General features: G+C 36.1%; 3 protein-coding genes across 3 annotated transcripts; all 3 read left to right on the forward strand.

Moving 5' to 3' along the window:
• The first annotated feature begins 43,383 nt into the window (after positions 1 to 43,383).
• On the forward strand, positions 43,384 to 44,019 carry LOC148945728 (protein CFDP2-like). The gene has a single exon (XM_089097496.1). It carries the CDS (start codon positions 43,384 to 43,386, stop codon positions 44,017 to 44,019), a length of 636 nt encoding a protein of 211 aa, XP_088953622.1.
• A 278-nt stretch (positions 44,020 to 44,297) lies between these two features.
• On the forward strand, positions 44,298 to 44,699 carry LOC148945729 (uncharacterized). The gene has a single exon (XM_089097497.1). It carries the CDS (start codon positions 44,298 to 44,300, stop codon positions 44,697 to 44,699), a length of 402 nt encoding a protein of 133 aa, XP_088953623.1.
• Positions 44,700 to 45,501: 802 nt separating this feature from the next.
• LOC148945730 (uncharacterized) lies at positions 45,502 to 45,903 on the forward strand. Its single transcript, XM_089097498.1, has one exon. The coding sequence runs from the start codon at positions 45,502 to 45,504 to the stop codon at positions 45,901 to 45,903; it is 402 nt and encodes a 133-aa protein (XP_088953624.1).
• Positions 45,904 to 72,089: the final 26,186 nt, after the last annotated feature.

Below are 72,089 nucleotides of genomic sequence, written 5' to 3' on the forward strand. Positions count from 1 at the left end.
TCTCTGGAAAACATCTAGCAAATCTTCATCTGCTTTTCGGAGCGTCCATGCTTCAGAGCCATATTTGACCACTGTCATCACTGTAGCTTCAAATATTCTAATCTTGGTTGGCAGACTTATCTTCCTATTCTTCTAGACTTTTTTCAACTGTGAATAATCACCCTGAGCCTTGGCTATTCGACTTTTAATATCTTCACTGCTCCCACCATCTTTACTAATACACCATCTTTACTAATATATATATATATATATATATATATATATATATATATATATATATATATATATATATATATATATAAAATGTTATATAATGTTACATTTCTACTTACTTTTAATTTATCTCAGGAGGCTCCTTTTTCCTCAATAAAAATTTTCCAAACTGAGGAGATTTACCTAATGACCTTGGGTGGTTGGCTTTTGTTTTGATTCCAATAGATTCCCAATCATCACAAATCCAAGTGTCATTATAGCTTCATTTTTAGTTGGTAGGATTTGATACACAGAAAGCTGATTTTGTCGACCTTTAGACGCCGGAAGTGAAGTGTCTGGTTATGAAAATAGGTGACTGCTTGTCTGTCTCTGAGACAGACAAGCAAAATTGTAAATTGTAAAAGAGACAAGCAAAAATTATAAATTGTCATATGTTTACGATAATTTTTTTCCCTGAAATCATGGAAATGAAAAAAAGTTTTGTTTACTATAAATCATGACTTTTTACTAGTTTTTACTAGATTTTGGGGAATTTACTAGATCCTCTAAATTTACTAGATTGTTTTTTTTTTACTAGATATAGTAAAATCCTATTGACGGTGCAACCCTGACATAAACTGTCTCAATGTCTTGTTCACGACTCGCTTTGTCGAGAGGAGGTTTAGGATGCGACGTGACCAAGTGTTTCTGAATCTCAGTAACCAGTTTTGTGACTGTGGGCTCAAGTGCCAAGTTCTCTGAGTCGTAACATAAGATAGACAGTACATTGCTGCTGAATAATCATAGCTATTCACTGTATATAAATATAGTATTATTATATATTTATATTATTTGTGTACAACGTAGCAATCTATCTTAAGACGGAGGGAGAATTTCTGGTATTACCAAACATACTGGAATCCTTTAAAAGTGTCAGTTGCTTGGCCAATTCTTTTCCTTACATCGTGTTCATAATCTCCTGCATTTTAGACGATTCTTCCAAGAATCTGGAATTCAGCAGCCTATTCAACGGTTTGAGAACCACACTTGACTCCCACAGGGGAGCCAGCAATCACCATCATCTTTGCTTACTTAACGTTACCAACCAGGCCAAACTGATCCACTGGCTGTTTTACGCAATTCGTATTCTAATGGAGCTTTTTTGTACTCCGTGAGGGGGAAGGAGATTTTCAGTGGAGGTGGAGCCTGATCTTCTGGTATTATTAAAAAACAGAATAAAAAAACAAGTTTTTTCAACTCATAGTAAATAGCAAGATTAAAACTTTAAACAAACAGAAATGATTAAGTATATTAGGATGATTGTCACCTCCTCAACAACTCACTCTTTACGCTAAAGTTTGAACGTTGTCTTAATTCTTTAATAACGACTCTTGAAACACAAGGGTCGTTTAATTAGAACAATAAGAAGCTTTTATTAAAGTACCAAAAAATTTTAGCGTGAAGAGCGAGGTTTTGAGGAGGGGGCAATCCCCCTCATATACTTAACTATTTCTTTTCGTTTTAAGTTTTAACGTTGCTCCTTCCTTTGAGTTTTTTTTTAAAACTTAATAGCTTAATAGAGGAAAGAAGGAAGAATAAAAGAGATGGCAATCCCCTCATACATAGGATAATATCTTTCCGTTTGAAGTTTGATTTTCCTATTTTTTTCATTAAAGAATGTATTTATTTTTCGATAAAATCGTTGTTTAACTTAATTTTTTTGAAAGAACCAAATATAACTGATTAATCAGTTAGAAATAATTATTAAAGCTCATGAATATAATTTCATATTATCATATTACTAATTTTCTGCTATGACGCTCTTTATTCTTCCTAACAATATGTATTTAAACCCAAAGTCAAACAGTTCAAGGTAACAAACTGTAATTAAAGAGCTTAAATTGGATTTTAAGTAAGAAAAGAGATTATACCCCAACAAACTTGCGTTTCCTTCTATTTTTGGGGTATAAATCTTCATATATGACAAGTTAAAGACCAAAATGGTATCGATTAAAATTTTTGGGATAACAATTCGGTTTCAAATTATTGAGCAGCTGTGTATTCAGTTTCCCAGTTGCGAAAAACCATAATAAGGTACGGTGGTGTATTTGTTCCTAAATAGGTTACTAAAACGGTTATTTATCGGTTCTTTTGTACACAATAAACGGTTAATTTCGACTTTTCTTTTTAAGCGTCATATTACTGAGTCGATGCATTCTAGATGTCGCATACTTGTGTATAATGCTGTAGTTGCGCATGATGCGTAATGTTGTAGTTGCGCATGAGCTGTAGTTGCGTATGTTGTTGTTGCGTAATGTTGCGTAATTCTGTTGCGTAATCTGCTGTAGTTGCGTAATGTTGTAGTTGCGCATGAGCTATTATAAGGAGGAACAGTGGTTGTTCTTGGAGGGGGCTGTTACCTTAAAAATATCTTTTAGGTCCATGTTTCCTTCATTTCATTGAACATTCAAATTAATATAGAACAAAATAAGGAGAGGAAAATCTCCTCGCTAATTTTCCATTTAATATTCTGGATAATCCGTCATGTTAGTGTTGGTTTGTAACAGTTTCCCTTTTATTTGAGAAATAGTTGTGTAAACATGACAAATCATGGTTCACAAGCTTTGCCTACACAGGAACATAAGGGGGAAATTCCTTTAAAAGAATTTTTTATGGAGTACCCCTTAAAGCCGTGAAAATTACTACCCTGAAATCCATTTTTATATTTCACACCTCTACCCTGTTAAGAAAATGTTCAAAAAATACACTTTTTCAGAGATGATTATTGTTCTAGAAGCAATGTCTTACAAATGTCACAAAGGTTGTTAAAGGATAGGGAAGGGAAATGGTGGCCTTCTTCACATATTATTAATTCTATATTTCGCAGATCATAGTGGCAAACTGTAGGTAAAGAACGATCCTTACCAATAGAAACAGAAAGCATAAATAATAAAGCTTTGAATACATTATATACATATCAACAGGGGATTTAATATATATGCTGATTCTAGGTCTGCGAAATTCAATAATTTTAGGTTTGATCATCAAAATCTATCAGCATATAATTTTTTTATACTTTTGGAAAACGGGCTTAAACAACCCCACAAAAGGGTACAATCTTGAACCAATTGGTTACTGAAAACCAATTTTATGGCAAATATTTTCTTTTGTACTTAATATTGAAAATAAACGCTAAAATTATAGTAACGTTTTGAACTGATGACTTTCAGCAATTAATATCGTTGTACATCAAATATTCAGTTTAATTTATTAGCTGTTTTTAAAGTTGTTCAAGAGGAATATAGTTTCACTATAGTGTTCACTACAAGTGTTTGGATACTGACTCATTCCTTAACTGTAAATAAAAACGAAAAGCCTACTTCGTCATTGGTGCTTAACTGAAAACGAATTATATTATAAATATTTTCTTTTCCAGTTCTTACAGCATTGAAAATAAAAATAAAATTACAGTGAAATAAATTCTTGAACCGATGGATCTTTCAACAATTAATATTATTATACATCAAATATTCAACTGGATTTTGTTTATGCTTTCCAAGACTGTTCAAGACGCATATAGTTTTCAGTAAGGCGCAAATGACGCAGTAGGTTTCAGACTTCTACAATGAGAGAAGGAGGTGATACCCAAATTCTTGTTTATAGTGATTTTGTTCGTTTCAAGCTTAATTTGTATATTGAATTTAAGTTTCACTCGTTTTAAGATTTATTTATTAATTTACATTAATATCTAGTGTATGTTTGTTTGCATTGATTGTTTATCTAATTTCTGTTCGTTTTAAGTTTCATTTCTACTTCAATAGGAAAATATTTTTTTTCGCTTTAAGCTTGATTTTGATATTCAATCTAAGAATTACTCGCTTTATGATCTATTTTTCATTTATATTATTACTTGTTGTAGGCCTATGTTTTTTGGTATGATTGTTTATTTAATTTCTGTTCGTTTTGGGTTTCATTTATTCTCTAATAGTAATGTTCGGTCGTTTTGAGTTTGAGTTTTAACGGGTATTTGTATCTGCTGAGCTTAAGTTTAAAGTGGCCTTTAATTTTCTTTTAAAAACTTATTTTTCGGAAAGTTTCTTATAATTAATTTTTGTTCGTTTTTGATTGCAAAAAGCTTGAATTTTTTAAAAATTCCTTATTTCAAAATCAAAATTTTAAAGAAGAATCAAATGTTCATCAAAGTATCAAAACTGGTATCAAAGTAACAACATCAAAGTGAAAAAACGGGTTTGTGTCGACCCCGGAGTTTTTATTATTTGATGTTTGAACTATTTTTAACAAAATAGCTATCTTAAAATTTTTATCGGATGGGTTTGGGGAAAAAGGGCATGGGGGGGGGGGGTTAATTGCCCTTCGTTCTCTTTTTACTCTTTGAAAGTGAACTAAAGCTTTCTATTTTCAATCAAATGAACCCTCTCTGAAGTTTATACGAGTATCCCTTCTATAAGAACCAAATATATCCCCAGAGTATAACTTACAACGCCTGTCCCTGGGCTTATTGCCCTTCGATCTCTCTTGACTCTATAAAAGTGAACTAGAACTTTTAATTTTAAATCAAATAAGCCCGCTCTGAAGTGTATACGACTATCCCTTCTAGAAGAACCATATATCCCCCCACGGCATAATTTACAAAACCTGTCCCCAAGCCCTGGGGGGCTGTTTCAACCCAGAAGTTTAAATATCTGATCTTTGAACAATTTTTATTTGATTTTATTTTATTTATGCATTAAATTTTTTATTTGATGCATTTGGGAAAAATTTCGCGGAGGGGCGGGGGAGCTATTTGCCCTCCCATCTCTTTTGACTCTTAAAAAGTGAACTAAAACTTAGACTTTCCAAACAAATGAGCCCTCTTTGAAGTTTATGCGACCATACCTTCCATAAAAGCCATAAATGTCCCAGGGCATAACTTACAACGCCTGTCCAAGGGCCCTGGGGGGGTTTTATTGACACCAGAGTTTTTGTTATCTAACCTTTTAACTATTTTTAACAAAATTGCTATCGCAAAATTTTTACTATCTCAAACAAATGAGCCGTCTCTAAATTTTATACGAGCATCTCTTCCATAAGAACCATATATACCCCAGGGCATAACTTACAACACCTTTCCACGGGCCCTGGACTGATCTGTCGACACAGGAAATTTTGTTATCTGACCCTTGAACTAATGTTGACAAAATGGCCATCTCAGAATTTTTATTTGATACATTTGGGGGGAAAAGGGCGCAGGGGGAACTAGCTGCCCTCCGATTCCTTTTGACTCTTGAAAAATGAACTACAACTTTCCTTCTCCAATCAAATGAGCCCTCTATGAAATTTATACGCGCATCCCTTCCATAACAACCATATACCCCCAGGGCATAACTTACAACACCTGCCCCCGGGCTCTGTGGGGCTGTGCCGTCACCGATGTTTTTTTAATCTAAACTTTGAACTATTTCTAACAAAATGTCTATCTAAAAAATTTTATCTGATGCATTTGGGGTAAAAGGGGTGGGGGAGGAGGCTAACTCCCCTTCGATCACTTTTGACTTATAAAAAGTAAACTAGAACTTTCAATTACTAATTAAATAAGGCCTCTTTAAAGTTTATAGGAGCATCCCCTTCATAAGAACCTTATATGCCCCCGGGGCATAACTTACAACGCCTGTCCTCGGGCTCTGTGGGGATGTGTCGACACCGGTGTTTTTCTAATCTGAACCTTGAACTATTTCTAACAAAATGTCTATCTCAAAATTTTTATCTAATGAATTCGGGGGAAAAGGGTGGGGGGGGGGGCGGGGGATAGCTGCCCTTTGATCACTTTTGATTTTTATAAAGTGGACTAGAACTTTCAATTTCCAATCAAATGAGCCCTGTTTAAAGTTTATACGAGCATCTCTTCCATAAGAATTTTATCTGATGCAATGGCTACCTCAAGTTTTGTATCAGATATATTTGTGGGAAAAGGCTTGGGAGGGGGGCTAGGTGCCCTCTGATCACCTTTGACTCTTACAAAGGGCCTTAGAACTCTCGATTTACAATCGAATGAGCCCCCTTTTGAAGTTTATTCGACGACCCCTTCTATGTGAAGTGCCTCTGGGAAAAAAAATTAATGGAATGTGGGGGGAGGCTAGCTGCCCTCCGATGACTTTTTACTCATAAAAAGTGAATTACAACTTTCAATTTCCAACCAAATGATGTTCTATGAAGTTTATACGAGCATCCCTTCCAAAACAGCAATATATGCCCCCAGGGCATAACTTACAACACCTACCCCCGGGCCCTGGGGGGCTGTGTCGACACCGGAGTTTTTGATATCAATCAATCAATCATTTATTACCCACAACTACAAGAGAACAAGTAGTACAAGTGGAGTATAAACATAATAATAAAAAAGAAAAACAAAAAAAAAGAACTCAACAAACACTAGCAATTAAATTAAACTAAGAAAAGAACTGTAAAAGATCGTGATCAGGGCCAATATTACAAAATGCATCTGCAGAAAGCTTTTTGTGTAGGTCACCGAGCTTGTGAGTTACATCCGTAACATAGAAATTTTTAACTAGATATCGATTTCTAGTCCATGGTGGCAGAGAAAGAAGAAATTTGCAAAATTTGAAATATGTAACTTTAATCTTTTTCAAATCCTTTAGCTTAAGAACAGTAAGAACACCCAAAAAATAAAGCACAGAATGATCAGAAAAAGTCGAGAATAAGCACCCAAGACCTCTTCTGTTATATTTTCCACGGTTTGCTACAATTTTTGAATAACTGAACTGAATTTTTCTTACTGAATCAGCAACAATCTGTTTACGAAAGAGAGCTAGAGAATTAGAAACAGTAATACCAAGCCACCGAAAGGAAGAGACAGAAAGTACAGAAAATGTATTACATACCAGAGGAGTAGACGAAGACAGATTATAAGATGAGAATTCACACTTGTCCAGATTCAGGGATAGACCAATATTTAGAAAAGACCGAGAAAATACGGAAGTCATAAAATAAAGAACTGACTAGGTACAATTATTGTGGAGAATATCCTCGGCATGAGTAATGCAGGAAATATCAATACAACCGAAATAAAAAATGCCCGAGACATTTTTCTGAACAGTAGAAATACGAACTTTGAAATGGGTTGGGGATAAAAACACCTCCCTGCCTAACACCACGAAGCACTTTAATAGTTGTTTCTGGAGAAGATTTCAGGCAGAGGTAAGAATTAGAATACCAAAACCGTAAAATGTAAATAACCGAAAAATTAACACCAGAAAAAGCCAAAGAAAAGAAAAGCTGGTTATGAACAATAGAATCAAAAGCCTTTAAAAGATCAAGTGTACAGAGATATATATACAGCCTTTACCCTTAGAAGAATTAGAAAGTAGAATAGAAGAAAGGACACGATGAGCATGTTGGATATCTGCTTTGAACTATTTTTAACATAATACCTATCTCAAAATTTTCATCTGATGCATTTACGGCGTAAAGGGGTGGGGGCTAGATGCTCTCCGATCTCTTTTGAATCTTAAAAAATGAACGAGAACTTTGAGTTTCCAGTCAAATGAACCCTCTTCGAAGTTTATACGAGCATGCCTTTTGACTACCAAAAAGTGAGCTCGAACTTTCAATTTCTAATCAAATGAGCCGTCTCTGAAGTTTATAAGAGAATCCCTTTCACAAGAACCATATATGCCCCAGGGCATAACTTACAACGCCTGCCCTCGGGTCCTGGGGGGGTTGTGACGACACCTGAGTTTTTTATCTGACTTTTGAGCAATTTTTAACTTAATGGCTATCTCAAAATTGTATTGGAATTATTTGGGGGAAAAGGGGTGTGGGAGGGGGGCTAGTTGCCCTCTAATCTCTTTTCACTAAAAAAAAATTGAACTAGAACTTTACATTTCCAATCTTTGGAGTCATCTGAAGTTTTTATGAGCATTCCTTTAATAAGAACCCTATATTCACCCAGGGCATAACATACAACGCCTGCCTTTGGGCCCTGGGGGGCTGTGTCTTCCCTGAGGCTTTTGTTGAATGACATAGATAATATTTTAAAAAAATGGCTTTCTTGGTCTTCTTATCGGAAGGGCTTGAGAAAAATAGGGCGGGAAGGGGGGGGGGGCTAGTTGCCCTTCGATATCTTTTGTAGATTGAAAAGTTAACTGTAGATTTCAATTTCCAATAAATTGAGCCCTCTTTGAAGTTAATAAAAGCATCCCTTCCATAAGACCCATATATACCCCCAGGGCAAAACTTTCAACGCCTGCCCCCGGGCCCTGGGGGTTGTGTCGACACCGGAATTTTTTATATGATCTTTGAACTATTTTAACAAAATAGCTATATCAAAGTTTTATCGGATGCATTTGGGAAAAAAGAGTTTGGGGGGGGGGGTTGAGCTGGTTACCCTCCGATATCTTTTGACGCTAAAAAAGTAGCCCTCTCTGAAGTTTATACGAGCATTCCTTCCATAAGATCAATATATGCCCCCAGGGCATGACTTATAACCCTTGCCCTGAAGACTGGGGGGGGGGGAGTGTCCTGTTCCGACACATAATTTCCAGAACTTTCAACTACGTTAAACAAAATGGCTATATCAAAATTTTGATTGCATGTGTTTTGGAAAATGGTGGGCGTGGAAGGGGTGCTAGTTGCCTTCCAATCACTTTCGACTATTACAAAGGGAACTAGCCATTTAAATTTACAATCGAAAGAGCCCTTTCTGAAGTTTCTACGACAACGCTTTCTATAAAAACCTTATATGCCCCCAGGCCATAACTTACAACCCTTGCCCTGAGGGCTGTGGAGGGGGGGGGGTTTGTTATCCTCAAAGACCTAATTCCCTGAATTTTTAACCACGTTGGACAAAATGGCTATCTCAAAATTTTATTGAATGTGTTTGGGGAAAGATTGGGCGTGATAGGGGGGAGGGGGTAGAATCAAACCATCAGATTCATTTTATATCCATATGGAATGGATGAAAATTAGGTGAGCAAGGATTTAAATTCTGCTCCCCATTTCAAACAGATCGTGCTCAATAGTAGCCGAAACGATAAAAAACGGAATTTTGGCACTAGTAGATACATCAATAGTATTGGATTTTTATGCTGATTTCAAATATGTTTCTTCAAGTTTAGTTTTACCTATTAAAAGTTACAAGCCGGAAAAAATTAGCCTTATATTCGAAAAAAGGGGAAACAACCCCTAAAAGTGATAGAATATTATTGAAAATTAAACCATCAGAGTCAGCATAAAAGAAAACCCTACTGTACATGTTTCAAGCTTCTATCTGCAAAAATGTGGAATAATGTATTTTTTGCCAGAAGAAAGATCACGGATCCGTGTTTATTTATTTATTTACTTTTTATTTATTTATCATTTTTTTTTCCAGGGATGATTGTATCGATCCAATAGTCCTAGAATATTGTGAGAAGGCTCATTTGAACGGAAATTAAAAGTTCAAGCGCCCTTTTTAAGTGACCTCAGAAATTGGAGTGCAACTTGGCCCCTTCCCACGCTCTTTTTTTCCCGAAGTCACCCGATAAAATTTTTTCAGATAGCCATTTTGTTCAGCAAAGTCGAAAATCTGATAAATATGTCTTTGAGGATGGCTTAATACCCCACAGTTCCCGGGGGAAGGGCTGCAAGTTATAAACCTTGCCCATTGTTCATATAGTATTGGTTACTGAAAAGTATACAGACGTTTTCGGGAGGGGTTTTTTCCTGGTGGGGGAGGGGGTTCAGAGAAGAGGGTTACGTAGGAGGATCCTTACATGAGGATATTTCCTTAGGGGAAGGGAAATTTCTATGAAGGGGGCCGGATTTCCCAGAATTATTTAAAAAACGATCAGAAATTAAAAAAAAACAAGTTTTTTCGCTTGAAAGTAAGGGGCAACATCAAAACTTAAAACAAAAAAAATTATTACGTATATGAGGGGGTTTCGCCCCCTAGTCAATACCTCTCTCTTTCCGCTAAAGTTTTTTTAGTACTTTTAAAAGAGCTATCTATTCTAATTAAACGGTCTTTGTGATTGAGGGGTTTGTGATTCGAACAAAATTCCAACTTTAGCTTAGAGAGCAAGGTATTGACTAGGGGGCGAATCCCCTCATATATGTAATAATTTAAGCTCTTTTTAAGTTTTAATGTTGCTCCTCACTTTCAGTTGAAAAAACTTGTTTTTACGAAAGTTTCTTCATATAAATCTATTTTTATTTTTAAAAGCAAATATATCAAATATGTCTTTTTCCCGAAGTATTGCTACGCAAAAGCCGATCGTTGATGTGATGAATAGGGGCTGAGATGGTGATAGCTTGATAGCTATCACCTGATAGCTTGAAGACCTGATAGACCTGATAGCTTGAAGCATATTTGGTTTAACACCTAATATGGTACTATAAATGAACAGAAAATAGATTAAAAATGAAAGTTTTTAGAAATGAAAATAGAGAATGGTGTTAAAAACTAAAAGAGACAGCTATTATAAATTATACATATGTGGGACTCCCCTTCTCCTAACTCACCCACATTTTACGCTAAAATTTGACTTTTTCATAGGTACTTCGATAATGAATATTCCAACAAAACAGCAATGAAAATAGTATCAAAAAGTATATTTACATCGCCTCAAGAACGGTTGGGTCTATTGATCTACATTTGCGAACAAATGTTTGTAATTTGTAAGCTAAAAAAATTAACTACAAAATTTGTAAAAAACTACAAATTTTTTAGTTGAAATGTTTTGAAAGGCAATTGCTAAATAAAAGATTTCATTTACCCATCAACTACGGTTCTTGTACTCAGAAATGCTTTCAACTAAAGACAATAAAACTCTAGCGCAAAGAATGGGAGGGGTGTAGTTCCCCTCTAATATCAACTTTCACTTCTCTTTACTGAAGGCTTGTTATCGCTCTTTACTTTTATTGAAAAAACTTTTTTTAACATTTGTGCTTAATTTATTTAAAGTCGAAACAAAAATAATCGCTTTGCAATAACGGAAATGTAAGTCCATTTAATCGAAAAACCTCCTTTCAAAAAGAACCCTTCTTGAGTTTTTTGCCTCGTTAGTTTGGAAAATCTTATTCAACCAGAGTTTTAGGATTTCCCATTTCTGGAACTGCTTAGCTTCTGATATCCCTTACGTGGTGTGATTAACACAGGGATTACTTCTAGAGTAACAAACAAGAGGATTTTCACTAGAATAGAGGCTTCACAGACAATTCATTCGTCCAGAAACAGTGATAAATGTCATCAACTGAAAACAACTTGAATTGTGAAGGCGAGGTTCAAGTATAACAACTATGTATAGTAACAGAGCCTGAACCTTGTAGACATATACACTTGAGAAAAAAAAATGAAAGAAGCAAAATCCTGAGGTTAAGAATACATAATCCATTTGAGGGAGAAATATTAGAGTAATGAATTAGTTAAAGAGAGAGAGGATGAAAGAAAGCGGGAGAAAGAGAGGAAAAAGGGAGGGTAAAAATGGCATGTTATTTTATTTGCGCAGAAAGGTGAAAACAGTTTAATTATTTTTTTTGTCATGAATTTTGCGCTAAGCAATTTTATTTGCCAATAAATCCACGAAATCTTAAGTTTAAACTCTCACGAAATTTATACACATAATTTAAGGTGTTATTACAAAAATTGCTATGTTTCTAAGAATATTTTTTAGAATTTTGATTTTTTTAGGTGTGAGAATTTTTTAAGCTTTAGTTAGAATTTATTTTTTATTATTTATTTATATATTTTTTTATTCAAGTATTAAATTGACTATTAAGTTTTTGAGAGGCTTTTGGTATTTTTCATCAATAGTAGGCCTATATATGTTTTTCTATTACCTCAATCACTAAAAGTTTTCTTACTAATGTTATTTCAAGGTTACTTATCCAATGTAAGATAATATCTATTCGTTTCATGTTTTAATATCACTCTTTACTTTCCTCTGAAATGATATTTTCATTTAATTTAATATTCTTTCTTTTTCAGGCTATGGAAATATTACACCAGTTACCATTGCTGGCAAAATCATGACGATATTTTACGCAATGATTGGCATGCCCATATTCCTATTGTACGTTTCAAATATTGGTGATATATTAGCAACTTCTTTCCGATGGACCTATGTTAAGATATGCTTATGTGGAGGAAAGAAAAAACGCTCCCCTAGTGGTAGTCTAGGCAGTGATACAGATCATGGAGACCCTTTAGCAGTAACCGTTCCCTTAACCATCTCAGTGAGCATCATTGTTGGGTATGTCTATGGAGGAGCACTTCTGTTCATGAACTGGGAGGACTGGAACCTACTAGATAGTTGTTATTTCTGTTTCATATCTTTAAGTACTATTGGTTTTGGTGATATTGTACCAGGTGACTCATTCAGTGCCTCTGACGGGGTGGAGCCAAGCTTAATCTTTTGCTCAACATATCTAATAATTGGTATGGCCTTAATTGCTATGTGTTTTAATTTAATGCAAGAAGAAGTAGTTGCTAAAATACAAAGAGTTGGAAGAGCGTTTGGCTGCGTGAAGAGTGATGAGTGAAAAAATGAGCGAGTGATGAGTGAAAAATTGCTCAAATGTAGTTTTATCATATTTTCATACTGCTTGTTACCATATCTGATATATTTGTAATTGTTCTGCATTATTATACTCACGCCCTCAGACGTAATTTGTCATGCTGTTTTCTTACCTTATTTAGAAGGGTTACATATCACCTTTTTGCTCTTTTTGGTGCCAGAAGTAACCTATTCCCCTTGACCTTCTTATATGTACCTGTCTTTATCTTCATGTAATTTCTGAGCGTTTTTATGGGAAGTCTGAGTGTTTCTCTACTAACAACTCAATTCAGCACTACGCCACCAGAGGTCTATACAGCTGCGTGTGCTTATCCTTCACCCAAATAAACCTCAACCACATACTAACTACGCAATAAACCTTACTGAAAGATCTTTGTCCAACTTAGGTGAATAGACTATAGAAGTCGACAGGAGTTTCTGTTAAAAATGTTATTAAATATAGTTTATCTTTGCATCAAATTTCCTTTAAAAACATCCTCAATGTATCATGATTGCAGCTTCAGATGTAACCTAGTAAAAAACAAACTCTCTCCCATAGAAATTGATTTTTTTTTTTCTTTGTAGATTGAGAGAATTTATCACAAAAAAAAACAATATACAAAAAAGAACTATTTGCCATACAGCCTTATAGCTTGTGCAACCATTCTCGAAACTAAAAAACAAATCACTCATCAATGGATTCCAATAAAGAAACAAAAAGAAAAACAAAAAGAAGAACAAGCCAAATAATCACCACTTGAGACTCTGTACTATACTAATCTAATATAACAATACTATTCTATATTATTTCCCTATTCTATCTAAAAAAAAAAAAAAAAAAAAAAAAAAAAAAAAAAAAAAAAAAAAAAAAATCATAAATACCAAAACAATGGTCCCTAAGCGACATACAAAAAGTTGGCATATCATTCTTTTGAATTATATCATTAGGCAGAGACTTCCATATAGAAGGAAGAACATGGCGAATCGAAAATACAAACCTTGTAGACCTTATGCCCAGTTTTCTAATAAGTGAGAAATTCCTTGTCTCATTTTCAGGCTGATATGTCTCAAACGTGCCAATCAAAAATTCCAGTGCATTTTTATGCAATATCTCAAAAATAAAAAGAGCCTTATAAAAATTAAAAAAACAGTGAAATTGGCAAAATATAAATTTGTTTTATAACTATCTCTTACTGACACCCGTTTATCACAATTAATAAGAACCCGAATCGCCGAATATCGGAGAGCACGTAATGAATGTGTTTGAAAAGTATATGACCTTACAAAAAACCAATAAATCAAATAAGGGTGGGCAATGGAAAAATATGTCAATCTAAGTATTTTAACTGGAAAAAATTATTTCAGTTTTCTCAGAATCTCTACATTCCGAGCAATTTTAGATGATATACATTGTATGCACTTTGATAAAATAAGAGTCTTATCCATTATTACACCAAGATATTTCACAGACGATACACCCTCAATACGGTAAGAATCAACATTTAATTCATTTAACCAAGAATAATAATTTGGCAATCTAGAAAAAATTACCCAATGGGATTTCTTATAATTCAGCTTTAGGTGATTAACCTTCATCCACTTGTCTATCCTTGACATACTATCTCTTGTCATAGTTAGTAATTCACTTTCTGTCCTTGCTGCCACCATAAGACGTGTATCATCCGCAAACAGAACTAAAGCTTTATTAGAGTCCCGTTATCTTTGGGCCCTTCCAACTTCATTATATAGCCCACCAAGTGCTAAATATAATTCATTTACATATAATGCAAACAGAAGCGGTCCCAAGGGGGACCCCCTGTGGGACTTCACATCTTGCTTTATGATCTATTGATGGACCTCCAATTTCACAATAAAGGACTCATCCTTTAAAGAAGCGAAAAGTCGCATTGTATTCCCGCGAATGCCTCCATTTTATAACTTCTTCACTAAGATCAAATGCTCAAAAGTATAAAACGCGTTTAATATATCTAGAAATACTGAACCAACTCTAAATTTATTATCAGAGCCATCATTTACAGTTGTAATCGGGAGCTGGATAACATCTTCTGTAGGATAACCTCTACGAAAACCAAACTGATTCTTATCATGATTGGATTATTTTTAATCATTCAACTAAATTATCCTAATTAAAACCTAACTGACTCCTAACTAAATTATCCTTTTGATTGGTATAGCCCTAGAAAGAAGGCCTAGAATATAGCCTTGAACCTCATTTTTCGCTTATATGTCTGCCTGGAATAACTTTCTGGAAGAACGATTTGGAAATCAGGCTATCATGCTACATTACAGTATAGTATATTTGACACAAAAAAAAACTGCAGGGACATGGCCACAAAAAACATACAAAAACAATTAAAGGATTCAGTTTCAACTCTGATCAAGGTGATTAAAGCACAGAAAACCATTAAAAAATGTTAATGCAAACAAACAAACAAAGCCATCTCATAACACCGACACGAGTAAACCGTGCCAGATTCTTAATATTAATAAAACATTTATTTCCCAGCGATTTTTGCACCCAAGGCCCATCTCCCTCATCCGCTCCAAAAATTTCCTTTCTCCAGACCCTTAACCCTTCACATTTCCCGAGAAAATACAATAGGTTATATTTATATAGATTACGGAATATTGGTGGGATGTTTGAAAAAAATTAAATATATGCAAGAGAATGCAGATATATCATTTTGCATTTAGAATATGAGCTCAAATACCTTTGATGGCTCGCATCATCGCTTGCCTTGTCACATATTTTTGTTGATTTCATAAATTTTTGTTGTCAACACGGTTGCCTTGCCTTAGTCTTATGCATTATTTTTTTTAATGAATTAAAACTACCAAAAATAATTGATTATAACATCAAAATTCCTGACGTTCACACCATTTGTTCCAGACAGGGGCGGATTCAGGATTTGTTTTAGGGTGGGGGCGCAAAATAGGTTGATCCGATCAACTTGCGTTAGGAGCAAGTTTAAATAACGTGAACTTGCATATATGAAAGGGGCATTCCGTATATGAAAGGGGCTGTCCCCTCCTCAACGCCTCGCTCTTTACGCTAAAGTTTTTTATTGTTTTAAAAAATAAAGTTGTTAGACAGAGTAAAACCTTAGCGTAAAGAGCAAGGCGTTGAGGAGGGGATAGCCCCTTTAATATACGGAATAATTTCTGTTCGTTTTAAGATTTAATGTCGCTCCTTACTTTCAGTTTAAAAAACTTGTTTTTTTTATTTAATCTTGATAAAGAAGGAAAATCACTTTTCACATGTGAAGTCTCGATGTCACTTTTTTTTTCTTCTCTTTTTTCTTCGCCACTAGTGGGACACTGAAACACAAGAGGTATTTAAAGGCTTATTTGTGCATATGTAATATTGTTCATGTGTGTATTCAACAAAAAGGTAGATAATATAGCTAGAAAAGTGGGAATTTCATAGAATAGTCGGAGAACCCTGAGAATGGTTATAGATTATATAGATTCAAAAAAAGAATTCCTGAAAATATCAGGATAATCTAAAAATATCGTCTGGGATGAAATTATTATTGTGTCATTCCATGGGCAAAGGTTTGAGCTACCACCAAGGGCGCCGGCAGAGGGGAAGACGCCAAGATTTTTTTGGGGGGAGGGGGGGAGGAGAAGCCAAAATAGCAGTAGTGGTTGGGCGACAGAGAATATATTCCAGCATGTTTTTTCGTAACAATAAATTCATTTTTAAATACTTTTAGGAAAAAACTCAAATAAGAAAAGTAATTAAATTGCATGCAAAATTAAACAAATTACAGTTAATTTTGAACGACCCTGGCAAAATGATCCATTTATTTAGTCAATAATATATTTAATTATTATGCATTAAATCTTAAAAAAAAAAATCAAACCCAAACCAAAATTACAGAAAGATTTATTGCTTTGGTAGATTACAAAAGATGTAGACTTATCACGTTTTGATTTTGATGTTATCACGTTTTGATTTTACGACGACCGTGCAAAATGTACTTCTTTCATGAGAGGACGATTCTCCCCCTCCAGATTAAATCTGAAATAGCTCCCCCTCGAAATAGTGAAAGAAAAACAAAAATTAAACTTAACTGTCCAGCTGTCAAATTGACCCTCTTTCTTTTTATTTTCCTATTCAACCAGTGTTGCCAGAAGGTGAAACAAAAATACTCCAGACCCTTTGAAAAACCCACCAAAAGTACGCCAGAGCCTTTGTGCGTGTTTCACAATAATTTTCGGTGCTACAGTCACAAAAAAAAATTATGCGCGTGTCGTGGCTTGGGCCGCGACACGCGCATGGTCAGCCAAGTGTAGGTGGATTAGTTTTAAGCCCTTTTTTTTAATTTTGTTCGGTCACTTTCAAACTTAGCACCGATCTTTCGAAACGAACACGGCAAAAAGGTGGACCTGGTAAACTTCGCGCGAATCTTTTGAAACAAATACGGAAAAATGCGGTTCCCACTTTTTTTGGTCCAGTTGTTTCAAACTTAGCAAATTACAAATTGTAGCACGTTCTACAGTGCTACATACGATAAAATTGTGCAAAAATATTACTTTCGTGCTAAAGCCAGCTAAGTTTTTCCCCTAATCTAATTTTACTTTTACCTTGCTTGCTTGCCCTTGGTTTACCCTGCTCCGCTTTTACGGAAAAATAACCATTTTGTGTGATCCGCCAAATTTTATCTGTTCTTAGCTTCAGTTTTATGCGTCATAAAGGTTAAACAGCTGCGAAACCTTTTTATTAACTTCTAGAACTTAGCGTATCTTGTTCTTAAGGAAACACTGGTCTAAGTAGTAACAACAACAAGCCGAAGACACACAATATTTTTGATTCATTATCGTATAAAAATCATAGTTATGTAGCTGCTTAAGATACAATTAAATGCTAAGATTGGCCGAAAAATAACACAAACAAACTAATCAAACTAATTACTAATCAAACTAATTACTGGCGATATGTTGGTAAAACCACTCAAAACAACACAAAATTGTTTAAATTGCTATCAAAAAAAGATTTTTGGTCCCACTTTATTACCTAGTACAGACTGAAAGTTTATTGAAACACTGAAAGTTTCAAAATAAAAAATAATTTTAAAATTCGTCATAATGAGATTTTGATGATAGTTAAAACTCTTGGAGAGAAGTCGAGCAATTGGTTCAATGTTTAAAAAGGAAACTTGCACTATTTTTACATTTTAGTAGCATTATGACGAGCAAAACAGCGGTGATTCTCAGACACTCAGATGACTCGAAAACAGCCATCTTCCAGAGTAGGCCTTCCTTAGTGCCAAAACAGGGTGGAGGGAGGGGGCAGCTACAAAGACTTAACTTTTAGAAAGGGTTTTCATTACTCAGTTTACAGTTCACACTGGACTCAGGTTTAATTTTACTCTGGTTGCTATCAGCCCTAAGAACGGGCCCATACACCCGTATTTTAGGTCAAAATGTGAGGAAGATTGGCTACGAGTTTCTTGAACCTGTGAATCATATGTGCCGTTGTTCATAATGGCACTTTAGAACGTTCTAAAAGGGCTTTAAAGACTTGTAATAAAATAGCAATTCTATTCACTTATTTCAAGTACAAAGAATACCTTTAAAGTATTAATGCTTCCTCCACTAAAATAAAAAAAAACACAATGTTAATTGTTTCTATCTTTTAAATATTACATGGCAGCTCCTCCTAAAGGAAAAGTTCAAGGTTTTCTGTTAGCAAAGGGAATTTTTTTTTTAAATCAGACAGAAAATTATTGAAGTTATTAGCTTATGCTGTGGTTTTAGACACTATTTGTTTAGTTAGCTAAATGTTTTGATACAATAATTCCTATGATTTCAGAAAAATTTTAAGCCACAGGCACACCAGAATTTTTTCCCCATTTAAAAAATTAAAGATCTTTAAAACTATAAAAATCAGGATTTAGAAAAGGTATGAGGCTCAAAAAACTTTCCTTCTGTCCCATATGAACTGTGGATACATTTTGATTGTCTCACTTTAATACCATGAAGAATTTCTAAGATCATCAAAGGTAAGTTCCATTTGGAGAGAAACAAGGTCGAAGTACATAATTGTGGAGAACCGCTAATCTGCATCTTTACTCTTTATATCACAAAGTCCCAAATCTCCGGCAGGGGAACAAATTTACGTACTTTGTCATAATTATAAGTCTTATAGTAAAAAAAGGTCTGAAAAAAGTAAAAAATCAGGTCACAACACAATAAACTTCCAGTTCATATTAAAGAACAAACTATTTGAATTTCTAACTAAATACTTTCCCGTGCAGTGTCCGAGTCCAAATGACAATTACTAATGACATAGTGTTATATAGGCTCGATACAAGTTTGTTAGACATCAAGAAATGATGCTCTTATAGCCTTACGAGGTTATTACAAGTTTGTCAAACAGTTCGTGGTAACGAACTGTAAGTAAGGAGCGACCCGGCTCAATGGTAGCCGAAACTCTAAAAAACAGAAGTTCGATACCAATAGATACATCAAAAGAACCAGATTTTAATTCTGATTTCAAATATATAAGTTTCATCAAGTTTAATCCTACCCATCAAAAGTTACGCGCCTGAGAAAATTTGGCTGATTTTCGAAAAAAAGGGGAAATACCCCTAAAATTTACAGAACCTTAATGGAAATCACACCATCATATTCAACGTATCAGAAAAACCTACTGTAGAGGTTTCAAGCTCCTATCTATAAAAATGTGGAATTTTCCATTTTTTGCCAGAAGAAAGATCACGGATGCGTGTTTATTTGTTGTTTTTTTTTTCTTTTCTCGAGGGGTAATCGTACTGACCCAGGGGTCCTAGAATATCGTAAGAGGGCTCATTTGAACGGAAATTAAAAGCTCTAGTGCCCTTTTTAAGTGACCACAAAAAATGGAGGGCAACAAGGCCCCCTCCCACGCTAATTTTTTCTCAAAGTCACCCAATTGAAATTTTGAATTAGCCATTTTGTTCAGCATAGTCGAAAATCTAATAAATATGTCTTTTAGGATGAATTAATCCCCCACAGTTCCCAGGGGAAGGGCTGCAAGTTATGAACTTTGCCCATTGTTTAAACATTGTATTGGTTATTGGGAAGTATACAGACATTTTCAGGAAGGATTTTTTTCTGGTGGGGGGGGGCTGGAGTAGGGGATTACTCGGGAGAATCTTTCCGTGGATGATGTTTCTTTGGAGTAAGGGACATCTCTAAGAAGGGGGCGCCGGATTTCCAAGCATTATTTAAAAAAAGATCAGAAAATTAAATTAAAAAAAACAATTTTTTTCAACTGAAAGTAAGAAGCAACATTAGAACTTAAAACGAAAAGAAATTATTACGTATATGAAGGGGTTCTCCCCCAAGTGAATACCTCGCTCTTTACGCTACAGTTTTTTTTAGTGCTTTCAAAAGAGCTATCTATTCTAATTAAACGGCCTTTGTGATTCAGGGGTTTGGGAATTAAAATTTTATTTAACTTTTAACGTAAAGAGCGTGATATTGACTAAGGGGAGAACCCCCTAATATAAGTAATAACATATCCTTAATAAAAAAAAAAACAATTAAAAAAAAGCGATACGGCTCAATAGTAATCGAAACTTTTAAAAACGGAATTTTGATGTCAATAAATGTATCAAAAGAATGAGCTTATAATGCTGATTCTAAATATATAAATCCAATTAAGTTTAGTATTACTCATCAAAGGCTACGAGCCTGAGAAAATTTACCTGATTTTTTAAAGAGGGGGGAAACATCCCCTACAAGTGAAAGAATTTTAATGAAAATCACACCGTCAGATTCAGTGTATCAGAAAACCCTGTTACATAGGTTTCAAGCTCATATCTGCAAAAATCTGCAACTTTGTAATTTTTTGCCAGAAGAAAAATATACGAATATAGAAGGTTCGTTACGTAAGTTACTTTGTAAATTACTTCAGAACCAAATTTAGAGACAGCCATTTAGCAAAAGAAAAGTAAAATTTGTATGCAAATTTTGTTTACTTATTCAATGAGGGTGAGCCAAAATAAAAGCTGCATTAACTAAAAAACGATCAGAAATTAAATAAAAAAAAACAAGTTTTTTAAACTGAAAGTAAGGAACGACATTAAAACTTAAAACGAACAGAAATTATTCCGTATATCACAGGGGCTGTCCCCTCCTCAACGCCTCGCTCTTTACGCTAAAGTTTGACTCTGTCTCACAACTTTATTTTCTAAAACAAAACAAAAAATTAGCGTAAAGAGCGAGGCGTTGAGGAGGGGACAGACCCTTTCACATACGGAATAATTTCTGTTCGTTTTAAGTTTTAATGTCGTTCCTTACTTTCAGTTTAAAAAACTTGTTTTTTGTTTAATTAAACATCAAGAAATGATGCTCTTATAGTCTTACGAGGCGAAAATAGTAGAAGTGACCCTATAACTCGTGTCACGCACCCCTGCTGCCACCTATAGCTTTTTTGCACCCCAAATAAGGGCATAGCCTCCCTAGGGAGAATGATTGCGTAATCAGTCAATGACCTCTTTTTCCAAGGTCGATTTATTTGATGTTTCTATGTGTAATAACTCTGGAACGAAGGTTGCACATGCGCATTGAATTCTAACGGGAACAATGTTATTGATCTAGGACTCGAGGGGGAAGTGAATTTCCGAGAACTTGATTGCGTAATAAATTGGTAATTTTATTGATCCAATAACAGGAAACAGTTATATCACATGTTTCCTTCTCAGCCAATCAGCGAGTCGGTTAAATAAACATTATAAACCAATCAGAGGGCTTTGTTTAAATATTAGCGGCGAAATGAATATGAGGAAAGGATTTTTGTTATATGTTTTTTAGCCGGTAAATAGAATTCAAAGGAGTGAGAAGGACAGTTTTGACTTTACTCTTTTGGATATATATTTGTGATGGCGATGAGTGGAATGTTTACTATATTAGAAGTTGATAGTGGAGTTGATGATAATAATACAAGAGCACCAAGCATTGCGGTGGAAATCACGAAAGGATCACGTCTTTGTCTGGAATGGGATGCAGTATATGCAAGATATGTGATATCCTTGAGCAAATTTAAAATGGAAGATCAATTATGTTTCGCCGCAAAGGTTAATATAGCCCATGTGAATAGACTTCAATGTGCTTTAAGTGCATTGGTGAAACATATCGAAGACAATAAACAGTATCGTTAATTGTATATGCTCTGTATTATTGATGTTGTTGTAATTATTCAATAAAATTGTTTCGAAATCGAAAATGTTTTCTTTCTTTTCTGGTTAGCGCTAATGAATCAGGCTCAGTCTAGAGCTGCGCATTGAATTCTAACGGGAACAATTTTATTGATCTAGGACTCGAGGGGGAAGTGAATTTCCGAGATTTTGATTGCGTAATCGATCGCGAATGCCATGGTGTCCAGAAATAGTATTTGTTGTTGTTGCTCTCGCCAAATGTTATGAGTTTCCCGGAAACAGTTAGATCACGTGTTTCCTTCTCAGCCAATCAGAGGGCTTTGTTTACATATCAGCGGCGGAATGAATATAAGCAAAGGGTTATTGTTATATTTTTATTAGCCTGTGAATAGAATTCAAGGAGTGAGAAGGACAGTTTTGACTTTACTCTTTTGGATATATATTTGTGATGGCGATGAGTGGAATGTTTACTCTATTAGAAGTTGATAGTGGAGTTGATGATAATAGTACAAGAGCACCAAGCATTGCGGTGGAAATCACGAAAGGATCACATCTTTGTCTGGAATGGGATGCAGTATATGTAAGATATGTGATATCCTTGAGCAAATTTAAAATGGAAGATCAATTATGTTTCGCCGCAAAAGTTGATATAGCACATGTGAATAGACTTCAATGTGCTTTAAGTGCATTGGTGAAACATATCGAAGACAATAAACAGTATCGTTAATTGTACCTGCTCTTTATTATTGATGTTGTTGTAATTATTCAATAAAATTGTTTCGAAATCGAAAATGTTTTCTTTCTTTTCTGGTTAGGGCTAACGAATCAGGCTCAGTCTAGAGTCAGCAGTCAGAGTGAAAGGACTGAAAAATGAATAAATTTGAGAAAGAGAGAATTAGATCAAATCTAGTGTTTATGGAAAAACATTTGATTTTGGATGACGATTTTCTCGAGTTATCTCTTAAACGCAGGATATTCTTATGTCAGGGAACACTTGCCAATATAATGAGGAGTGATTCCCCCCCATTTGACTATTGTATGGAACTTTTAAAATGTGACTCAAATGCTTATAGTCAATTTATTGATATATTAATTGAAACAAAGCAAAATCATACTGTGGATATACTTTTGAAAGTATTGCCAGTGGATTCAATGTAGATGGCTCACCCCATCATTCGAAAGAGGTAACGTCACAGAGCTACTCCTCTCTCCCCCATTTCCCTCTCATTGAATTTATGGAGCAAGGATGATCAGTTTCGTTTTAGCTGTGAGTGAGTTGACATCGGAAACCTAAAAATGTTCTATATATGTCCATTGTGCATGTACACTCTTGGCAGTTGGAATCAGTGTGAGAATTATACAATTATTGATGACTATAGTGAAAAGTGCAGATCATGGGGTACGTGTAAATTACATATAGGATATGCAGGGCAAATTACGTGTTGTGATTCATGTCTTGAAGAGGTGTATGACTCTAACCCTAGAGGATACCTGTGTTCCAATTGCCACAATGAAAAATGTGATTAGTGGGAGAATGTTTATCCCGCTCTGATTGAGAAGAATCCTAAGCCTGATTTTAGTTTATTTCTACGAGATTTGTATCGTCGTGGATTTAATTTATTCTGGGAAGAGGAATCTGGTCTACGATTCAACTGTTAGGGTAAAAAGACAATCTGGTTTCTACGTCATCGTTGCGATGACACCACCTACTATGACTATAAAACAAGTGATTTTTATTTGGCTGTGACGGAATGTGATTCACCATTTGAAAACATTGTATGTGATATTGCTTCAAATAGACAGATTGAAGCTCATGAATTTCATGATATGAATGCAAATAGTATCATTGACTATACAAAGAGATATGACAAGAGTATAGTTACATTGTGCTGCAGAAAATTTGACCCTGACTTTGCCGTCAATCAATATCAGTATACAGCGAATCCAGATGATTTATAGACATTAGTAATTCGTGATACTTTCCTATACATCGAAGATGAAGAAATCTAAAAGTAAAGATTTAAAGACAATGTTGTATACATATGCATTTTATTAATAAACAAATTTACAAAAATTTTGTAAGCACTTTACTCTCAGGGCACTGAAATCAATACCATATAGGTCTGAGAGAATATTTTCCACTAGAAAGTCATTCAGACGGGGATTGTCAACATAAATGTGGAGAAACTGCTTGTAAGTATAGCCGCGACATCGGAACAAAAAATATAGTAGTGCATGGAAGCCACAGCTTTTAGTCGTTAGATCCTGAACCCTCTTCCGATTTTGAATAATAGTTTTCCCACTGCTCTCAATATAGTTGCTGATGTGGGGTGTGTAGAATGTATAGGGTAGACCAAGAGGATCAAAAAATTCAATCGTCTTCATTGTTTGAAAGATGCACAGCCAATGACCCGTCAGCACAGTCGACGGACTGCTATTAACAATAATCAAGGTATTGTTCGCGCTTTGAATTTTTCCAAGAAAGTCCGAGGGTAGACAATAGGATTCGTAGTTAGACATGTATGGGTCCATATTAAATATAGAGATTATTTGACTACTGTTCCTGATGCCAAGTTAAGAAGAACCCTATTTTTAGGATTGATTTCACCGGAAGTCTCCTACTGACTTATCGAGATTAGGTCAATTTTATACGTTAACGGATCGGCAAATGAGCGCTCTTGACGCACACTCACCATGCGTACTATACTCATATCATGTGTGCCCGACAAATCCAGTACAATGATACCATGTGTTTTAGCAAACATATCTTCGGTTATACCATTTTCAAATAGTTGAGAGTCGTTATCTAGGGTTTGCATGGTCAACTCGTACATTGTTCTATAGGATTTATCAAAAGATAGATTGTAGAGTGGGATGCCGTTTACTTTGCACACAAGAGATGAAAGTCCAAACATCTCGAATTTATGTGGACATTCTGTCCATGATCCTATTGCACTGGCGCTTTTTACAAATGCCAACGCAAGTTTTGACGGAATTTCGCCATTGATAAAGGATGAATCGGTGAAGGTGCGTGACCCCACGGCAATATGACGTTGATTGGTGATTGTATGAGGAACAAGTAGTTTAATATTGTTGCCATTGGCTCTCAGTTTTTCCACGGCCGAAGCAACAGAACTCTTAACCTATTGTTTGAGTACATGAAGTATTGTTGAGGTGAGGGAGAGACTTACATCGGGATGGGCAGCAATTTCCTTTCTCAATCTGAAATTGGTTTGTGCCAGAGTCACTTTTATATCAATTTGAACATTGGATAGTAACCCTTGGGGTACATTAAATATTTTATTTTGTATTTTTTAGCCTCGATGTAATTCACTAGTTGTAACGTTTTTAGATGCATCTATACTATCAGTATTAGCAATAAATTCATATCCACTGGTAGCGCCTCTCCATTCCTTGTATGACTTGGTTGTCATCAGCATGAATTGGATATAGCTTGTATAATTTGAGAGATTGTTGCTTGTGCTCACCAGCGTGCCATTGATGTAGACACTGATTTGACGAAATAAATTATGTAGTATACAATTTTCATAGGATATCCCATCGGCCCGAATTGGCATTGTATTATCGGATTTACGGACTTTCATTTGTAAATCTATAAATTTTGAAGACATGTCCATAAAGTAGTCTTCATTGGAATAAATTTGAAAGTGGATATTATCGGAGAGGGGTTGTTGTGGATAAAATTGTTCATAGTATCCATGCTTGACACTCACATCAACATTATCAGCATTGAATAGATTCAATGAGGCGGTGATTGAAGGTTGAGAATCCTTATGCGGTAGGTAGGACATCTTAGAAGAAGAAATCTAGTTTCGATCTAACAATTTTCTTCCTGGGGCTTCTGGTTACAGTACGTGTCGGCTTTTTCCTTCTTTTCTTTGACAAGAGGGATGATGTCTTTCGTTTCCGTCCTGAGTAGAGACTGATGAGTGATGTATTGTTTCTTGACCTTTTTAAACCTTTACCATTCTGTTTTAATCTCTCGCCAAGAGTTCGCGCACTGGACCTAAGATTTTCCGTAGCACTTTTTTTAAAATCCTTGCCAGAGCACCAATCGTATAGTGTAGAGGATGCAAGATCTTTCGCAGCTGGTACAAGATATTTTCTACCCAGTGGTAGTGAAGAGCGAAACAGCTTAGCAAACCAGCGGCCAAGACCGTAGCCAGACATTGACGAGCGACCCTTGTAATAGTCCATTCCACTGCCCTGTTGTCTTGGGCCAAGAGTATTAACATAGCAGTCAATATCAGGACAAGTGAATACCACTTTTTTATTAGACATCTCGCTGTTGAAAGATGGGTCGAAAAAGGCATGTAATCACAGCCAACCCTTATGAAATTGCTATGGGATCACCCAATTCGGTTCTTAGTGTTAACTGACAGAGTTCTAAATAGGAATTGTTTACGGGAATATAATAAAGATGCTTTATATTGTAGTGGTGAATATGTTCTTGATTGGTTTTTCGTTCAAGAACTCGTAGGAGGGGAACATTTGAATTACCAACCCGAGGTGTTTCCACAAATGAAGCGTAGAGAAATATACAGGTGTCCGTGGAGAAGGCAGGCGGATAGTCAGCAAAAATGAAATTAGTGTTTCCGGCACTTTTACCATTGATTATATTGAGCTTAAAACCAAGAACATCCTTTAGATTATCGTTGAGAATAACATTTTCATTGGCAAGAGGTGAACTAATACAGATCTTACCCTCATACATTGAATAGATGAAATGGAAAGCGCCCTTCTTAAGAGATGAAAGTCTATTATTAAAATAACGACAGAAATCGTTCATAGAGGTGAGTTTCTTAGATGGTAATTCAATGTACGTATAATCCATCCAATTGATTTTTTGAATTTGTTCTTGATCACCTGTTGATGGCGGCGGCCAATCATAGGGTCTAATTCTTATTTCATATTTACGATCCTTTCTCAGGATGTCGTAGGTATTTTTGAGAATACAGTCAACAAGAGCCACTTCATACTTTCCGTCGTCGAATTTGATGGTGGGGGAGAGTTTCGTCCAAAAATCACTTGTTCTATTCAAGTCATTGTAGAGAGGATCAGAAAGATTGGACATGATAGTCACATAGAAATCATTGGGTATTGTCAATGTTTTCAACACTGCCCAACGAATCAAAATCCGAGTTGTATCCTAGCCAGTGAACAAGTAACAATGTCTTGCCATGACATGTACAGGTGTTTAATATCTTTTGAATTTGCTAACGTTCGCACCTGTCTCTAAATTCTTACAGTTTACATTCAGCAAAACCGCCGAGGATCTCGTGATCGTTGTGTTTCGTATTTGATGGGTCTTTGGCACAGTGCCCACAATTTTTGACACTTTAAAAAGTTCGGTTCTCAATAAGTAATTCCCTTTTTCAAAAATATTGGTGATTCTATTAATTCGAACAGTATCACCAACATTGAATTTCTTCTTTTTCTTCTTCTCATTGCCACTGGAGTATTGCTTTAGAAAAGCATCAAATGTATTATCGTTGTAGTGAACATCCATTGGTGTAGAGTTGGACAGAGATCGACGGGGTCGTTGATTATAAATAAACATTATTTTATATAAATAATGAATAAAATCCGACGTATTTTTAAATGTTCAAAATATTGAAAATAAAATTCGAATCGTTATTATCAATCGTTAAGCCAAAGCAGCCTTTATCGGACTGTGACTATGATAAAGTGTTGTATTATATTTAAAAACAAACTTTTGCACATGAGGATTAACAAATTCACTGCCGCGATCCGTTTGAATTTTTTTATATGAATTCTGTTCGAGAATACTTTCAATGGCCCGAGCAACTTCAACACCTCTCTTTGATCGCAGTGGAATGGCATAGGCATAGCGACTAAAGACACTGATTGCCACCAGAATATATTTGTAGGGCGCATTGTGACGTTGTTGAAGTGCGTCTAAAGTTAAAAGATCCATTTGCATTATATGCAGAGGGAAAAAGGCTTTAGTTTGTCGATATTGTTTACTGCGAAGCCTGTGATTTCGATGTAGTGTGTAACTGGGCTAATTTTCTAGATACTCTTTTGCTTTTTTCAATGTGGTGCCGGAAACAGCTTTGGAAAGCGTTTTGGGAGAACTTAAACTTCCCGCTTCGCCAATATTTTCATAGACACCTTTCAAAACTTCATCCATTTTGAACGTAAACACGTAGTGTAATGTCCACTCCCTTTTTGCACACTGGAGGGTGAATCAATTTGTCTTCGCTTTTGACTAGCAGCCACAGGTGTTGTAAAATCAGTGACGCTGCTAGTATCTTCAAATATTGAATCTTCTTCTTTTTTAAATGGTGTTGAAGGAGAAGGACTATATTCTCATAGTTTCTTTAGAATTTGCTTATTGCCAATAAGACTTTTGGGGAAGTTTGATACACACAAAAAGGTGTATAGATTATCGTCAAAGGATAAGAGTCCTTTACGATTCGTCACCATATCACAAATTAAATCAACTAGATTATAACTTTTTCCCTGAATTATAATTCGTTTCCCTGTGCTCTCGACTTGAACTTGATAATCAGTTTCCAACATGAGATAAGATAATACTCTTTTACTCTGTTCTCGATAGGTGAGTAGCAATAGGTTTCTAATTTTCAATACAATTGAATTCAATTCTTTCTCCTTTGATGCTGCTGCGGAATCTTGAAGAGATGTTTCCTGTTTAGGGGGATCAGTGGTGGCGGGTCTCTCACGATATGGTTTTTGCTTGTCCACACGTCGCAATACATCTTCATGTAAAAGCAGTTTTTTGTCATCGGCAATATTCTCATCATTATTAAGTTTGCTTAAATTGTCTTCAAAATGTTCGACGGGCGAGAGGACAAGTTCAAATGGTGTCAATTTATAGGGTTTTGCCATTCTCACTAGAGAAAACTGTTTACAAGTCCTGCAATTATCGGTAGTAAAAGTGTGAAAAAGCTACCGCCCGCCTGAAGGAGCCGTGTTCTTTTTAAATTTTTTCCCTTTTTTTTAAAAACCCAGGCGCGGACAGTTGAACGATTGTGCTTTGTCTGTTGTCTAACACCTTCTGGCAGTTGAACATTGCCCGCAGTTAAATTTAAACAAAGTTCAGATATTAGATTAATGAAATCATTGTCAACCCCATGTTTGAGTATAGCCTTCCTAAGCAAGGGTTTTGAAGTGCGTAAAACGGAAAACAGATGCCGTTGTTCGTGTAGTTTCTTCAGTGTCATTATGGTGACTAATAGTCATTTCTACTGTTCACCAGTGTATATTCTGTAATTTCTGTGTCTAAAATTTTGATGAATACATAAAGATTCTAGGTCGTGCTCTGGTACAGATCCAACACTACTGAACAATACTGCTTATTAGACACCTAGGCTCACAAGGAACATCGAACGTTAGGAGTATTACAATATATATGTTTAGTTAGAGCTCCTATTGAACGAAAAGCACAGCCGGATCGATAAATAATATAGATAGTCCAGTCCAAAGCAAGGCTTTGCATACATTTGCTCTGATGAAACAGATTGTGTAGAACCATAGTAACGGACATGTGTTCATGGTGGGAGCGAACAGTAAACAGTTGTAGCATTTCCTGCGAGAACTGTTCAATGGATTCAGCCAAATCATCAATAATCAGCCACGAGTTCGATTCAATGCTATTGAAAACATCAAGTCCCCGTATGAATTGTATTGGTATGGTTGTGTCAATAGCTTTTATTTTATCATAGGACTTCTGCCAAATACTATAACCAGAGTAGATTTTTTTCGGTTTTTTCAAAAACATTTTATCGCAATTTTGAATTATTCTAGATAAAAGTGTTGTTTTCCCTGACATTGACGGGCCACACAGAAATGATCTGAAGGGTGTTTTAAATTGATGCATGCTGCTGTTGTTGGGGACAACAGTCGGACTACAACTAACTGTAAATCTTATGTGCTCAATGAATAAGTAGCAATTTTCCCCATAGATCTATCTATTCAAGAACAACAAAAACAATATTTCATGGCAGCATTTATTTCGACACTGCATGAAAACAAATATTTGCAGTCAACATGAACAATGATAAAAATAATAACACTTGTTCAACAAGAACAGATGACAAAATTTCATGGTCAAAATGAAAACTCTATTTGTTCAACATGAACAACGATAACACTTTATGTACAAAAAAAAACATTTTTGTCCATCAGCAGCACTTATTGTCTTTAAGCACTTTTCTGTCCATCTTTTAAAGCACTTATTGTCAACTTAAACACTTTTCTGTACAAAAAAAAAACACTTTTCTATACAACACTTTTTGTACAACAAAAACACAGAAAACACATGGAACTACTAGCACAGTTGAACATTATGAATTTAAAGGTGGGATCCCCCCCCCCCCCGGGGCCTGCGGGGGCGAAGGCCGGCCGGCCGCGGGCGGGCCCCCCCCGGGGCGGCCGCGGGAAGGGATCCCCCCCCCGGGAACCGCGGTGGAAAAACAATAGTTGTTGTCACTGCTATGGGTTAGTTGAGGTTGAGTTAGATGAGATTGAGTTAAGGTCGTGAAATTGGGAGCATTTATTTTATGAGAGGTTGAGTGGTGGTTAGTCAGGTGAGGTTAATAGATTCAGACCAATTGTATTGTGAGAGTCTATGAATTCAACTCGGTCCTAAAAACGGCATTGACCATGACGTAGGACGGACACACCCTTCTCGAGCATATATAACTTGTCGGATAAACATGACATAGCATTTTTTTCTACTCTCACAGTATAAGTTCTATACTTTAGAGAGCGAATTGCAAGCACTTGTGCTCTTGGCACTAGGCTACTTTCTACACAGTCTCTGTACACGCTCATGTTAAAATTGCTCTTTACAAAATGTTTAGGCACCCCTTTACACGCCTTCTGTTCATCCCCACTTTGTGTTTCCACTCACTAAACTTTGGGGCCCGGGAACACCCCCCTGGATATCAAATCACTCCCCGTCTCTGATTTTAATTTTAATAGTTGGTTGGGGGCTTGACGTTTCACCAGCTCGGGGTAGAGTGATGGATTCCAGTTGGTGAAATCCATCCGCGAGCTGATGTGCACCCCATTTTGCAAATCACCCAATAAATCTTCAGTCCCATTTACCTTTAACAGCAGAGAATCTGTATCACCATAGTAAACTTGAACCTCCCCCTCCCGTGGCCATTGCACCTTGCACACATTGTAAAAAAATGACAACATGAGCTTTTTTAAAATTTCCAGTACTGAACTGACGCCTGCTATATTCTTGTTCAGTACCACATTTTGCTTTTACCTGTGTAGAAAAACCATACCAGTCTCTTTACTCGTGAATGATGTAAAATTGGGATCGGCAATAATTCGTGCACACTCTAGAGGGTCAGTCACGACGTCGCAGCGAGATCTATTACGAACGCTTTCACACATTTTGCCAAACGCTGAATTTAGGATGAGCTTGTACATTTCCTTCTCCACCTTTGAATTTGCCCTAGAGCGTTTATCGACAAAGGTGTCGATAAACGTTTTCAAGTATGGTCGCTGATTGAACTGCAGGACCCTGTGTATTTTGGTGATTTTGAAAACGTTGTTCACCATCCAATGAAAAAGCACGAGGTGAACAACAATATTCTGTTTAGGGTCTGAAGATGCAATCAGTTTCTGTTCGGAGGGAGTCCATTGCATCCCCATATCCTCAAACACTAAATGATTGTATGGACTCAGCGAGCTCCTGCTCACGAGTCGCTTGATAAAGGGAAAGACAAAATCTTTGACGGAGTCGTGAAGCACCAGCGGACTGTGACCGTCAACTTCAAAGAACCATCCTTGTGGCCCATTGTCCTCGACGGTGGTAATGTCGGGGAACTCACAAGGATTCTCAAGCCATTAATAGTTCCCACACGGCAAAGAGTAGTGAGACATTGCCGAGGGATACAATGAGTTCATGTCCAAGAACACTGCATTTGACTTTGCACCGGTGCTTTGTCCGCTCGGATCGGTTGATAAGACGCGGTCCCCATGAAAAACATACCCTCCCCGCATTGAACGCTCTACAAAAATGTGCTAATCTACGTCGGTGATTAGGCCAATTTCCTCGCTGCTATTTTTTAAAATTAAATCCATCACTAAATGGGGTGTGGAAAAATAATAACCTATATCTAACCCGAACTCTGAATAGATTTGGTCTGTATTCTTACAGACTATATCCAACAGAGTTAGAACGTCACTGGCCAAGTACAGTCTAGAATAATCCCACCCATTTTTACAATCCCCCTTGGACCACACCTTCTTGGCAAACTCATACTCCTCGGCTGTGCATTCACTGTTGGTCAGTGAATTGTAAAAAGCTTCAATTGGAGGTAGTTTCTCCTCACTTAAGCGTGCACCAAAACAGTAATAATCGTATGCGTATATACCTTTGCAGGTCAACAGGTCATACATTTCACTGTCTGGAAAGTGCTGTTTAAGCAAGGGAAAGCTATCAAAATTGTCGCTTTTTTGCACTTGAATCAATTGACTCAATGCCTTGGGGAAAAAACTAAAGGAATCTAAAAACCTGATTTTATTCCAACACGTATGCCCATTATCCACTGCCTGCCATTTCAGCTCGAGAAGCAGCAACTTCTCAGCTGATTTGGGAATTATCTTGTAGGTAAATGAACTATTTACCCATGGACAATCTACTCCCCCTCCCTCCCTATGCATACGTGCCAGTGCCAGTAAAATAAATTTTAAATCATAATTGGAATTATGAATAAAAACAGGGATAAAAAACTGCTGGCTAACATTTAAATTACACGATTGAGGCTCAACCCCCCTAAAATTACTACCCCCCGAGGAGGTTTCATGCCACAACGGGTCACGATTTCTGTCTTTCCCCCGCCCCCCTCTTTTCCCTTTAGTCCACGTCTACCCTTCTGCACACTCCCCTGTCCCAACCCCCCATATTGTTTTTTTTTTAATCGCGAGACGATCCTCTGCAGACAACACTATTGGATAATGAGTATTTCTCAAGCGAGAAATAGCACCATTAGCCGTGCCAATCAGTTTAGTCAATGCCTTGACCATGCACTCCCCCTCATCCAATGTTTCAACTCTTTCTAACAACTGCATGGTGTTAGAATTCTCTCTTTGCGCGTGGGCTTATGACACTGCAATAGCCAGGTATTCTTTGACTTGGTATGGATATTGTGGATCGTTCATCTCCACCAGCTTAGCTTCACAATCCAAAGATATTTTGTCGCATTGGAGAAGGGTGTTCTGGAAATTTTTAAAACGTAGAATTGCCCTATCCCCCGAAATCGTTTCCACTGTCTGATAGCCGTGGTGGCTACAATGCCTCATGTGATTTTGCAACTTTAATTGAGTCACAAATCTAGACAGACATGTTGGAAAGTAGAAACGTACCCCTCGTCCCCTTTTACCCTTTCCCAGAACTCTACTCAGGTCAGTGATCGGGTTAAAATGACCGATGGTATTCGGTCCACTAGGCGGTGTGTATAGCAGCCAAACCCAGTGTTTAACCAAATTAATTGAGGGGCCCCTTACGGGGAAAACCACCCCCTTCTTTTTAGAACGAGTTCCATTTTTAAATTCTGTTTCGTATTGTACCACAGTAACGCCAATATTTAAATGGGCATTAACCCTTTCAAACATGTCAATGGATCTTAGCGTTACTGGGTATTTTCCTTCTAAGCATGAAAAATCTACAATTGGGAAACCGGACCCTTCCTTCCCATGTATAGCCCAGTGATCTAAATTCTTCTTGGTAGCGTCCCGAGTTAGAGGCTCGAATGCTGATATGAGGAAAGCATATCTGAAACACTTTTGACCTGTTTCAAAACAGATCTTCTGGACACCTTTACAGCCTTCTAGATCTGGATTATAATTTAAAACTGTATCCCTTTCAGCCCCACCAGTCCCCCCTCTTAAAATAAAATCTTTCTTAATTTTAAATATATTAATGCTTAAATTTTCAACAAAAAGAACTAGAGAGCCACTACCATTTTCACTCGAGTTCTCGAGATGTGTTATAATTTGATCGACCCAATCTATGAAAGCACCCTCAAAGTTTTCTAAATTCGGATAAACCAAACGCATCTCGGAATGTACATAATGATAGTAAACCTCGCTTTTTCCCTCATTCAAATAAAAAACCTTTAGAACAATGGAAACCTTAATTGAATCCCTACCCCCCCCCCCCCCACAACTGAATTTGATTCTCGAGTAGTGCACGAATTTTGTCTACATATGCATGCACAATTTCTATAGGGTCAAAAACAAATTTCCCCCCCATAAGTGTATTAAAAGGATCCCCAAACGTTGCAGTGAAAACAACTATATTATTTAAAATTGTATTCGACAATTGAAAATCTGGGAAAGATGTACCCCCCTCCCCCTCTTGTATATTACCCCCTCCCCCAAGTTGTTCAACAATAACTGGCGAATGCTCCACTTCACTTGTTCTAAGTGGAGTCGTTAGGGTTTTGGAGGTTGGTGGGTTACCTGGTAAATCACCGGTAAAATCGTCTAAAATTTGCAAGGTATTTTGGCTCAAGTCTACCAGCTCAACTGCCCTATAATCTAAATTAGTTAAAAAATCATCTATAAACTTATCAATATTAAAAGGTACTTCAATGCTATCATACCATGTTGAATTGTTGGGGGACTCCAAAGATGCATCTTCTTCTCCTTCTTCAACTGACGAGCAGGGGGGAGATGGCAAGCATGGAACCAGGACAACCTATAAATGAAAAAATAGCTTATTTTCAAAGTATTCAAATCATCCCTACTGTTAAAATTTGGATTATTCTTGCTTAATAACATTTGGTTAATTCAACTGAAAGAAAATCAAACCAGCGCGTCCCCCGGCGCTTCCCGGACCCACCGGCGCATCCCTGTGGCACTTCCTTGACCCGTGGCGCACCCCTGCGGCGCTTCCCCCAGCGCTTCCCTAACCTTGCCCCACAGCACTTCCCGGACCCAGCGGCGCTTCCCGGTCCCCACCGTGGCTCCCAGCCATTTACATAATGTCCGCCAAAAGTTGAAATATTCGCTTAGACTGCATAAGTCCAAGTTTCTCTCTAATTCCGTTCTAGAGGTTCGGTGAACTCTTCATTAGCTCACAATTATTGTAAGCCGCCGCGCCAGTGTTCCGATTTCCAAGACCGAACTTCAGACGAGAAAACAGTACAATTAAATGCTGTAAATCGTTAACTCAGTGTATCGCCAACAATATTTCCCGATCACTAAAATATTGGCAAGGCTTTGTAAGATTGAAGGCTATTTTAAAAATATCCTTGCGCAAATTACGGGATCCATATGTGAGAGATAGATAAATGGGAATAATCTCTCAGTCCTTTTCTCTTAAAACTTTGTGATAATCAATTGTGAAAAATAGGGGATTTTGAGTTTCAAATGGTGAGCATTAATTAACTAGAAATTACCCATGAAAAATATTCGCTTATGAGATAGCGGCGAGGAGATAGGGGGAATGCATAGAAAATAGCAAAGATTAGAAAAAATAGCATTTTGAGTTTCAAAGGCAGTGATTATTAATAGAAATTACCTAAAAATATTCGCTTATGAGGTATCGAAAAGATAGCAAAGATTAGAAAAGATCGGTTTCCCTGCAAAAAATTATATTTAGATATCTCTAAGGGAGAGAAATTTAAAACAAAGGTTGGGGGGTGAGAGGTTAATATCCCGCTGCGATAAGTTTATATTTGGAATTGAAAAAGAAAAAAACATTGGAAGAAATAGATAGGTAGGAAAAAATGCTTACATTTGCATAATCCGTCTGGGCTTGAGCACCCGAAGGACCAGGTAGTGCATGCTGGAGGGGCACTTCCTGACCTTGCATAAGTGGGGCAGCTCTTGAAGGCCCAGGCAACGTATGATGGAAGGTGGACGGGCCGGCGGCGTTACATTCTTGTACAGATGATTGCACTTGTTTTGGGGTCGAGCCAGCGTACTTAATAATGGATGGTCTTGTCTCGTCCACTCTCGCTTTCTTAGCGGGCGGCGGCGCCATACATTCTTCATAATTGGCCTTAAAAAGAAGAGAAAAAATTAGTATCAAAATAATTTGCCCCTTTTTTACAGAAAGAAAGTTAGTATCCTCATCCATATAATTTTGTTTAGTTTATCACTAAGAAAGCACAACGTAAAAAATTTCGTGAAATATACTAATTGCATCCTTTTTTGAATCTGAGAATTTCTTATTTTTAGGCGTTTCTGTTCTTTTCTGGTTTTAATCTGCATTGAACATGCCTTGTTTGATGCATTTAAAGTATTAACGGTATTTTTTATCTTTCCATATCCTTTTACGATAGCAGGTATTTACCCCACCCACAGAAAAAACATCCCGAGGAAAATAACCCCCACGGACAATATCCCTGAGAAAAGACATGGAAAAATACCCCCTCCCCCCACCAAAAGATATCGCATCCTTTTGAATCTGAGAATTATGGCTCACTGAGCCGTTCAAAAGCCTGCCTAGTTTGTTTGAAGAAAATCCCCCCCCCCCCTAATACTAAACGTTGAAAGTGTGTATATTTAGTCAAACATCGAAGCATTGATCTAAGCTATGATTCTTTTTCAGTTATCCACTAAATAAAAACATGTTTTTAGTCGTGTCCTTTTGAATCTGTGAAATCTTTGGAAACTAAACTGATAATGAGCAGGAAATGCTTTAAAAAGGGTCAGAACTAATTCTATGCCTCGCGCCGGAGAGCCTTGTGTCAAACCAGAGCGGATTAATAACAACAGTGACGGAAGTCAGTAGACACTTTATATCACAATAGAGAAAGGCTATAATTTTTCGACAGAAAATTATTTCTTTTTGCGAGAATTTTGGTTGTAAAACAATGGGGGATGGGGTTAGGTTTTGAGGGTAAAAGAATATATTTTATGTTTTCCTAGTAAGTATAAAGATTGTAAAGTGATGTTTGTATTGTATGTGGGGGGGGGGTTTACTCGAATATAGTAGAGGGTGACCACGGAAAACAATTTTATTTTGAAAATAAAAATAATGAAAACAGAACTTACATGGTAAATTGAAGTTGCCAAGGCTTCAAGTTCATCAATAATTTCATGTGTTCTATCCATTGTGTCACAATACTTTCTGATAATTTAATCACATTGCATGTCCGCTATATACGAAATCTCAAGGGCGAATTGTTATGTAACGGGGAAAATCATATGTAACAAGCCCTCTGATTGGTTGAGAAGGGGGATGTAACCGACTCGCTGATTGGCTGAGAAGGAAACACGTGATCTAACTGTTTCCGGGAAACTCGTAACATTTGGCGAGAGCAACAACAACAAATACTATTTCTGGACACCATGACATTCGCGATCGATTACGCAATCAATTTCGGAAATTCACTTCCCCCTCGAGTCCTAGATCAATAACATTGTTCCCGTTAGAATTCAATGCGCCTGTGCAACCTTCGTTCCGGAGTTATTACACATAGAAACATCAAATAAATCGACCTTGGAAAAAGAGGTCATTGACCGATTACGCAATCATTCTCCCTAGGGAGGCTATGCCCTTATTTGGGGTGCAAAAAAGTTATAGGTGGCAGCAGGGGTGGGTGACACGAGTTATAGGGTCACTTCTACTGAAAATTATATTGATGTAAGTTAAATTACTTTGTCTGATTTCTGGCAGATTAGTGGATAGTAATAAAAATATTATGAAAGGAAAGAATACGCTGATACTGTTTGATGGAATACGAAGATTATAGCTTCGTTATATGACAAAAAGTAATTGGATCCAAATGAGGAAAATAATTTCTTTCAAATTCACGCCATTATGGCATTTCACGCCATAAATACGCCAGATCAATGAAAATACGCCAAGATTTACGCCGGGCAGGAAGACTCAAAATTTCCCGCCAGACCCGATCAAAATACGCCTATTTGGCGGGAAATAAGCCAATATGGCAACAGTATATTCCACTAAATAAAATGAACAGGTTCCAAAAGAAATTCGTCACAAGAGAATCTTTCAAATAGTTTGTGATAAAAAACTAGAAGTAGAAAGTGACTTGGGCCAATAACCACCAAAACTAAAAACGGAATTCTCATGACAATTCCTACACCGTCAGTATCTGAAAAAATTTGCCTGATTTTTGAAAAAGGGGAAACACCCCCCAAAAAGCAAGCAGTCTTATTGAAAATCCTCTTATTCATACATCATGTAAGAGAGCCCTACCGTAGAGGTTTCAAGCTCCAATCTTCAGATGTGGAATTTCGCTTTTTTTTCAGAATAAACATCGTTGATGAATGTTTTTTGTTTTGTTTTTTCCCAGGGGTGATTTTATCAAACCGAAGTTCCAAGATAATTGGAAAGGAGCTCATTCAAACGTAAATTTAAAGCCCTTTTTAAGTGACCCTACAGATTGGGCCAGGGGAAGTCTTGTTTTCTGCCATTTTAGGGCACCCAACTACGAATTTACCCCAAAGAGAACGAATTTGCAATCGAATTAAAATTATGAGAAGCTAATGAATTTAATATTATCAAAGCAGGCCCTCATCAACCCCGCCAAGAAATTTCTTTGGGGTGGCAAAAACTGCTAGAAACTAAATTTTCAGCAATTATAATAATTTAATATTTTTCTTTTTCTATTTATAAGAAGTACTGGACTAATAATTCCAAAACTATTATTGTTTAAATTTCTTGGTAACCAGTTGACCCATCCCTGAAACTTTGGTTTTTGTAGCCTGACCCCTTTCCAAGATAGCCAAAAGTAGCTAAAATAGAATTTTACCTATGAATGACAGTGTATAGATATGGAATCTTTAAATTATCAAAAGCCCTTTAAATCTTTAAAACCCGGCTAGCTCAGTCGGTACACCATGAGACTCTTAATCTCAGGGTCGTGGATTCGAGTCCCACGTTGGGCGTATTTTTCTGGCCTCCCCCAGTCCATTCAGCGTGTCCCCAGGTGGGGATAGGGGAACGCTCTACAGATATGTAAGGTACCTCCATAGGAGGCACGGACCAAGGAAGGACCTTGTCCTTGGGGGTCCATAACAGAATCTTTGGCGCCCTCGCCCGGGGTCATAAATACAGACGGAGGAGGAAGAAGGCCCCTCAAATGTACACTCAAAAGGGCGCAAAAAAGTCCCATGAGTTGCAAACCTTCTCCCAGTAATGGGTTACATTGCATGGCGATGCAGAACACCATCGCGGGAGGATCCTCTATAGGAGGACAACTGTGGCAGGGCGTAAGATCCAGATCTATGGACAACGGCCTCTGCAAAGGGCTGCCTCGACCCTTTAGGGGTACCTGCAAGACTGGGGATCTTGCGGTCAACTCTATTCCCGCTTGAGGAGTGGTGCCCCTCGAGGAAATTATAGCCTAGTAAATGACACAACATTCGCACGGGATTCAAACTAATGGACAATTCTTCTGGGCTTGGTATGTTTTGATGGGCGTCTTTGGGCTGAAAAACCTCACCCTAGCTAATTTATCTATTATCGGCTGCCTCCCCGTAGTAGTATAATACTTGTAGGCATGAATATATAATGAGTTGGAAGTAAAAGGCTTGAGACTGTCTGTGCAGGATTTCGACTCTTGTTGATAGAAGAGCATCGCCAAGTGCTGAAAACCATGTTGTGACCAAGATGGGCCCAGGATTGCACAAAGCCTCCATTCATGGAGGTCCCTGGGACTTCTTGTTGTCCGGTTCTAAGCCGGCTTAAGCACTTGGGTGTAGACTTGAGAATATATGTGATCCCCGTCCTGCACTGGTATCCGGGATCATTGCTTTTCCTGAGGCGAAAATAATTTCAATGATTTAAAGAACATGAAAATTGGAACTTGGAATGTTACGACATTAAAAAATGACTATCGTATCGACATTTTGACTGACGAATTCAGACGATTCGAACTGGATTTTTTAGGAGTTTCAGAATTCATATCCCAGGGGTAGGAAGCATGAAATTAGGTGATATAGAATTTGTTTACTCAGGCAGGAAGGATGGGGTGCATAGACAGGGAGTAGGGCTCATGATGAATAAGGAAGCTGCCAAGTCTTGTTTAGGTTGGGAAGCTATTAATAATAGAATACTAATTGCTCATTTTTATGACTAGAAAGTTCAGGGTATCAGTTATAGTAGTATACGCCCCTGTAGAACCGACTGACGGAGATACTAGTGACTCAGATGAATTTTACTTACAGTTAAAGGAGCAAATAGACAAGGTCCTAGGTAGAAATATGATGTTATTACAGGGAGATTTTAACGCCCAGGTTGGTAGAAATAGCGATAGATGGTATCCTAGCCTAGGTAAATTTGGTGTTGGAAAAGAAAACAGTAATGGATACAGACTTTTGCTATTTTGTAGGTATAACAATCTAGTTATAACCAATACGGTGTTTGGTCATAAAATGGCTCATAAGTCAACATGGTATTCACGTGATGTTAAGACAACAAACCTTATTGATTATGTTATAGTAAACCGAAGACTGGCAGGATCAATACAAGATACTAGGGTATATAGGAGCGCTGTTATTGATGTTAAAAGTAGTGATCACCATCTAGTAGTGTGAAGGAATAACTTAAAGCTGAAATTTCGGAAGGATAACTACCTCCCGGGAAGTTATGATGTTGGTAGACTCCAGGATGAGAATTTGAGAGAAACTTTCCAGGAACAGTTGAATACTAAACTTCAGAGTTTTAAATTTGATGATGTGGAAGATGGCTTGAATAATTTTAGAAAAATAATTTGTGAAGTTGCTGAAGGTGTATTAGGGAAGAAAGCTAGAACTGCAGCTAAGAATATTAGCGAAAAAGCTTTATGTTTAATAGTAAGGAGAAAGGGCTTGTACAAGAATTATCTGAGTGATAGATCGCATGAAAACAAAAGAAATGTAAAGAAAAAGAAGAAAGTATTAAAATATGAACTAAGGAGGTGTGAAGTGGAGGCCAAGGATAAAATAGCCGAGGATCTGGAAGATGCAGCTAGACGGAATAATAGTAAAATATTGTTCTGGCACGTTAACAAATTGAGAGGTAGTAGTCAATCAGGACTTGTCCCATTTAGAGATATGAATCGCGTTGCAATTAGCAATAAGAAAAAAACTAAGGAGAGATGGGGCGAACATTTTGAGAACTTGCTTAACCGAGATAGAGTTGCAGAAAAAAATATAGAGGAAAATGAAAAAGTTTGTGATACCTTGGATGTGAAGGAAGATTTGTTTTGTGAGGGGGAATTAGCAACAGTACTAAAAGGATTAAAGAATAATAAGGCCCCAGGTGCTGATAGGGTGGTAAATGAGTTTCTTAAATATGGTGGCTCTGAGGTTAGAAATAGGTTATTGAAGATTATGAATATGATTTTTGAAAAAGGGGAAGTACCTAACGATTTTAGGAAAACCTTAATTAAACCACTGTATAAGAAAGGTGATAAGAGTGAGTGTGGTAATTATCGAGGCATTAGTCTAGTCTCTGTAGGTAGCAAATCACTTAGTGATATGATACTCTTTACACTGAGAGATGCTGTAGACAGCATCTCTAAGTTTTAAAAGAAGAACAGTGCGGTTTTAGAAAAGGTAGAGGATGTGTAGACCAAATTTTCACTCTCAAGTTAATAATTGAGAAATTCCTGAGTTATCAAACACCTTTGGTCCTCAGTTTTATAGATTATGAGCAAGCGTTTGATTCAGCTGACAGAAGAGCCTTAGTAAAGGTCTTACCCGTGTATGCTGTGCCAGACAAATACATTAAAGTGGTTATTGCTATGCACGAAAGTAACACTGCAGTGGTTAAGGTAGGAAATGAGGTTAGCAGCTGGTTTTGTATTAAATCAGGAGTTAAGCAGGGTTGTGTTCTATCCCCCTTTATATAGATTATTTTGATGGACTTTGTTTTAAGGAGCACAGGAAAGGCAATGGGAGACCACGGAATCAAATGGGGAGGAAAATTTCTCCTGGACCTGGATTATGCTGATTATTTAAACATCCGAGATGAAAGTTTGAGCAAAATAAATGAAATCTTAGAGGTGTTGCGAGTTCAGGGTGCTAGAATAGGTTTGAAAATTAATGTTAAGAAGACTAATGCACTAAGGCTACGAATAAGTGAAGATGAAAAGGTTACGTTCGGTAATGAAGAGATTGATCAGGTGAGCATCTTCACTTACCTTGCTAGCACTATTTGTAAAGATGGTGGGAGCAGTGAAGATGTTAAAAGTAGAATAGTCAAGGCTCAGGGTGTTTTTTCACAGTTAAAAAAAGTCTTGAAGAATAGGAAGATAAGTCTGCAAACCAAGATTAGAATAGTAGAAGCTACAGTGATGACAGTTGTCAAATATGGCTCTGAAGCATGGGCGCTCCGAAAAGCGGATGAAGATTTACTAGATGCTTTCCAGAGAAATAGCTTAAGGATTGTTCTGGTTACCCGGCTGACTGATTGTATTTCAAACAATAGGCTTTACGAAAAATGTGGTTCAATACCGCTCTCTAGGGCTATAATGAAAGAAAGGTTGAGGTGGTTAGGGCACGCTTAGCGGATGAAGGATGACAGATTGCCGAAGATTTTTCTTTTCGGCCAACCATCTATGGCTAATTGGAAAGCAGGTCGTCCCCGTCTGGGGTGGGAGGACGTCATAAAGAAAGATTTAAAGGAAATAGGAACTTCGTGGGCGGGTGTAAAAAGGGAGGCTTTGAATAGATGGGGTGGTGGAGGAGCGTGCGTAGCTGTGTTGGCCTCAGGCGGCTTGGTGCTGCGGTGAGTTGTTAGTAGTAGTAGTAGTAGTATTGTAGAGGTTGTGTTGGCATCAGTCATGTAGAAGATCGAAAGCGTCACAGATTTGTTAAGGAAAACTTTTTGCCAAAATTGCTGTTCATTGGCAATTTTTTAAGTATATTCAAATTTTATCCAAAACTGAAATTGTAAACTTAAACGCAAGACGGTACTAATCACAGTACAGTTATTGATTTATACATTTTGAAAGCAATTAACCAGGGATTTAAGTGACTGGTACCTCAAATTGTATTTTAGGTAGGCTTGGGTGTGACTTGGAATAAGAAATTAACTAAAAAATAGCTTTTCTACTGAAAGTAAGGAACAGATTTGAAACCTATTTGAACATATTATGTTTTATATAAAGGGTGCTGTCTTCTTCTTACCTCCTTACTCGTTACTGTGAAGTTCGCCTTTTGCCCAAATTTTTAAAGAATATTTTCCATTGGCAAAAAAGATATGGGGCTTAAACCTCTATATAATCGCTCCGAATAGGGCCGCCCCAACCTCATGGGTGCGGGTGGAGCCCACCCCAGGGTTTCTTAATCAGAACCGAGGGACGGTTGGGCTTGCGACTCTCCTCCTGAAAATAATTGCAATGAAAAGAAATGAAACTCGAGCTTCAGATCTTATTGGTTCTAATTTATTATGACCTCAGCACGCCCCTGGACATCCTTTGAACCTTGCTAACCAAGGTGGGTTGAGAATAGCCACCTGGAATGTTTTAACCATGAATAAGCCGGGATCCAAAGACCTTCTTGGGCTGGAGATGTTAAGCTGTGGGACTGACATACTTGGAATGACAGAAACACATTTGATGGGAACAGGCGATGAAGAAATCGCCAGTACAGGTCACAGGATAATTTGGTCAGGGCAAACCTCCAGTAGAAGCAGCGGCGTAGGCCTGCTCCTAAGCAAGAAGGCATATAAACGCCTCATATCCCACAACCCAATATCCGATAGACTACTCACTGCTCGCTTCAACCACAAGCATGGGAAGATATCGGTTTTTGTGTGCTACGCACCAACAAATGTCTCCCCAGAGGTCGAAAAAGACAATTTCTACTCAGCTCTGACATCTGCTCTTTCCTGGATTTCCCCTCACGATGTTTTGGTCGTGGTGGGCGATTTCAATGCAACTGTATCAAACCCCAGTGGAGCTTTTAAATCTGCAGTTGGACCGGTTAACCCTGACTCGTTGAATGAAAATGGGACCCGACTCCTCCAGCTGTGGGCTATGCACGATTTGGTCATTGCCAACACTCTGTGTCACAGGAATAATATCTATAAGCCAACATGGTATAGCAACGATGGGCGAACACGGAAGATGATTGACTGTTTCAGAGTCAAACGAAGATGGCGCTGATCGCTTACGAATTATAGAACGTATCGTTGTACTGAGATAGGGAATACAGACCATCAATTAGTTGCTGCGAACTTCCGCCTGCGTCTTAAAGCCAAGCCTTCAGAACGGCACCAGACGAAACTAAACACCCAGAAACTAAAAATTGAGGCACCCACCAAAAATACTCAGTTGAAATTCAGAATAGGTTTGAATGCTTGGATACACTGGTTGACCCGGTCACGTCCTGGCAGACTCAAAAAAAGGGTGTACTAGAGGTTGCCACTAATACCGTCGGTCGTATGATATATTCAAAGAAGCCCTGGCTATCGCAAGAAGCACTACAAATCATTGAACGGCGCCAGAAAGCGCGGTTGGCCGGATATATGCCCTCCTACAGAGGGCTAAACGGGATTAAAAACAATATTATTCACCGGGATAAACAACAATTTGTTGATAAAAAAGCTGAAGAGCTAAAAGATGCGGCACGAAAAGGTGACATCATTTCACTTTTCAAGCTTGTCAGAGATCTTAGCGATGGGAAAGCACCAAAAATAGGCGCAGTTAAAACCGTCTCTGGCGTAATGCTACAAGATGAAAACGCACAACTTGATCGATGGAGGGAGCACTTCGCAAAGCTTTTAAACGCTGAAAGAATCGTCTTTGACCCCAACCTAACTACATCCACTCAGCAAAGAACATAAAAATCTACCAGGGCCTGATCCTCCCTCAGTAGAAGAGATACAAAATGCCCTGCGGAGAATGAACAACAACAAGGCACCAGGAATTTGCGGGATCACCGTTGAGCTGCAAAAATTCGGAGGACTGGCAATGCTACTTTGGCTGCACATGCTGTTCTCCCTTGTCTGGTCAACTGAATTGATACCTGAAGAATGGAAGGAAGAGATAATCCTTTCTCTATGGAAGTGCGAAGGTAACCGTAGCGATTTCTCGAATTACAGAGTAATCACCCTCCTGTCAGTGTCCGGTAAACTATTCACCATGACGTTACTCGATAAGAGTATCCAGTTCATTCGTAAGTGCCTCCGGATTCAGCAAGCAGTTTTATGCCAAACAGATCCACGACCGAGCAGATGTACACTATTCGACAGGTCATCGAGAAAGCCCGCGAGTTCCAGCGTACAGCATATATTGCATTTGTTGAGTTTAAAGCAGCTTTCGACTCGATCTACCGCGATTCCCTTTTGCTGGTAATAGCACGAAGGGGACTCCTTGATAAATATTGTCGCCTGTTTGTTGCAAGGCGCTCTATACTGGTATAAAAAGATCCGTCCAGGTTAATGGTCACCGAAGCCCACTGATCGAGATAGATACTGGTGGCCTTACGGGGGAGTTTATATTGAAGTGTATTTTGTTAAGTTTATTGATTGAATAAATTGATTGATTGATTGAATTGTAAGGCTTGGCTGTGTTGCTGCTCCTGAACTTTTCAACGCGGTAATTGATTATGTTATGGATCGAACCACGAATCGGCTCCAATTCAGAATGAAATATGGTGATAGAGTCCTATCTGATAGTGACTTCACAGATGATATTGCCCTGATATGCGCTTCTGTAGTTGAACTCGAGGCAGCTCTCAATGCACTGTTGGAAGAAGCCCTGAAATTAGGACTACATATTAGCTGGCAGAGAACAAAAATAATGATCATTGACCCGGCAGGAAATCCCGCCAACTCACCATCATTCAACGTATTAGGGCACGCTATCGAAGCTGTTAAGTATTTTACTTACCTTGGATCTGTCGTCTTGGATAACGGCTCAATTGAAATGGAAGTCCATTCGCGCATCACAGAAGCTGCGTCTATTATGGCTCGATTATGCCGTTCCTTGTGGTCAAAGCCCAACATTAGCCGAAAAACAAAATGCGGATCTACAACACGACCGTAACGCAAGTCCTTCTCTACGGTGCTGAAACTTGGCCGGCAGCTGCTTCTGTTCGTGACGCCATATATTTGGCCCAAACAAACTACCTAAGACGAATCGAAGGGATCAAATGGTACGACTTCGTCTCAAACACATGACTGCTGACACTAACGGATCAGACCCCCAGCTCTCGTCACCTCGCCATAAGAACTCTAAGGTTGTTTGGTCACTTAATTCGCATGCCAGAAGAAGCACCCGCCAGCATACTTTTCAATTTTGATCCCCCTCAACATGGCTGGAAGCGCCCCCGTGGAAGACCCCAGTTCAGATGGAGGGACAGCCTTACCCAGTACTTCTCCATGATCGGCACTGATTTCCAAGAAGATGTCACACTTGCGCAGGACCGTTCAGAATAGAGACAAAGAGTCACATCTCTCTCTACGCTGGACCACCAGCCGGAGCATTAAGTGTTGAGAAGGGGGCAGTCCCCCTTATATACAAAGTAATTTCAATATGTTTTAAGTTTTTAAATTGCTTCTTACTTTAGTTGAAAAACCTTTTCTATTTGTTTAATTACATTTCATGAAACGCTAAATACAATACAATACTTTTGGCAACGGAGAAAAAACGATCAATATTTCAATGACCTCTGTTTGGATTTTGATGTGTAATCAGAGAACTCGTGGTAACGAACTGTAAGTAAGGAGCGATCCGGCTCAATAGTAACCAAAACTCTGAAAAACAAAATTTTGATACCAATAGGCATGTAAAAAGAATTGGATCATTATGCTGATTCCAAATATTTAAGTTTCATTAAGTTTGATCTAACCCGTTAAAAGCTAAGAGCCTGAGAAAATTTGTCTGATTAACGAAAAAAGGGGGAAAGACCCTCTAGAAGTCATATAATTTTAACGAAAATCACAGCATCGGATTCAGCGTATTAAGACCCTACTGCAGAGGCTTCAAGCTCATCTCTGCAAAAATGTGGAATTTTGTTATTTTTGCCAGAAGCGACATCACGGATGCGTGTTTATTTATTGTTTTTTTTTGCTTTTTTTCCTGGGTCATCGTATCGAACCAATGGGTATAGGACGTCGAGAGAGGGCTCATTCTTAAGAAAATGAAAAGTTCTAGCGCCCTACTTAAGTGACCAAAAATACTGGAGGGCAGCTAGGGGCCGCCCTCCCACATCACATTTTTCCCAAAATCGCACGATCAAATTTTGAGATTTTTATTTTGTTCAGCATAGTTGAAAGGCCCAATAACTATGTATTTGGAGATAAAAAGGACCCCCTACAGTCCCCGGGGAAAGGTTTTTAAGTTATAAAATTTCCCCATTGTTTACGTATAGTATTTGTTATTGGGAAGTAATATGCATACATTTTTCGGGAGGGGAGGGGAAGCTGAATTTTCTGCTGGATGATTTTGCATGGGGAGAATTTTTTATGAAGAGGGAAGTTTCCAGGAGGTGAACTCTTCAGGGGAAATTTTACACTGTATGAATATGCCTGAATTCCTATGCGCCATATCTTTATATGTCTTGCTTTCTCTTTACCGATTCAATTTTATGCGTGGAGACGTTAAAGAGAATTGTCCAGGATGAGTTTCTCCCCAGGACTGAATTACCCTGAGTATATTTCTGTGGGGCGGGGGGTCTTTCCGTGGAGGTGAAGCCACATATCCTGGTGTTATTTAAAAAATAATTAGAAATTAAATAAAAAAACAGTTTTTTTCAACTGAAAGTAAGGAGCAACATTAAAAATTAAATGGAACAGAAATTATTACGTGTGTTATGGGGATCGCTCCCTCCTCAGAACCTCACTCTTTACGCTAAAGTTTAAATTTTGTCCCAATTCTTTAAAAACGACTCCTGAAACACAAGAGTCGTTTAATTAGAACAAAAAGTAACTTTTTTTTTTTTAGTGCCGAAAAACTGTAGCATGAATAACAAGGTTTTGAGGAGGAGGAGGCAAACCCCTTCATATACGTAATAATTTCTGTTCCATTTAATTTTTAATGTTGCTCCTTACTTTCAGTTGAAAAAAACTGTTTTTTTAAGTTTTTTCTATTATCTCTTTTTACTTTTTTATTAAGTTTTTTTTTTTTTTATTTAAAGAAGTTTAGAGACCAACATTTTTCTAAAGGCAATGGAAAAGAGTATTTCAGTTAAAGTAAAGGTATATAAAAATGAAAAAAGTAAGTAATTACCAAAAATACACAAAAAATGGCCCACTTACAAAAACTAAGATATAAACTCCAAGCATTCAGTTCTGTTGAGTAATGCCGAAGCGTTGGATGGATATCTTTTAATAATTAAATAAAATAAAACAAGTGCTTTTAACTGAAAGTAAGGAGCGACATTAAAATTGAGGAGGGGACAGCCCCTTTCATATACGGAATAATTTTTGTTCGTTTTAAGTTCTAATGTCGCTCCTTACTTTCAGTTAAAAAAACTTGTTTTTCTTATTTAATTTTTGTACGTTTTTGAATAAATGCAGGTTTTGATTTTGGCTCACAGTACATGAATAATTAAAACAAAATTTTCATATTAATTTACTTTTATTTGGTTAAATGGCTTTCTCGAAACTTGTTTCATTTTATTTACGAACGTTTTTATTAGTAATGAATATACGTAACTTACGAATTAACTTACGTAACGAACTTCTATATTCATATATTTCCAATACATATATTAGGGGGTTCGCCCCCTAGTCAATATCTTCCTCTTTAAGCGAAAGTTCAAATTTTGTTTCAATTCTTTAAAAATGACCGCTTAATCACACAGGCCGTTAATTAGAATAAATAGCTCTTATGAAAGTACTAAAAAATCTTTGGCTTAAAGAGTGAGGTATTGACTAGGGGGTAAACCCAATCATATATGTAATATTTTCTGTTCGTTTAAAGTTTTGATGTTAAGATAAGATAAGTTTTATTCTTCATTAAATACACATACAATATTACATGTTATTAATACCTCAAAGGCTCATTGGCCTGTTAAAAGAGGGACGACATATGAATTACATACTCAGAGATAAAAAAAAAAGAAAATTTAAAATGATCACTTACTCACATATGAAGGAGAAGAAAAGAAAATATAGATAAAATGAAAACTATAGAAAAAATTAGAATAAATAAACTAAATTTATTAATTATATTAAATAAACTCAAAAAAAAAAAACAAAAAAAAAAAAATTATTATTAATATCAGCGAATTCCAATCGTCGAAAGAGAATTATGTGTATTGTCAGGTAGAACCGACATCACAATAGCTGCTACGATATTATTCATAGCTCATATCCAAGATATTAAAATATCATAACTTAAGCCATGTACAGCCCTTTTAAGCATGTATTTAAAACTATATAAAATCCAGTTCAATCAGCTCTACTTCTTTCTGAGGCTAGATAGCAAAATTGACGTTTATGGGTTAACTCAGTCATAAGGCTTATAATTATTGGACTGTAATAAAATGGTGCGAAAGCAATAAAATTTAACCCGTCTTCTTGAATGCTACTCCTTAGTGAACTAAATAAGTTTCAGCAATAAATATTGATAGTCATACCTGAGGCCTGGGAGTCATAGCGCAGAGAAAACCACCATAAAACAGAACTAAACATTCAGGGGACATCAACTCCACAAAAAAATCAACTCCAAAAAAAAAAAAAAAAAAAAAAAAAAAAAAAAATTATTCAGTTTGATTCTTAACTAAATTGTCCTTAAGAATCCTCTTGAAAGTGCCAAACGAGTGGCATTTCTGTACTGAAGAAAGCAGGGAGTTCCAAACCTGATGACAAGCGATGAGGGGATTGAAATCTGACCGCACAGTGGGAGTAGGAGGAATGCAGATATTATGTGACCAACAAAGGTTATATGGAGCTGAATCAGAAATAAACTGAGGAGTTTTTTGAAGAGATTTTGGAAGATTGCAATTAAGCTTATTAAAAAAAAAAGACCAACAAGAAAGATTTTATTTTTACTTTTTTTTTTTAAGCGTTCTTGTTTATTAAGTTTTGTTTTCAATAACATGACGCGTTTTTTTAAATTAATTTAAAGAACGCGACCGCAGTGTAGAAGGATAAGTAGACATCCATACTATGGGGCAATAAGAGACATATGACTGGACAAGGCAGAAAAAAAGAAGCTTCAGAATAGATCCAGGAAGGGTGTGTTTGAGTTTTCGAATGACACCCAAACTCCGTGAGACCTTAACCCTAATCATGAATATATGGTGTCTAAACGAAAGGTTCTCATCAAGCAGGATACCAAGAAACCGGACCAACCGATTCTTCGGTCTACACAAGGAGCCTTGTGACACCTGAAGCTGTGTCAGTTGAGGGAAAGCTACACCAATACGAGAAAAAATAAGAAAATGTGACTTGGTAACATTCAAGGCCAAGTAATTCGCCTCAAACCATGAAACTACTCTCTCAAATATTGCCACCAGATTAGACCTGACATCACATTCCGTCCTCCCTAGAGTCCCAAAAGTGCTGTCGTCAGCAAAAGCAACGAGGCAATCTTCATTAGAAGTAGCATTGGGACACGAGTAGTAAGGCCATATAAGATTGAAAACCTACCCACAAACCTACGCCTGAGGCATGGATATGTGTGTAGGTTTTCAAGTAATTGGGTTACCAGGGTCATTTGCAAAGAGGTACCATTTCTATTGAAGCAATAGTAATTTGAAATATCATATGGAATTTGCTTGAAGGTATATACTTTGCGTACGCGCCCGTACCAAACAGTTTTTTCTGGTAATTCTATTCTACAGGTCATTACACCTTTGCCAGGAGTAGTGAGTATAGCTTGATTGATGATTAGGTTTTGAATAAAAGGAATAGTTTTCTTTACAATTCATATTAGTAAGAGACTTGAATTCAAATAGAATAATTTTTTTGCAAGTATATTATTGGAAAAAAAAAAATTAGGGTTGCATTTACATTATTTGAGATTACTTATGGAACCCACAGCAGCAGCAGTAACGATATATGGGTACACAATGTAGCTGTGGAAATAACTGCTGGCTGTAGACTATGTCTTAAATGTGACATTATGTATGCAAGATATGTGATATCATTAATTAAATTTAAGCAGGAGGAGCAGCTGTGTTTTGCTGGAAAAGTGAATATTCTCCATATAAATAAACTTCGGTCAGCATTAGATGTCCTATCGAAATATATTGATGAGAACAAAATGCATCAGTGAATATTATTATTGTAATTATGTTCAATAAAACTGTTTTCTAAATCAATGATATTTTTCTTTCTTTCTATAGTAGACAAGCATATATTTTCTAGAGTACAAAAAAGAAATTCTGTTTAGTCTGATGTTGATCGTGAGAGAGTTAGGACTAAAAAAAAAATGTCTCTTTGGCCTGTGTGTGTTTTTTTGGGCTTTGCGTCTCTATTCAAAGTGTGTTTTAGTCTCTTAAGCGTTCGTGTGTCTTTTTGGTCTGTGTGTTTCTCTTTAGGCCGTACGTCTCTTTGGACAGTTTGAATATGTATGGTCTGTGTGAGCCTCTTTAGGCTGTTTGTGTCTCTTCGGGCATTGCGTCTCTCTGTTGGATGTGTGCGTCTCTTGTCTCTTTGGGCTGTCTGTCTCTTTGAGCTGTTTGAGTCTTTTTGGTCTGTTTGTGTCTCTCTTTGACCTGTTTGAGTCTTTTTGATCTGTTTGTGTCTCTTTGGGCTGTTTGAGTCTTTTTTGGGCTGTGTTTGTCTCTTTGTGCTTCTGTCTCTTTGGGCTGTCTGTGTTTCTTTGGGCTATGTGTATCTCTTTGGGCTGTTTGAGTCATTTTGGTCTGTGTGTTTTTCTTTTGCCTGTTTGTGTCTCTTAGGGGACGTCTATGACTCTTGGGGCTATGTGTGTATCTTTGGGACTATTGAATCTTTTGATCTGGATTTGTCTGTTTGGGCGGGTTTTTTTTTTTTGTGTGTGTGTGTTTCTTTGGGCTTTGTGCGTCTAATTTGGCTGTGCATCTAGTTGGACTGTTTGAGTCTTTTTGATATTTTTGTTTCTCTTTGGGCTGTTTGAGTCTTTTTTTGGGCTGTGTTTGTCTCTTTGGGCTTCTGTCCCTTTGGGCTGTTCGTGTTTCTTTGGGATACGTGTGTCTCTTGGGGCAGATTGAGTCTTTTTGGTCGCGGTGTGTGTCTCTTTAGGCTGTATTTTTTTTGGTGCTATGTTATTAAGTTTGGACTGTCTGTGTTTCGGGGGGCGGAGTTTTGCTATTTGAGACCATGTGTTTCTCCCTTGGTAATGTGTGTGTCACGCGTGTTGGTTTGTAAATTTTTGGTCCATATTGCTCTTTAATGGCGTTTTTTTGTCTCTTTGATCTGTGTGTGTGTCTAGGTTTGCGGTTTTTGTCTATTATGAGTTGGGTTCTGTATCTTTTGCCTGTGTGTGTCTCTTTTGGCAGTGTGTGTCTCTTTAGGCTGTATATCTCTTTGGGCACTTTGAATCCTTATGGTCTGTGTGTGCCTCTTTTGGCTGTTTGTGTCGTTTTGGGCTTTGTGTCTCTCTGTTGGATGTTTGCTTATCTTTTGGCCGTGTACGTCTATTTGATATGTTTGTGTATATTTTGTCTGTTGGTGTCTATTTTTGATGTTTGTTTCTATTTATGCGGTGTGTGTCTCGTTGGACTGTGTGTCTTTTTGGGGTGTCTGAGTCTTTTTGGTCTATGTTTGTCTCTTTGGGCTGTTTGTGTCTCTTTGGGCTCTGTATGTTTTTTTGGGCTTTGTGTGTCTCTTTGGGCTGTGTGTCAATACGTTTAATCAATAAATATCTTTAAGCTTAACCCGTCTTTATTCTTTAGAATAGTTCTATTGTAAGCAAGTAACAAACTCTTTCCTGAAGTCACCTCTTGGATACACAATGCAGAAACTTCATTTAAGAAACTATAAAAAAATTGTAAGTAAGTAACAAATTCTTTCTTGAGGTCACCTCTTGGATACACAATACAGAAATTTCATTAAAGAAATTATGAAAAAATTGTAAGTAAATAGCAAATTCTTTCTTGAATTCACCAGCTGGATAAACAAAAATACATTTCGTTCAAGAAATAATGACAAAATTCTAAGTAAGTAACAAACTCTTTCTTGAAGTTACCTCATGGATACACAATGCAGAAATTTCATTTAAGAAATTATGAAAAAATTTTAAGCAAGTAGCAAACTCTTTCATGAAGTCACCTCGTGGATATGAAAAAATTGTTAGTAAGTATCAAATTCATTTTTGAATTCACCTGCTGTATAAACAAAAAAAGACATTTCGTTCAAGAAACTATGACAAAATTCCAAGTAAGTAACAAACTCTTTATTGTTTTCATGACTTAGATATATGATGTAGAAATTAAATTCAAGAAATTATGAAAAAATTCTCAGTCTAAGTAGCAAATTCTTTCTTGAATTCACCTGTTGGATAAACAAAAAGAAATTTCGTTCAAGAAATTATGACAAAATTCTAAGTAAGTAACAAGCTCTATATTGTTTTCACGAGTTAGATAAACGATGTAGAAATTAATTTCAAGAAATTATGAAAAAATTCTCAGTAAGTAACTATTTCTTTCTTGAAGTCAACTCGTAAGTAACAATTTCATTATTGAAGTCAACTCTTGGATACACAATACGGGAATTTCATTCAAGAAATTATGAAAAAATTGTAACTAAGTAGCAAATTCCTTCTTGAATTCACTTGTTGAATAAACAAAAAGAAATTTCATTCAAGAAATTATGACAAAATTCTAAGTAAGTAACAAACTCTTTATTGTTTTCACGAGTTAGATATACGATGTAGAAATTAAATTCAAGAAATTATGAAAAAATTCTCAGTCTAAGTAGCAAATTCTTTCTTGAATTCACCTGTTGGATAAACAAAAAAGACATTTCGTTCAAGAAATTATGACAAAATTCTAAGTAAGTAACAAACTCTTTATTGTTTTCACGAGTTAGAAAAACGATGTAGAAATTAATTTCAAGAAATTAAGAAAAATTCTCAGTAAGTAACCATTTCTTTCTTGAAGTCAACTCTTGGATACACAGTACGGAAATTTCATTCAATAAATTATTAAAATATTTTTAATTAATTAAAAAACTCTTTATTGATTCCACATCTTTGATATACATTACAGATACTTCATTCAAGAAATTATTAAAAAATCGCAAGTAAGTAACTTTTTTTTCTCTTTATCACAAACAATTTTCACTTAGCTACATGATGCAGAAATTTAATTCAAGAAATTATGAAAAAATTCTCAGTAAGTAACAATTTCTTCCTTTAAGTCAACTCTTAGATACACAATACGTGAATTTCATTAAAGAAATTATGAAAAAATTTTAACTAAGTAGCAAATTCTTTATTTAATTAACTTTTTGAATAAAAAAAAAGACATTTCATTCAAGAAATTATGACAAAATTATAAATAAGTAACAAAATCTTTATTTTTTTCACGAGTTAGATATACTATGTAGAAATTAAATTAAAGAAATTATTAAAAAATTCTAAGTATAAGTAGAAAATTATTTATTTAATTAAAATGTTTTATAAAAAAAAATACATATATTTAAAGAAATTATGACAAAATTCTAAGTAAGTAACAAACTCTTTATTGTTTTCACGAGTTAGATATACGATGTAGAAATTAAATTCAAGGAATTATGAAAAAATTCTCAGTCTAAGTAGCAAATTCTTTCTTGAATTCACCTGTTGGATAAACAAAAAGACATTTCGTTCAAGAAATTATGACAAAATTCTAAGTAAGTAACAAACTCTATGGTTTTCACGATTTAGATAAACGATTTAGAAATTAATTTCAAGAATTTATGAAAAAATTCTCAGTAAGTAACCATTTATTTCTTGAAGTCAACTCTTTGATACACAGAACGGAAATTTCATTCAAGAAATTAGGAAAATATTTGTAAATAAGTAACAAACTCTGTATTGATTCCACCTCTTGGATATACAGTACAGATACTTCATTCAAGAAATTATGGAAAAATCGCAAGTAAGTAACTTTTTTTCTCTTTATCACAAACAATTTTCACTTAGCTACATGATGCAGAAATTTAATTCAAGAAATTATGAAAAAATTCTCAGTAAGTAACATTTTCATTCTTGAAGTCAACTCTTAGATACACAATACGGGAATTTCATTTAAGAAATTATGAAAAAATTGTAACTAAGTAGCAAATTCTTTCTTGAATTCACTTGTTGAATAAACAAAAAGACATTTCATTCAAGAAATTATGACAAAATTCTAAGTAAGTAACAAACTCTTTATTGTTTTCACGAGTTAGATATACGATGTAGAAATTAAATTCAAGAAATTATGAAAAAATTCTCAGTCTAAGTAGCAAATTCTTTCTTGAATTCACCTGTTGGATAAACAAAAAGACATTTCGTTCAAGAAATTATGACAAAACTCTAAGTAAGTAACAAACTCTTTATTGTTTTCACGAGTTAGAAAAACGATGTAGAAATTAATTTCAAGAAATTATGAAAAAATTCTCAGTAAGTAACCATTTCTTTCTTGAAGTCAACTCTTGGATACACAGTACGGAATTTTCATTCAAGAAATTATGAAAAGATTTGTAAGTAATAAATTCTGTATTGATTTTACCACTTTGATGTAAAGTACAGAAACTTCATTCAAAAAATTATGAAAAAATCGCAAGTAACTAACTTTTTTTTATCTTGATCACAAGCAATTTTCACTTAGCTGCATGATGTAGAAATTTAATTAAAGACATTATTAAAAAATTATCAGTAATTAATAATTTCTTTCTTGAAGTCAACTCTTAGATACACAATACGGAAATTTCATTCAAGAAATTATGAAAGTATTTGTAAGTAAGTAAGTAAAAATCTCTTTATTGATTTCACCTCTTGAATATACAGTACAGATACTTCACTCAAGAAACGTGATTAAACACGTTTTGAAACTACATGCTATTTGCATGCCTTTCCTTGGCACCTTTCCAAATGAGCGGGGATTCCCCACTGTTTCCTAAACATTGCAAAAAAGTGAGCAGTACGAAAACTCCACGTTTTCAACCAGACTGGTTTCTTAGACAACACACCCACAGAGATGACACACACACATAGAGACGAGACATGCACAGACACGACACACAAACAGAGTGAGAGAGATATCCAAAAAGTTGGGTTGATCTAGGTTCACTTAGAGTGGCGCGCCACTCTAAGTGAACCTAGATCAACCCAACTTTTGGATATCTCTCTCACTATGACTCTGTTTGTGTGTCGTGTCTGTGCGTGTCTCGTCTCTATGTGTGTTTGTCATCTCTGTGGGTGTGTTGTCTAAAAAACCAGTCTGGTTGAAAACGTAGAGTTTTCGTACTGCTCACTTTTTGCAATGTGTAGGAAGCAGGGGGAAATCCCCGCTCATTTCGAAAGGTGCCAAGGATAGGCATGCAAATAGCATGTAGTTTCAAAACGTGTTTAATCACGTTTCTTGAATGAAGTATCTGTACTGTATATTCAAGAGGTGAAATCAATTAAGAGATTGTTACTTACTTACTTACAAATACTTTAATAATTTTATTACTTAAATTTCTACATCATGTAGCTAAGTTAATATTGTTTTTTATAAATAGAAAAAAAAAAGTTACTTACTTGCGATTTTATCATAATTCATTGAATGAAGTATCCTTAATGTATATAAAATAGATGAACTCAATAAAGAGTTTGTTGATTACTAATTTTTTAATAATTTATTGAATGAATACTCCGTAATGTGTATCCACGAGTTGACTTCAAGAAAGAAATGGTTACTTACTGAGAATTTTTTCATAATTTCTTGAAATTATTTTCTACATCGTTTATCTAACTCGTGAAAACAATAAAGAGTTTGTTACTTACTTAGAACTTTGTCATAATTTCCTGAACGAAATGTCTTTTTGTTTATCCAACAGGTGAATTCAAGAAAGAATTTGCTACTTAGACTGAGAATTTTTTCATAATTTCTTGAATTTAATTTCTACATCGTATATCTAACTCGTGAAAACAATAAAGAGTTTGTTACTTACTTAGAATTTTGTCATAATTTCTTGAATGGAATGTCTTTTTGTTTATTCAACAAGTGAATTCAAGAAAGAATTTGCTACTTAGTTACAATTTTTCATAATTTCTTGAATGAAATTCCCGTATTGTGTATCTAAGAGTTGACTTCAAGAATGAAATTGTTACTTACTGAGAATTTTTTCATAATTTCTTGAATTAAATTTCTGCATCATGTCGCTAAGTGAAAATTGTTTGTGATAAAGAGAAAAAAAGTTACTTACTTGCGATTTTTTCATAATTTCTTGAATGAAGCATCTGTACTGTATATCCAAGAGGTGGAATCAATAAAGAGTTTGTTACTTACTTACAAATATTTTCATAATTTCTTGAATGAAATTTCCGTACTGTGTATCCAAGAGTTGACTTCAAGAAAGAAATGGTTACTTACTGAGAATTTATTCATAATTTCTTGAAATTAATTTCTACATCGTTTATCTAACTCGTGAAAACCATAAAGAGTTTGTTACTTCCTTAGAATTTTGTCATGAGTGTCATTTCTTGAACGAAATGTCTTTTTGTTTATCCAACAGGTGAATTCAAGAAAGAATTTGCTACTTAGACTGAGAATTTTTTTATAATTTCTTGAATTTAATTTCTACATCATATATCTATCTCTTTAAAAAAATAAAGATTTTGTTAATTAATTAGTATTTTTTAATAATTTATTTGAAGATATTTATTTTTTTTTATACAAAATTTTACTAAAATATATTTATTTCGTAAGAGAATTATAATTTTTTAATAATTTCTTGAATTTAATTTATACATCTTATATCTAACTAGTGAAAACAATAGAGAGCTTGTTACTTACTTATAATTTTGTCATAATTTCTTGTATGAAATTTCTTTTTGTTTATTCAACAAGTGAATTCAAGAAAGAATTTGCTACTTAGTTACAATTTTTTCATAATTTCTTGAATGAAATTCCCGTATTGTGTATCTAAGAGTTGACTTCAAGAAAGAAATTGTTACTTACTGAGAATTTTTTCATAATTTCTTGAATTAAATTTCTGCATCATGTAGCTAAGTGAAAATTGTTTGTGATAAAGAGAAAAAGAAGTTACTTACTTGCGATTTTTTCATAATTTCTTGAATGAAGTATCTGTACTGTATATCCAAGAGGTGGAATCAATAAAGAGTTTGTTACTTACTTACAAATATTTTCATAATTTTTGAATGAAATTTCCGTACTGTGTATCCAAGAGTTGACTTCAAGAAAGAAATGGTTACTTACTGAGAATTTTTCATAATTTCTTCAAATTAATTTCTACATCGTTTATCTAACTCGTGAAAACAATAAAGAGTTTGTTACTAACTTAGAATTTTGTCATAATTTCTTGAACGAAATGTCTTTTTTGTTTATCCAACAGGTGAATTCAAGAAAGAATTTGCTACATAGACTGAGAATTTTTTCATAATTTCTTGAATTTAATTTCTACATCGTATATCTAACTCGTGAAAACAATAGAGTTTGTTACTTACTTAGAATTTTGTCATAATTTCTTGAATGAATTGTCTTTTTGTTTATTCAACAAGTGAATTCAAGAAAGAATTTGCTACTTAGTTACAATTTTTTCATAATTTCTTGAATGAAATTCCCGTATTGTGTATCCAAGAGTTGACTTCAATAATGAAATTGTTACTTACGAGTTGACTTCAAGAAAGAAATTGTTACTTACTGAGCATTTTTTCATAATTTCTTGAAATTAATTTCTAAATCGTTTATCTAACTCACAAAAACAATAAAGAGTTTGTTACTTACTTAGAATTTTGTCATAATTTCTTGAATGAAATGTCTTTTTATTTATCAAACAGGTGAATTCAAGAAAGAATTTGCTACTTAGACTGAGAATTTTTTCATAATTTCTTGAATTTAATTTCTACATCGTGTATCTAAGTCATGAAAAAAATAAAGAATTTGTTACTTACTTTGAATTTTGTCATAGTTTCTTGAACGAAATGTCTTTTTTTGTTTATCCAGCAGGTGAATTCAAAAAAGAATTTTCTACTTACTAACAATTTTTCATATCCACGAGGTGACTTCATGAAAGAGTTTGTTACTTGCTTAAAATTTTTTCAAAATTTCTTAAATGAAATTTCTGCATTGTGTATCCATGAGGTAACTTCAAAAAAGAGTTTGTTACTTACTTATAATTTTGTCATAATTTCTTGAACGAAATGTGTTTTTGTTTATCCAGATGGTGAATTCAAGAAAGAATTTGCTATTTACTTACAATTTTTTCATAATTTCTTTAATGAAATTTCTGTATTGTGTATCCAAGAGGTGACCTCAAGAAAGAATTTGTTACTTACTTACAATTTTTTCATAGTTTCTTAAATGAAGTTTCTGCATTGTGTATCCAAGAGGCGACTTCAGGAAAGAGTTTGTTACTTGCTTACAATAGAACTATTCTAAAGAATAAAGACGGGTTAAGCTTAAAGATATTTATTGCTTAAACGTATTGACACATAGCTCAAAGAGACACACAAAGCCCAAAGAAACATACACAGCTCAAAGAGACACACACAGCCCAAAGAGACAAACAGAGACCAAAAAGACTCAGACACCCCAAAAAGACACAGTCTAATGAGACACACACAGCCTACAGAGACAAACACATAACAAAGAGACACCCACAGACCAAAAAGACACATACAGCTCAAAGAGAAGTACACAGCCCAAAGAGACGCACACATCCAACAGAGAGACACAAAAGCCCAAAACGACACAAACAGCCAAAAGAGGCACACACAGACCATAAAGATTCAAACTGCCCAAAGAGATATACAGCCTAAAGAGACACACACTGCCCAAAGATACACACACAGGCTAAAGAGACATACACAAAGTCAGAAGAGACACACAAAGCCCAAAGAGACACACACACAGCTCAAAGAGACAAAAAAATGCCCATACAGACACATACATACCAAAAAGATTCAAACCCTCCAAAGAGACACACATTGCCCAAAGAGACACACATGGCCTCTAAGAGACACAAACAGACAAAAGAAACATACACAGACCAAAATGACTCAAACAGAACAAAAAGACATACATACTAAAGAGACACACACACAGACCAAATTGACTCAAACGGCCCAAAGAGACACACATAGCCCAAAGAAACACGAACACCCCAAATAGAAAGAATCTCAAAGAGAAAAACACTTCCCAAAAAAAGACTCAATCAGCCCAAAGAGACACAAACAGATCAAAAAGACTCAAACATTCCAACGAGACGCACAGCCCAAAGAGACGCACAAAGCCCAAAGAAACACACACAGACCAAAAAAAACAAAACACGCCCATACATACACATAAAGACCAAAAGATTCAAACGTCCCAAAGAGACACATATAGCCCAAAGAGGCACAAACGACCCCTAAGAGACACAAACAGCTAAAAGAAAGACACACAGACCAAAATGACTCAAACAGCCCAAAGAGATACACATAGCCCAAAGAAACACAAACAGCCCAAAGAGACAGAAGCCCAAAGAGACAGACACAGCCCAAAAAAGACTCAAACAGCCCAAAGAGACACAAACAGATCAAAAAGACTCAAACAGGTCAAAGAGACACACAAACAGACCAAAAAGACTCAAACAGCTCAAAGAGACACACAGCCCAAAGAGACAAGAGACGCACACATCCAACAGAGAGACACACTGCCCGAAGAGACACAAACAGCCAAAAGAGGCTCACACAAACCATAAAGATTCAAACTGCCCAAAGAGACAAACAGCCTAAAGAGATACACACAGCCCAAAGAGACACACACAGGCTAAAGAGACAGACACACAGTTCGAAGAGACACGCAAAGCCCAAAGAAACACACACAGCCCAAAGAGACATTTTTTTTTTAGTCCTGACTCTTTCGAGATCAACGTTTGAATAAACAGAATGTCTTTTTTCTACTGTGGGAAATATACCCATGTCCGATAGATAAAGAATGAAAAATATAGATTATCAAGAAACATTTTTATTGAAAATAATAACAATAATAATATTCAGTGATACATTTTGTTCTCATCAATATATTTCGATATGACATGTAATGATGACCGAAGTTTATTTATATGGAGAATATTCACTTTTACAGCAAATCACAGCTGCTCCTCCTGCTTAAATTTGCTTAATGATATCACGTATCTCGCATACATAATGTCCCATTCAAGACATAGTCTACAGCCAGCGGTTATTTCCACAGCTACATTAGGTACTCGTATATCGCTGCTGCTGCTGCTTTCGGTTCCATCATTAATCTCCAATAGTGTAAATGCACCACTCATTTTTTTTTTGACTAATATCCTTTCAAATAAACTATTATATTTGAATTCAATTCTCTTACTAATATGAATTGTAAAAAAAACTATTCCTTTTATTCAAATCCTAATCACCAATCAAGTTATACTCATTGCTCTTGGCAAAGGTGTAATGACCTGTAGAATAGGACTGCCAGAAAAACCTGTTTAGTACGGGCGCGTACGCAAAGTACATACCTTTCAAGCAAATTCCATATGATTTTTCAAATTACTATAGCTTCTATAGAAATGGTACCTCTTTGCAAATGACCCTGGTAACCCAATTACTTGAAAACCTACACACATATCCATGCCTCAGGCGTAGGTTTGCGGGTAGGTTTTCAATCTTATATGGCCTTACTACTGACACGAAGGAACATCCGGATGACAAAGATTGCAGCATACTAGAGGACTGGTGTTCTTGACTGCTGAAATCAGATCATTGACATAAATCAGAAATAAAACGGGGCCAAGAACAGATCCCTGGGGGACACCATATTCTACTTCAGACGGGCTCCGGAAAAGCGGATCAATTGAAATAAGTTTACCAGAAAGATATGATTCAAACCAAGAGAAAACATTTGATCTTATACCAATATGCGATAATTTCCAAAGAAGAATCTGATGAGTCAAAGAATCAAAAGCTTTACGAATATCCAAAAATAAAGCTGCCGGGATAAGACCAAAATCTATTGCCGAATGAATGAAATTCAAGAGAGATGCGCAAGCATGCTCTGTAGAGTGATTCGCTCGGAATCCAAACTGGAAATCATGGAAAAAATTTTTGACATCCAGAAAAGTAAGAAGCCTGGATAGCATAGCCTTCTCAAAAATTTTGCTGAAAACAGATAGAAGAGAAATTGGCCTATAATTAGCAGGATCACTCCGGGACCCACCTTTATACAGCACTATAACCTTAGCTCGCTTGAGTGATTCAGGGAAAATTCCATTCACGAAAGACAGATTGACAAGCTTAGTCAATGGTGACAGAATCAAACAGTTCGTGGTAACGAACTGTAAGTAAGGAGCGACCCGGCTCAATGGTAACCGAAACTCTAGAAAACGGGTTTTTGATATCAATAGATATATCAAAAGAATCAAATTTCAATGCTGATTTCAAATATATAGTTTTCATCAAGTTTAGTGCTACCCGTCTAAAGTTACGCGCCTGAGAAAATTTGGCTGATTTTCGAAAAAAGGGGGAAAGAACCCCTAGAAGTTATAGAACATTAATGAAAATCAAGCCATCATATTCAGCGTATGAGAGAACCCTACTGAAGAGTTTTCAAGCTCCCATCTACAAAATTGTGGAATTTTGCATTTTTTGCCAGAAGAAAGATCACGGATGCGTGTTTATTTGTTTTTTTGTTTTTTTTCCCAGGGGTGATCGTATCAACCCAGTGGTCCTAGAATATTGTGGGAGGGCTCATTGGAAGGAACATTAAAAGTTCTAGTGCCCTTTTTAGGTGACCAAAAAAAATGGAGTACAACTAGGCTCCCTCCCACGCTTATTTTTTTCCAAAAGTCACCCGATCAAAATTTTGAGATAGCCATTTTGTTTATCATGGTCAAAAAAATGATAAATAAGTCTTTTGGGATGACTTAATCCCCCGAAGTCCCCAGAGGGAGAGATAAAAGTTATGAACTTAACCAATTTTTAAAATTTTGTTTGGGTTATTGGTATTTATACATATGTTTTCTGTTGTTTTTTTTTTCTCGTAGTGGGAGGGAAGGGTGGGTCGGTGGTTATGTTGGAGGATCTGTTCATGAAGGAAGTTTTCATGGGGGAAGGGATATTGCCATGAAGGGGGCACCGGACTTGCCAGCATTATTTATTGGTTATTTGGAAGTATACAACCATTTTCAGGAAGGATTTTTTCTGGAGGGGGGGGGGCTAGAGGAGGGGGTTACTCTGGAGAATATTTCCGTAGAGGATGTTTCTTTGGGGTAAGGGATATTTCTATGAATGGGGCGCCGGATTTCCAAGAATAATTTAAAAAACGATCAGAAATTAAATTAAAAAAAACAAGTTTTTTCAACTGAAATGTAAGAAGGAATATTAGAACTTAAAACGAACAGAAATTATAACGTATGTGAGGGGGTTCTCCCCCAAGTCAATACCTCGCTCTGTACGCTACAGTTTTTTTTTAGTGCTTTCAACAGAGCTATCTTTTGTAATTAAACGGCTTTTGTGTTTCCGGGTTTTGTTAATCAATTTTTTTTTTTTAACTTTTAACGTACAGAGCGTGGTATTGAATACGGGGAGAACCCCCTCATATATGTAATAACATATACGTAATAAAAAAAAACAATAAAAAAACAAGCAATACGGCTCAATAGTAATCAAAACTTTTAAAAACGGAATTTTGATGTCAATAAATGTATCAAAAGAATGTGTTTATAGTGCTGATTCTAAATATATAAATTTTATTAAGTTTAGTATTACTCATCAAAGGCTACGAGCCTGAGAAAATTTACTCGATTTTTTAAAGAGGGGGAAACATCCCCTACAAGTGAAAGAATTTTAATGAAAATCACACCGTCAGATTCAGCGTATCAGAAAACCCTATTACATAGGTTTCAAGCTCATATCTGCAAAAATCTGCAACTTTGTATTTTTTGCCAGAAGAAAAATATACGAATATAGAAGTTAGTTATGTAAGTTAATTTGTAAAGACATCCATTTAGCAAAAGAAAAGTAAAATTTTTATGCAAATAAAAGCTGCATTAACTAAAAAACGATAAGAAATTAAATAAAAAAAACAAGTTTTTTAAACTGAAAGTAAGGAGCGACATTAAAACTTAAAACGAAAAGAAATTATTCCGTATATGAAAGGGGCTGTCCCCTCCTCAACCCCTCGCTCTTTACGCTAAAGTTTGACTCTGTCTCACAACTTTATTCTTTAAAACAATAAAAAACTTTAGCGTAAAGAGCGAGGCGTTGAGGAGGGGACAGCCCCTTTCATATACGGAATAATTTCTGTTCGTTTTAAGTTTTAATGTCGCTCCTTACTTTCAGTTTAAAAAACTTGTTTTTTTTATTTAATAGCAGGAAGAACGGCACGGATAACCCTTGTAGGAATTCTGTCTGGCCCTGAAGACGATGAACCTTTAAGTGCATTTACGATCCGAGCTACCTCAAACTCAGAAACAGGGCTCAAGACCATTGACTTTAAACATGGGGGTCCAAGATAGGCTCTGAAATCGCAAAGAGGAGTTCTAGAGCTTACAGATGAAGCAGTCGTGTTTCCAATATTATACAAAAAAGAACTAAGCGAAATCTTAAAAATTTCATAACCTTTGTAAAATTTAACCGCAAAAAACAACGGTTGTTGAAAATAAGGTGGAGGGGGAGTAGGGTTAATTAAAGAATTAATAAATTTCCATGTCTTCCCAACATCCTTTCCACACTCAGAAAATTTCCTGTGATAATACTGAGACTTGGCCTTCCGACACAGAGAATTAAATATATTCCTATAGGCCTTGAACCGCTGATGATGAGACGCAGATGACGAAGCCTAGTATAGTTTCCACAGATAATTTTTCCTTTTCCAGCTTTTATGGAGACCTGGAGTCATCCACGGATTCAGCAGTACTATCCTTTTCGAGGTATAAGGCTTTGGATTCTGGTGGCAAACTTCTAGGATACCTTCTTTTACTGAATCATAAAAGAAATCAAAAGAGCGGTTAAAATCCGATTCAGAATCCAAACTATCCCATGGCTGATCAGTCAAACGAGATTTAAGTTGACTGATCTCACTGACACCAAAACGGAAAAATGGGACATTAGATGGCGAAGCTTTACGCTGCGATTGATTGGCAGTCCTATATCGTGAAATAGCAGGGAAATGATCAGAAATATCACTAATCATCACCGAATTATCTAAGACATCTAGTGACGAAAAAATATTATCAATAAGTGATGCATGCATCTCAGTAACTCGGGTTGGTATACAAACTGAAGGTAGAGTTCCCGCAGAAAGCATCATTGACAAAAAATCTGCAGACGAAGCAGACTTTTGATCCAGCAGGTTAAGGTTGAAATCCCCCATAAGGATTAGTTCCAAAGATGCTTTTGGACTAAGTCCAAAACCTCTTCCAGAATTTTCATAAACGAAGGAATAGATCCACTAGGGGATCTGTAAACCAAACCGACAACTAAATCCTTACAACCTGACTTAATCTCAATAAAAAGGGATTCAAAGATTCCTTCCTCATTTCTACTCAAATCACTTCGGAAATTATATACAAGATGATCGGCAATATACAGGGCAAGGCCACCTTTCGCCATCTGTTTCCGGTTCACCTTCTCCATCCTAAATCTTTGGATATCTAAAAGCATATCCTTTTTTGAATCCAGGAAAGTTTCACATAAACCAATAACATCCGGAGTTCCACCACTGACGATCCGTTTCAGCTCATCAAAAGAAGAACAAAGTCCCTGAATGTTTAGGTGAAACACAGAGGAAATACCATCTTGTTTAGAAGAGGCAGAACCACTTAATTGCGAAACATATCTACTTTCAATAACCGATTTAGGATCATTATAATTCCTATTTCTACTTCCAACTGAATTATTAATTACACTTTCTATATCTAAAGGATTATTTTGTAACTCAACAAAACGTTCCCCCAAAGAGTTGACATCACCCTGGTCACTAAAATATTAATCATTTTACTTACGGTGGATGGTAGATCCGCTCAGCGACCAAACTCACCAGACCAAAGGTTAACGACATAAATAAATAAATAAAATCACAATAATCATACCAATAAGTAAGATACATATACATTTTATATTATTGAACAAATTAATAATAATAATTTCAAATAAATTTAGTGACTTTCTTAAATCATTAATCATACTTCTGATCTTTTTTTAAATAATACAGGGAAGTCTGGCGTCCCCTTCATAGCAATGTCCCTTCCCCCATGAAAACTTCCTTCATGGAAAGATCCTCCTACACAACCCCCGACCCCAGGCACGTACGTAGGAATTTGTTTCTGGGGGGAGGGGGCATTTTTTTCGGAGTGGGGGGGGCAATTTGTTTCGGGGGGGGGGGGGGCAAATAATTCAAACCCATTATTCTGTGAGAAAAATCAGAAAATTATGGGAAAATGAAAAAAATCGTGAGATTTTGGGGGGAGGGGGGGCCGGGCCTGGAGGCCCCCCGGCGTACGTCCCTGCCCGCCCCCCCCCCCCACTACCAGGAAAAATCTCCCCTGAAAACGTCTGTACTGTATACTTCCCAATAACTAATACTATTTTTTAACATTGGGTAAAGTTCATAACTTTCAGCCCTCCTCCCGGGAACTTCGGGGGATTAAGTCATCCTAAAAGACATACTTAAAATATTTTCGAACATGCTGAACAAAATGGCCATCTCAAAATTTTGATCGGATGACTTTGGGAAAAAAATGAGCGTGGGAGGGGCCCTAGTTACCCACCATTTTTTTGGTCACTCAAAAAGGACACTAGAACTTTTGATTTCCGTTCGAATGAGCCCTCCCACGATATTCTAGGACCACTGGGTCGATATGATCCCCCCTGGGGGGAAAAAAACAAAAACAAATAAACACGCATTTGTGACCTTTCTACTGGCAAAAAATTGATAATTCCTTATTTTTGTAGATAGGAGCTTGAAACATCTACAGTGGGGTTCTCTGATACGCTGAATGTGATGGTGGGATTTTCATTTAGGTTCAAACCTTTTTGTGGTTCTTTCCCCCTTTTTTTTAATATCAGCCAAATTTTCTCAGACGTGTAACGTTTGATAGGTATGACTGATCTTAATGAAACTTATATATTTGAAATCAGAATTAAAATTCGACTCTTTTCATGTACCTATTGGTATCGAAATTCCGTTTTTTAGAGTTTCGGTTACCACTGAGCCGGGTCGCTCCTTACTTATAGTTCGTTACCACGAACTGTTTGGTCCTAAATATTTGCTTGTTTTTTAGTAATTATAGTGCAGTTATTAGTACTCAAGAATGTTCGTATAATTATAGAAAACACAAGGAAAACAACTTAATAAGGGACAATTTCGGTAAAAATATGCCGCCAACTTTTGTTTGCATTGCGAGAGTACCCATGAGCTGATAAATGAAGCCTTTGTAATCAGAAATTTTTCTCCTGAACGGAATGCTGGGAATTTCAGTATTTACCCCCTGAATGGATACGTTTTTTTTGTGGTTTATTGTCATTTTTCTTTCCAGGAGTGATTGTATGTATCTAGTTGTCACTTTGAAAAAGATTTAATTTTTTACAGTAACGAAGTATAAAGGTGTCAAATGTATTTTTTTTTGTATTCAAAATTAAATTAAAAATATTGAATTAAAAAATTCTAATTGATTTTCTTAATTTAATTTTTAATGTTTTACTTTGAAAAAACTACTTTGATATTGTGTTTTACTTTTTACAAACACTGAGTCTAAAGACATTAAATATTTTGATGTTTGATAGCCAAGTTCAAAACTGTCGATATCAAACAGTTCGTCGTAACGAACTGCAAGTAAGGATCGACGCGGCTCAATAGTAACCGAAACTCTAAAAAATGGAATTTTGATACCAATAGATACATCAAAAGAATCAGATTTTAATGCTGATTTCAAATATATAAGTTGCATCAAGTTTAGTCCTACCAATCAAAAGCCTAAGAAAATTTGCCTGATTTTCGAAAAAAGGGGGAAAGACCCCCTAAAAGTTAGAGAACCTTAATGAAATCACACCATCATATTCAGCGTATCAGAGAACCCTACTGTAGAGGTTTCAAGCTCCTATCTACAAAAATGTGGAATTTTGCATTTTTTGCCAGAAGAAAGGTCACGGATGCGTATTTATTTATTTGTTTGTTTTTGTTTTTTTTCCCGAAGGGTGATCGTATCGACCCAGTGGTCCTAGAATGTCGTGGGAGGGCTCATTGGAATGGAAATTAAAAGTTTTAGTGCCCTTTTTAAGTGACCAAAAAAATGGAGGGCAACTAGGCCCCCTCCCACGCTCATTTTTTTCCTAAAGTCACCCGATCAAAATTTTGAGATAGCCATTTTGTTCAACATGTACGAAAATATGATAATTATGTCTTTTAGGATGACTTAATCCCCCAAGTCCTCGGGGGGAGGCCTTAAAGTTATGAACTTTACCCAATTTTAACATATAGTTGCCTTTTGGTTATTGGGAAATATACAGACGTTTTCAGCGGGGATTTTTTTGGTCGGGGGGGGGGGGGGTCAGGGCTTATATGGGAGGATATTTCAATGAAGGAAGTTTTCATGGGGGAAGAGACATTTCTATGAAGGAGGCGCAGGATTTCCCATCATTGTTAAAGAAAAAGATTAGAAATTAAATAAATAAAAGTTTATCAACTGAAAGTAATGAGCAACATCAAAACTTAAAACGAACAGAAAATATTACGTATATGATTGGGTTCACCCCTTATTCAATACCTTGCTCTTTAAGCCAAAGATTTTTTAGTGCTTTCATAAGAGCTATTTATTCTAATTAACGGCTGTTGTGATTAAGGGGTCATTTTTAAAGAATTGGAACAAAATTCGAACTTTAGCTTAAAGAGCAAGGTATTGATTAGGGGGCGAACCCCTTGATATACGTATTAAAAATCTGTGAATATAGAAGTTCGATACGTAAGTTAATTTGTAAGTTACGTATATTTATTACTAATAAAAACGTTCGTAAATAAAATTAAACAAGCTTCGAGAAAGCCATTTAACCAAATAAAAGTAAAATTAATATGCATATTTTGTTGTAATTAATCATGTACGGTGAGCCAATATCAAAACCTGCATTAATTCAAAAACGTTCATAAATTAAATAAAGAAAAACAAGTTTTTTTTTAACTGAAAGTAAGGAGCGACGTTAAAAATTAAAACGAACAGAAATTGTTCCGTATCTGAAAGGGGCTGTCCCCTCTTCAACGCCTCGCTCTTTACGCTAAAGTTTGACTTTTTCACAACTCTATTTTTTTAAACAATAAAAAACTTTAGCGTAAAGAGTGAGGCGTTGAGCAGGGAACAGCCCCTTTCAGATACGGAATAATTTCTGTTCGTTTTAATTTTTAACGTCGTTCCTTACTTTCAGTTAAAAAAACTTGTTTTTTTATTTAATCACCATAAAAAGCTGATTCTTTGATTTCATGTTATCATTAGTTAGGCTCTTATACTTTTGTTATTAACCAGGATTGTTATTTACTTCCCGTTCATTACTATGAAGAATTTGATTATATTTTTTTTTACTCCAACCAAATAAAATAGAAAAAATGTTTGTTGAAAACTGGAAAGGGGTCACTTAGTCACAAATTAGAACTTATATGTTTCTTATTAAGGGGAAAAATGTATTGGCAGGCAACCAACAATGGGGCAACATACATTTTTTTCGTGTTTTTCCCCTATTCTGCTCCATTTCCTTTGCTTTCCTTTTAATTATTTATAGTTCCAAAATTTCTAGGGGGCCATTGATCCCCCTGCCCCCCACCCACCTTGCCGGTGCCCATGGCTATCACTCAGGATCTGCCAGATTACGTTTGTGATGGCAAAAGGCCAAAGCTGCTTGCCATAACAAGCGGAGCGAGTGACTAGAGTCGCCAAGAAGCTTATAAAGTGGACTTTTTGCAAAGCTGGCTTATTACCGTAACATTGATTTATTTTCTCTATATATATTTTAAAGCTTTTCCTACTGTCTTTGATTCGAAATAAAATAGTTTAATTCCTGGAAAAGAAATTTACAAGCACATGATAATGTCTGGAATTGAAAAGGCCTCCTACCTGACAATATATTTTTTGAACTTTAGAGGCTTATTAAGTAAAATGTATTTCTAAGTTTGAGCCTTTTCTTCTTCTTTCTCCTGTTATTTGATTATTTTGAGGTGCTAATGCTTAATCACTTAATCACTATGAAATAGTGATTAAGCACTATGAATCGCCCTGCAGCCGTAGTGCTCGAGGTTTGAGCCCCATGTTTCAAAGTAGAGATTAATCGACTGGGTCATGGCACCGTTTTGTAAGCCTTGTCAATGGTTTATCTACCTATCTCTACATTGATAATTCTTGTGACAAATGCAATATGTTCTGTAGTCGAACTTGCAGTTTAAGGTAACATATAAAGACAAAATGAAAAATTCCTCTTTTTTTTTAACCAAATAAAATCCAAAAATGAAATATTTCCTTGTTTTATTAGAATTTTGCTAATTGATATAATTCTGAATGGAAATGGGAATTATATTTTCTTAATAGTAAGGGACAGGTGAGCGCAGCTTCAAAAATAAAATTAAGAAGCAAATATTTTAAAAGATACGAATTTCACAAAAATCAAAGTCTTCCCATGGTTCCTTTCCTGTTGCACTCTTGTTTAGCTTTCATGCCGTTCACCCATAAGGGATAGGGATCCCTTTTGTAGCCGTAGACTCCAAGATAATGCTAGTGAACCTTTTTGTAGATCCACTTTATATCCAAAATTTTATGGTAGCCAAAGGTAAGTAATGAGGAACCTTCGTGAATCGTAGCAGACGTAAAAAACGGAAGCTTGTTTGTATAACCTATGTTATATTAGTTATAACACATAAAATAAGTGTCTGTTATTCTTTTATTTTAGCCAGACATGTTTTTCGGAGCAACGAAAATTCGCACTTCTTCGGTCAGCTCTCGGTTTCTAATCAGATACGTTTGGAAGTAGTTCGCGAATTTCTTCTCGCGCTCACTGTCATAAGCTTGTCTATTATAATTTGCTTCTGGGAGGGAGCCGATAGAAATTGAATTAGGCTCTTTTTTTATCAAAGATTTGTTATATCAAAGTTTCCTTCAATTCATTCCAATGTTCCTGTTTTGTTCGTATCCGCCTCAGTAGCTTTCATGATATTTTATCGGTCTGGGAGAAGGCTGTAGTTTTTTCTTTATCTCTCTATATCTTTGGCAACGACCGGCGGCTTTTTTAATGCTGATTTCTTATGTGTGCTCTAGACATAAAAAGTGTCAAAATAGGTAAAAAAGAAAGAAAAAAAAACTTAAAAATGTAGCTTTCAGAACAAGGACTCGAAAAGGACAAAAAAGTAATTGCAAAATAGTTGATGGGGTTGCTTTGGACACTATGTGTATTCTATAAAAAAAAACCTGATATCAATTGATAGCTGAGATTCAGCTTTATCTGTTAGGGGAATTGTATTTACTTTTTTCAATTAAATAAAAAATAGAAATGTTTTTACTTTTATAACTTGAATAAATCAAATAATATTAACATTTTGTCTACTAAATATCAGCATATGTATATAAAACTGACAATGCACATTCATTTAAATTTTTTCAGTGAAGTGTAAATTATCTTCTGGCCTTGGGAAGGCATAAGGGTTTTGAGCCCTACTCAAGTTAATTTCTGCTGGTTTTGGGTTTGACTCGGTCATGTATTGAAATTTCTGTTCGTTTTGGGTTTCATTTATTTATCGATGCTGATTTGTGGTAGTTTCACGCTTGGTAGATTATTTGATTTTGTTTTTGCTCATTTTTGGTTTAATGGAGTTCTTTACTTTTCTTTGGAAGACTTATTTTGTGGAAATTTTTTTTAATTAATTTCTGTTCGTTTTATATTGACATAGTCTTTTCAGGGAAAAAGGAAATAATGCTTTAAATCTTGTCGTCTTTTTTAAGACTTTATAATTTGGCCTGCTATTTGTATACTGGAAAAAAATTTTCAGCAATTTTTAACAACATACACCCTTTTAAAAATCTGGACACAAATAGTAGTGTTTAATTTAGTTTCATACCTCCTCTAGTTGACCTGAAATAGAAAACTTGATACCATTCCAAAACAATCTGTTTACTTTCTTTGATAGC

This window comes from Artemia sp. Qi Xiang Cuo, chromosome 12, assembly GCF_049724085.1.
Source record: "Artemia sp. Qi Xiang Cuo chromosome 12, ASM4972408v1, whole genome shotgun sequence".
NCBI lineage: Eukaryota > Metazoa > Arthropoda > Branchiopoda > Anostraca > Artemiidae > Artemia > Artemia sp. Qi Xiang Cuo.

What these genes read in the sequence shown, in the direction of transcription:
- LOC148945728 (XM_089097496.1), top strand. Translation starts at nt 43,384, where the DNA reads ATGAATAAGCCGGGATCCAAAGACCTTCTTGGGCTGGAGATGTTAAGC.
- LOC148945729 (XM_089097497.1), top strand. Translation starts at nt 44,298, where the DNA reads ATGATATATTCAAAGAAGCCCTGGCTATCGCAAGAAGCACTACAAATC.
- LOC148945730 (XM_089097498.1), top strand. Translation starts at nt 45,502, where the DNA reads ATGAAATATGGTGATAGAGTCCTATCTGATAGTGACTTCACAGATGAT.